General features: G+C 37.6%; 3 protein-coding genes and 2 pseudogenes across 3 annotated transcripts in view; 2 read left to right on the top strand and 3 right to left on the bottom strand.

Annotated features, from left to right (window-relative positions):
* LOC113904948 (olfactory receptor 52D1-like) overlaps positions 1-453 on the bottom strand; it is a 987-nt gene extending 534 nt beyond the window's left edge. The window contains exon 1 of the mRNA XM_027562011.1: positions 1-453. This exon is cut by the window's left edge and continues 534 nt beyond it. Coding sequence (XP_027417812.1) covers positions 1-453 — 453 coding nt within the window.
* A 35,594-nt stretch (positions 454-36,047) lies between these two features.
* Positions 36,048-36,998, top strand: LOC113904947 (olfactory receptor 52A1-like). Its single transcript, XM_027562010.1, has one exon. The coding sequence runs from the start codon at positions 36,048-36,050 to the stop codon at positions 36,996-36,998; it is 951 nt and encodes a 316-aa protein (XP_027417811.1).
* Positions 36,999-49,173: 12,175 nt separating this feature from the next.
* LOC113904856 lies at positions 49,174-50,119 on the top strand (annotated as a pseudogene).
* A 7,081-nt stretch (positions 50,120-57,200) lies between these two features.
* Positions 57,201-58,143, bottom strand: LOC113905963 (annotated as a pseudogene).
* A 9,875-nt stretch (positions 58,144-68,018) lies between these two features.
* On the bottom strand, positions 68,019-68,963 carry LOC113904876 (olfactory receptor 52M1-like). The gene has a single exon (XM_027561961.1). It carries the CDS (start codon positions 68,961-68,963, stop codon positions 68,019-68,021), a length of 945 nt encoding a protein of 314 aa, XP_027417762.1.
* Positions 68,964-72,089: the final 3,126 nt, after the last annotated feature.

Below are 72,089 nucleotides of genomic sequence, written 5' to 3'. Positions count from 1 at the left end.
GACAATAAGCAAACCCAAGCCTACAATCACTGCGGGTGTTAAGATAGTGGAATGTCTTAGGGGGTGGCAGATAGCTACAAATCGGTCAAAAGCCATGGCCAAGATAAACCCAGATTCCATAGTAGATAGAGAATGGATAAAATACATTTGAGTAAGGCAGGCTTCAAAGTAGATCTCTCTGTCATTGAACCAGAAGAGACTGAGTATCTTGGGAAGTGTAGAAGAAGTAAGCATCAAATCAGCAACTGAGAGCATGCATAGAAAGAGGTACATAGGTTCGTGCAGTTTGCGATCTGTCTTTATAATTAATAAAAGAGCAACATTTCCCGTCAGTGACAGTAGGTAGACCAGACAGAAGGGGATGGAGATCCATAGGTGGGCATCCTCCAATCCTGGAATGCCAAGTAGCAGGAAGGTGTTAAGTTTAAGGTTGCTCCTGTTGTAGTCTAGCATTATCCAAAAAATGAGTATGCCACAGTCCTATCCAAATTAAAAAAAAACAAAGATTACAAAAACACGAAGACCAATTATTTTCATTGTTATGTGTTGGAAAAGACACAGACATCCAGTGACATACAACTGGCTATTGAAGGATTTCTTCAGTAATACAATATTTCAATTCATCAAATGCATGGAACTATGCTTTGGGACAGACAAAAAAATTGTACAAAGGTATTCTCTTTCCTTTTTTCAATCTCCCTTGACTTTTTTTTCAGAAGTGTCCAGTTAGCTAGATACATTTTAATCATAGTATAGCACTATAAAGTTAATAACTGATACATTGGTAAAAATGGAGATATAACTTTCTACCATTTTAAACACTCAAAAAAAGTAAAAGTCCAGCCATCATGGATGAGACCAGACATTTGTATATTTAACTTCTCTTACCACATTCCCAATGATAGGGCTTATAGATAAAAGGAAATGGAGACTTGAGAAATACTAAAGGACAACTGGAGGCAATGAAGTGGTGTGAATAAAAATGATCTTATATTGAAAAACAAGTCAATGAGTTGATAAATTTCATAAAATCATCCAACTTGAATGGTTAGAAAAAATTAATTTACAAAGATAAGCCAATAGAGAAAATGACTATGTCTAGAAAACATGGGTGTTCAGGTTACTAGATATTTGTGCTCTATTATAAATGACCAAGTCAAATTCTTCCAGAAGATGTATAATATATTCTTCGGTCATACAGTACACATAAAGTTGATTTTTTGCTTTCCAAGGAAAATTGTTACTTCTTTAACTTTTAATTAAAAAAATATATTGGAGTATAGTTGATTTACAATGTTGTGTTAGTTTCTGCTGTATAGTAAAGGGAATTTTATACACACACGCACACATACACACACACACACACACACACATTGGAGAAGGAAATGGCAACCCACTCCAATACTCTTGCCTGGGAAATCCCATGGACGGAGGAGCCTGGTAGGCTGCAGTCCATGGGGTCGCGAAGAGTCAGACACGACTAAGCGACTTCACTTTCACTTTTCACTTTCATGCATTGGAGAAGGAAATGGCAACTCACTCCAATGTTCTTGCCTGGAGAATCCCAGGGATGGAGAGCCTGGTGGGCTGCCATATATGGGGTAGCACAGAGTCGGACATGGCTGAAGTGATTTAGCAGCAGCAGCAGCATACACACACACACACACACACACACACACACACACTCCTTTTTAAATTATTTTCCCATATAGGCTATTACAGAGTATGGAGTAGAGTTCTCTGTACTATACAATGGGTCCTTTTAGTCACTTATTTTATATACAGTAGTGGGTATACATCAATCCCAATCTCCCAATTTATCCCTCTCCACTCACTGACTCCCTGGTAATTTTTATATATATATATATATATGTAACTTTATTTTTTATTTTGTAGGTAAGTTCATTTGTACCCTTCTTTTAGATTCCACATATACCAAGTAAAATTGTAAATACAACTTTTGGCTCCCAGATATTATCTGACCAGAAAGCATGCATCTTGAAAGCTTGAATGATTATTTTGGAAAGTTATTCTAACAATACTAAATTTTAAATTGGTAAGTCATTATTTTGGTTCCAGTATTAGTGTTATCATGAGCTCATATAATATGAGGCATCTGAATAAAAAAGTTTAGTTATTAGTCTGAATAAAAAAGTTTCATTAAAACAATGAGGTTTTGACCAATATAGTTCAGGATTAAATACTAGGGCTAGGTTAACAAAAATTATCACAGGTTAAATATTTAACTTAATTTTCTTCTACATTACTTTTGTTAATAAGAAGTTAAGCCATCTTTCAGAGAAGCATACTGGTTCTAGGACTTAGGACTTAACCTAGAACGTTTAGCCTAGGTTCCAGCATTCCCTTCTGGTAGAAGCACTGAACTTGTTCTTTCCACCTCAGTCACAACTCTCCTGCCCATAACCAGATTATCCTACCCCTATCCAGATGATCTCACTTCTCAGACTGAGTCCCAGCATATTTACTATATCTACAGCAGGTGCCATTAAACTTCCTATCCTGGGGGACCTGAGGCCTACAGAGATATCCTATAAAGAGCCTCTCCTGAGAATGCTGTCTGGTTGTAGGCAGTTTCACTAATCTCTCCAAGTGTCTCCAAGCACAATTTGGTCTCTTGGAGGGACTCAGTTTTGTGGTCTCCTTGTTACCTGAGCTCTGAGCTTAAAAATCAATAGAATATGGCCTCTACTACAGGACTAATAGGATAATTTATTGTGCCTAAAGTACACGCAAGTGCAGTGAACTAAATGCTTTCTTACAACCTATGTGATGAGAGCTAGAAGAAGTTGAAGATATAGAGGAACACGTTTATGAATTAATCAGGGTAAGCACTGTAATATCCCCACATGCCTCCGGGTATTCTTAAGTAATTCACCTGAATCAGATTTACCTCTGAAAAACAATTAGAACTCCATGACATCACTTAGCCATGTTCCTATATCTGCATCCCCCTAGACTTATCTATTTGATCAAATAAAAGATATGCATTATTTACATGTACAGGAGCATCCCTATTTCAGTTTTGGTTGGAATGTTATGCAAAGATTTGATATGCTTTCCTACAGATGTTCCTCTGCATCCTTTTCTTCTGTTCTATAAATATCAGGAGCAGTGTGTTACTGAGTCCAAGCTAGCTCTGCTCTCTGTACGATAGGCCAATGAATCCGAGAGACAAGGTGCTGAGACAAGGAGGAGCCAGCTGACTGAAAAAATGGTAGGCTAGTGCCTCAAAATAACCATCTCATCAGGGTCTGGATGCCAGGTTCTTTTGTAGAGTCAGAGAGAAAGCAACACGGAAATAAAGTCAAAAGACAGAATGGAGAGGCAGAGGCTGCTGGGAAGTAAAGGGTCTTTAGTCTTGCAAAATATCTCTAAGGGAATGGCCAACCTTTGGATGGGGTGTGCTCATCTCTTATATTCACAGGGCAGGGACAGATTAGCTCTCTATGAACTGAACAAAGGCACTTTAGTTTACAGTCAGGCATTGGGGCAGGGTCATCTGAGGCAAGCTATTAGGCATGATTAAAGCAAGGAAAAGCAAGTCCAAGAAACAGTCTCTAACATGGAGTTAGAATTGGCTTCCTCCTTGCAACAGGTGAACTTTACCAGCTATGTGTTCCAGGATCACAGATAATTTATATTTACTCTAAGTTTGTTCAAAGAGTTGATGGGCAGGAAGATATTCGGGAAAGGAGGGAAAAGCCAAAAAACTTCTCCCTATTTCTCACTTTCCTCAACTGCATCTACTCTATGGTTCCAGATTCTGTCAGACTTCCATGGCCTTAGCTTCCACTGGGAGACTCTATATCTCTAGATTTGACAATAATTTTTGGATATGACACTAAAACAAAAGTAACAAAAGTAAAACTAGAGAAACTGATCTTCACCAAAATTGAAAACTTTTCTATATCAAAGGACACTATCACCAGAGTTAATAGGCAACCAGAAAATTAGAGAAACCGTAGTAAACCATATATCTGATAAGCAATTAATTTCCCAAATACAGAAAGAACTCTAAAAATTCAACAAAAATAACTGTATTAAAAAATGGGCAAAGGACTTGCACAGACATTTGTCTAAAGAATATTTTCAAATGGCCAATAAGCACATGAAAAGATCCTCAGCCATATTAACTATTGTGTGTTGCTAAGTTGCTTCAGTTGTGTCCGACCTCTGCAATACTCTCTTGGTCTATGGCCACTATAGTCTCCTACAGGTGCCTCTGTCCATGGGATTCTCCAGGCAACAATAATGGACTGGGTTGCCATGCCTTCCTCCAGGGATTCTTCCAGACTCCAGGATTAAGCCTGCATCTCTTGTGCCTCCTGCATTGGCAGGAAGGATCTTTACTACTAGTGTCAGCTGGGAAGCCCAAGAAGCGATGCAAAAAAAATGCAGCTGCTGTGTGAACCATGATTGCAATAGAATTAACATAAGTGCCATTGATTTCACAATTCCACTTTTTGGTGTATATTGCAAAGAACTGAAAACAAAGATTGGAACAGACATTTGTACACACATGTTCATAACAGCATTATAATATTAAAAAGGAAGGAAATTCAAACATATGATAGAATTTAGGTGAACCTCAAGACAGTGAAATGAAAAGATTTTTGCTCAGTGCTCTACCAGTAAACAGTCAGTTCATCAATTCAGTCACCCAATCATGTCCAACTCTTTGTGACCCCATGGACGGCAGCACTCCAGGCTTCCCTGTCTATCACCAACTGCCAGAGCTTGCTCAAACTTATGTCACTGAGTTGGTGATGCCCTCCAACCATCTCATCCTCTGTCGTCCCCTTCTCTTCCCGCCTTCAATCTTTCCCAGCATCAGGGTCTTTTCCAATGAGTTAGTTCTTGGCATCAGGTGGCCAAAGTATTGGAGCTTCAGCTTCAGCACCAGTATTTCCAATGAATACTCAGGACTGATTCCCTTTAGGATGGACTGGTTGGATCTCTTTGCAGTCCATAGGACTTTCAAGAGTTTTCTCCAACACTACAGTTCAAAAGAATCAGTTCTTTGGTGCTCAGCTTTATGGTCCAACTCTCACATCCATACATGACTACTGAAAAACCATAGCTTTGACTAGATGGACCTTTGTCAGCAAAGAAATGTCTCTGTTTTTTAATATGCAGTCTAGGTTGGTCATAGCTTTTCTTCCAAGGAACAAATGTCTTTTAATTTCATGGCTAAAGTCACCATCTGCAGTGATTTTGGAGCCCAAGAAAACAAAGTCTTTCATTGTTTCCATTGTTTCCCCATCTATCTGCCATGAAGTGATGGGATTGGATACAATGATCTTCATTTTTTGAGTGTTGAGTTTTAAGCCAGCTTTTTCACTCTCTTCTTTCACTTTCATCAGGAGGCTCTTTAGTTCCTCTTGGTTTTCTGCCATAAGGGTGGTGTCATCTGCATATCTGAGGTTATTGATATTTCCCCTGGAATCTTGATTCGAGCCTGTGGTTCATCCAGCCCACCCAGAATTTCACATGATGTACTCTGAATGTAAGTTAAATAAGCAAGGTGACAATAAACAGCCTTGATGTACTCCTTTCCCAGTTTTGAACCAGTCTGTTCTTCCATGTCTGGTTCTAACTATCAATTCCTGACCTGCATACAGATTTCTCAGGAGGCAGGTAAGGTGGTCTTGTATTTTCATCTCTTGAAGAATTTTCCACAGTTTGTTGTGATCCACACAGACAAAGGTGTTAGTGTAGTCAATGAAGCAGATGTTTTTCTGGAATTCTCTTGATTTTTCCATGATCGAATGAATGTTGGCAATCTAATACCTGGTTGCTTTGCTTTTTCTTGGGCTTCTCTGGTGGCTCAGAGGTTAAAGCATCTGCCTGTAATGTGGGAGACCAGGGTTCGATCCCTGGGTCGGGAAGATGCCCTGGAGAAGGAAATGGCAACCCACTCCAGTATTCTTGCCTGGACAATCCCATGGATGGAGGAGCCTGGTGGGATACAGTCCACGGGGTCGCAAAGAGTCGGACACAACTGAGCGACTTCACTTCACTTCTGCTTTTTCTAAATCCAACTTGAACATCTGTAAGTTCTCAATTCATGTACTGTTGAAACCTAGCTTGGAGAATTTTGAGCATTACTTTGCTAGCACAATTGTGTGATAGATTGAACATTCTTGGCATTGACTTTCTTTGGGATTGGAATGAAAACTGACCTTTTCCAGTCCTGTGGCCACTGCTGAGTTTTCCAAATTTGCTGGCATATTGAGTGCAACACTTTCAAAGCATCATCTTTCAGGATTTGAAATAGCTCAACTGGAATTCCATCACCTCCACTAGCTTTGTTCATTGTGATGCTTTCTAAGGACCACTTGACTTCACATTCCAGGATGTCTGGCTCTAGGTGAGTGATCACACCATCGTGATTATCTTGGTCGTGAAGATATTTTTTTGTACAGTTCTTCTGTGTATTCTTGCCATCTCTTCTTAATATCTTCTTCTTTTGTTAGGTCTATACCATTTCTGTCCTTTATTGAGCCCATCTTTACATGAAATGTTCCTTTGGTATCTCTCATTTTCTTGAAGAGATCTCTAGTCTTTCCCATTCTGTAGTTTTCTTCTATTTGTTTGTATTGATCTTTGAGGAAGTCGTTATCTCTCCTTGCTATTCTTTGTAACTCTGCATTCAGATGCTTTTATCTTTCCTTTTCTCCCTTGCTTTTTGCTTCTCTTCTTTTCACAGCTATTTGTAAGGCCTCCTTAGACAACCATTTTGACTTTTTGCATTTCTTCTTCTTGGGGATGGGTTTGATCACCACCTCCTATACAATGTTATGAACGTCCATCCATAGTTCTTCAGGTACTCTATCAGATGTAATCCCTTGAGTCTATTTGTCACTTCCACTGTATAATCATAAGGGATTTTATTTAGGTCATACCTGAATGGTCTAGAGGTTTTCCCTACTTTGTTAAATTTAAGTCTGAATTTTGCAAAAAGAAGTTCATGATCTGAGCTTCTCTGGAGGAGGAAATGGCAACCCACTCCAGTATTTTCATCTGTGAAATCCCTATTGTCCATTAGGTTGGAAGAGTTGGGCATGACTGAGCAACTAACACACAAAAGAGAAAGCCAAATTTATCATGTGAAGAGTTTTAGTGATCTTCTTTGTATGGGAAGATGCAAGTGTATGGGCTTGCTGAAATAGTTTCTTTCATATGCATCCAATTATCTGGGGGTCAATCTTGCTTTCTTTATTGTTCACATACTAATTACTTGTTTACCAGAAGATAAGGGCAAATGTGGTAGATGCCTGTTTTTCACATCCCTCCTTGTTGCAGTAACAAGTCTTTTCCAAATGCAAATTTCTGAGCCCAGGTGAAATAAAGCCACTTATTTGGAAGTCATCAGCTACTTTCTCCCCTGAGGATCTGGAGGGATGTGAAAGGTGGCCATCCACCACATTTGCCATCTCTTCTGGTAAACAAGTTATTAGTATGTGAACAATAAATAAAGCAGAATTGGCCCCAGATAAGCTAGATGCATATGAAAGAAATTATTTCAGTAAGCCCATACACTTGCATCCTTCTATACATAGACGATCACTATATCTCTTCATATGAGAAATTTGGTTTTCTCTTGTGTGTGTTACTTGCTCAGTCACGTCCAACTCTTTCCAACCCTATGGACTATAGGGATTCCCAGGCAAACATACTAAAGTGGGTTGCCATTTCCTCCTCCAGGGGATCTTCCCAACCCAAGAATTAAACCCAGGTCTCCTGCATTGCTGGAGAAGGCAATGGCACCCCACTCCAGTACTCTTGCCTGGAAAATCCCATGGACAGAGGAGCCTGGTAGGCTGCAGTCCATGGGGTCGCTAAGAGTCGGACACGACTGAGCAACTTCACTTTCACTTTCATGCATTGGAGAAGGAAATGGAAACCCACTCCAGTGTTCTTGCCTGGAGAATCCCAGGGACGGGGGAGCCTGGTGGGCTGCCGTCTACGGGGTCGCACACAGTCGGACATGACTGAAGTGACTTAGCAGCTTCTGCATTGCAGACTAAGTCTTTATCATCTGAGCTACCAGGGGTTTTCTCTTAATTAACAATAGTCTTTTAGTATTAAGATTACCTGCCCCATGATACAAACATATATAGCCTGATTCCTCCCCTGCCTCCTCAGAGTTAGCTCTCTCAGAGCCACCTGAGATCCTGTCTACCGGGCTCAAGTCCTAACATCCCTGCCAAATAAAATGTAACTCTCAACTTTTAGGTGGCACATATTCCTTTAGAAGGCAGTATGCTGAGTGAAATAGCCAGTCACAAAAGGACAAATATTGACTTGTTCCTTGCATGACGTACATAGAGTAGCCAAATTCATAGAGACAGTAGTAGAATGATAATAGTCAGAGAATGTGAGGAAGAGGGAATGGGAGCTAGTGTTTTCCTATATGTGCAGTTTGAACTGGGGAAAGGTAAAAAGCTCTGAAGCTGAATGCACAGCAAAATGAATTATCAACTACAAATTGGCACTTGCCAAGAGCATTGGCCAACAAACTGAACAACAATAACAACAAGGGCATTTGTCTCCCGCCTCTATAGAGATTGAACCTTGTGCTGCTGCAGCTGTTGACCTTCAACACCCCCTGAGTTCAGGGGGGAGTGAGGCACTCTGTTCTCCAGGGAATCTGGTGGGACAGGTCTTTAGATACTTGGATGTTTTTAGAAACAGATTTTATGATCTCAATCCTTGCATCTCCTCATGTCTAAAAAAGCAGTAAATCCTTTCATGGTGACATCAGATCCTTGTGACTAGAAGAAAGACTTCTGTAAAAAAAAAAAAAAAAAAGTGCCTAATGGTATAACACTCCCCTTCACCAAAACCTTATATACTGACCTTCCCCCACTGCCTCTTTGGAGCAGTCTCTCAGAGCTATCTGAGATGCTGCCTCCCAGGGCTGCAGTCCTCATTTTGCCCCAAATAAAACTTAACTCACAACTCTCAAGTTGTACATCTTTTTTTACTCAACAGAATGTACTAATGCCATTGAACTCTACAGTTTAAAATAGTTAAAATGATAAATTTTATTTTCTGGAAATTTTAACACACAAGCTACCAGTGAGTTGTCCTTTAGTTACATCCCATAATAACTCTAAAAACATGAGTGTTGATATTGATAGATCAATCTTTATGTACTTTTCCTTAGTATTAACATAAAAATAAACATTAACAAAGAGAAACGTAAGGCTTCTTTCAGTTGTACAATGAGCTGTTCTATAAACAGGAGTGGGAAGGTTATAACAATGATATTTCAAAGAAAAGGTATTGGAGAAAAAATAGCATATATGAGAACATGTAAGTGCTATAAAACAAAATAGAGACTGCTGTTGTCATTACAATTTAGTTGATCGCACCCTAATTTGATCCTATCTCCTTAATTCATTTGATAAAACAAGAAGAGAAAGGATGCCCTGAGCAATCAGAGAAAACTGTAGAAACCCTGTATTCACAGATAAGTGAGGTAGTTTACAATGTTGCCAAATGTATTTGGTATCAAAAGATTCTAAATAACTTAATTATGTATTATTAATTATGGATTCTTCATGCAAATTTCTTCAAGAAAAAGAGAAAAAAGAGCATTACTTATTAATGATGGAAGAATAAGTCTCAGTGTTGGAAAAAATAGCCCATTTAAATCTAATCCAATTAAAAAGGCATTTACTGAACACATTTTACAAATGAATGAATGAATGACTAAATGATTGTATCAAAAGAAGAAATGAAAAACAACTGCTATATTCTCATAACTATTCTATTGCACTCCAATAACATTGTATTATTCTTCAGGACTTTAGTAAGGTCTTCAACATATGCACTCCAATAACATTGTATTATTCTTCAGGACTTTAGTAAGGTCTTCAACATATGATATAATATTAAGCAACATACATCACAGAAAATTAAAAAATATATATTTTTTCTCAAGATATTTTCTATATTTAGCAAAAATTTGGCTAACAGGGAATAGAATCAAACATATTCATTATATAAACACAAAAAATACAATAAATTTGCAGACATATTAAATAAGATATAAAGGGAATTCCCTAAAACATTTTAAACAAACAAAAAGTGGAGAACATAAGAAATTATAATTACTGGGGAAGGATAAAAATAACATACAGAGTGTTTTCTGTGTGCCACTTCACTGACCTTCTTTACATGTCTCATTTGATCATCACACAATCATATGAAGTAGGTTCTATTATTTTTCATTTTTAAATATCAGGAAACTGAGATGAAGAATTAAATAGCAGTAAAATTAGCCAGGCACATGATATTGGACTTGAACGCTGGCAGCCTAACTAGTTTACTTATCTTTTTACCCTTTCTTTATTGTTAAGTCTCTGTAGTTATCCTCCAAAACACACAGGAAGACATCAATCTCTTCTCCAATTTTAATAATGAAAAAGCTAAAATGACCTGTTGAATTAGAAATTTTAGAATTTATAGACATCTATTAAATAAAAGATTTCAGGTGGCAAACGTATTTCAGTTTGTGGGAATAGGAGCAATTCTTACATAATCTCTTGTACTTTCATTTATTCTTGAACCATTTCTTTTATTGATCCAACTACAATCAGACAACTTTGCCCACTAGTGTCTTAAGAACATGTTCTCGTATTTTCTTGGTCCTTACTCCATACACAATGGGGTTGAGAAAAAGGGGTATACCAAAAGATACATATTTGCAATAAAAATGTGGATATGTGCAGGTATATTTTTCCCAAAACGGTGAGTGAAAATGGAAAAACCAGTGGTGGAGTAGAAGACAAGTATAACACAGACATGGGACCCACATGTGCCTAAAGCCTTAAAGCTAGCTTCTCGGGATGGTAGGCAGAATACAGAGTGGAGGATGAAGACGCCGGATATAGCAATGAAAATCGCATCACATAAGCCAATGATAGTAGCCATACTGAGGCTATAACACTTAGTGGCCCCTGTGTCCATAGACGCCAGCTTCACAATGGCCATGAACTCACAGTAGGTGTGGGTAATGATTCATGTTCTGCAGTAAGGCAGCTGTTTGAGTAGAATGGGGTGTGGAGAAAAGAAGGCAACTCCTTGAATCACCACAATAATACCCATTATAGTGATGCGAGTATGGGTGAGAATGGTGGTGTGGCGCAGTGGATGGCAAATGGCCACATAACGGTCAATGGCCATGGACAAAAAGAAGCCTGATTCCAAAGCAGTAAAACTATGAATGAAGAACATTTGGGTCAGGCAGGCATCAACGGCAATGTCATGGGGCTCCAAGCCAGAAGAGACAGAGCATGCGAGGCAGTGTAGACATGGAGAGGACTAGGTCAGTGACTGACAGCATGCACAAAAAGAGAAACATAGGCTTATGGAAGCTTCTCTCTGCCCTAACCACAGCTAGAATGGTCACATTCCCACCACTGCCACCACATACATAGAGTAGAAGGGAATCCCTATCCAGGCATGCAGGTGTTCCAGTCCTGGGATGCCCATCAGCAAGAAGGTGACAGAAGAGGGATGAGAAGTGTTGAGAGGAGGCATGATGGTTTTTTTCTTTGATTTTTATCAGGTCTTCTGAAGATAAAGTTGCCATGCCAAGATGACCACAATCAGATGTTGAAAACAGAGATTTATTAATATTTCAGGAAGATCCTTAATGACTATTGTTAAAAAACAGTTCAAATTCACTCAGGCTTATTTAAATGCCTGAGATTCAGATTAATAAAATGAGTGCCAAATTACTGTGAACATGCCAAAGTATTGTGGTTTCTGAAGTACACAAAGATAATACTTATATCATTTCATATTATCTCAAGGACCTATGTATTGCTTTGCCCCCTTGTTTCCAGTAAAAGGTTTCATCTGTTGTCACAGTTGTACTTAATTGAACAAATATTTCAGTTTTGTGCAGTTTTGTGCTTCTCCATTGAGCTCTCATTCAGTATTCCTCCCATGTCACTGAATTTTTCATAAGTGAAAGTGACCAAGCAGAGTCCATATGGAAATTTCAGGAAATTATTTAAAGGAGGCTTAATGGAGGAATAGAATGAATGGTCTCTGTGTCTTTCCATATGATACTGAATTCTTTGGCATAACTTTTATTTATTTATTTATTTTTTAATTTAATTTTATTTTTAAAACTTTACATAATTGTATTAGTTTTGCCAAATTAGAATCAGACTTCACCCTTTCCTTTGCCACTCTGTGTGACTAATCTTACGAATAAAATACTCTGAAATTTTATATTTTTTTTATATTTCTGGGCTTTATTACAGTGAAAAATGATTGATAATGCAAATATGGCTTTTTTTTCATTATTTAGCTTTAAATGTGTAAATTACTCTTTAGCTTTATGCAAGTAACTTATAAGACAAAAAATTAAACCAGAGGGGAGGGAAGGACAAGTTACATAGAAATGATAGCAAGGAATAAAGTTAAGTGTACTAAGTCAAGAAAAGTCTTCTTGAGTAGATGACACTTAGACTAGAATGTGAATAATATATGACTTCATCCTATCGGAACTGAATATATAGGTACAGACAGATAATTCATATCTACCTATTGTTTGACCTATCTCCACACACATGCACATAAACACAAACAAAGACAAAGTAAAGGGGCATAACCAAAGTTCTATTAGGAAGGACAATCATGATGTAATGAATTAAAATAGGTGTAGGTGGAATTAAATAGTGTAGGTGGAATCAAAGACTACAAAAGACATTCAAGTGAGATGATATTCTATGATTAAACAATCACATAACAAACAGGACATTTTACAACCCAATCTCTAGAACAGGTTGGCTATCACTCAATAGCATATGTTGTGGTATAGATACAATACAAAGCAGTGCAAGAACAGAACTGGAAAATATATACACTCACAGATACATACACTTGTTTGAAAAACACTTTTTTTATACACACAATACTATCTCTACGATATCATTTCCCTAAAAATGCCAACCTGTAGTAGAGTCAAAAGATCATGAGATATCCATATTGTTGTTCCTTCAACAGATTCATGCAGTATGAAATATGGACAAAATGAGAGCTAACACTCACTACTATAATATCCTTAAAAGAAGATCTTTGCTCCCTAGAAAAGCTATATTTTTTAAATTCATTTCATCCATGGAGGTTGAAAAATGTGGATTCCCTTTGTTTTAAAGAATTATATCTTCTCCCTTGAATCTAGGTCATTTGGAAAATAATAAGATGTCATTTAAGGGCATTCAGTGTTATTCAAAATTTCCTTGATCACTGAGACCAGACTGTCTCTTTCACTATATCATCCTCAAGGTCAAGAAGCAATCTAGACATGTACCTTCTATATGTAGCAGCTTAAGTATGGCAATCTCAGCAGATAAGCAGGAATGACCTCTGACAAAAAACAGTTACTTAAGGAATCACTGGAAGAAGGGGATGTGTTTGTATTGTTGATGAGGATTACAACTTCCTAATTTCAGGGACAGCAATTAACCTGTGAACTTACTTAGGATTACAACTACAGATATAGCCATCCGTCCGTATTTTAATATAATTTATCAACCATTTAACAGGACCAGCCCTGAAGGAAACTGAAAAGACACAGAACACGTTCTATACTCATTGAATACATCAACTTTGTTCCAAAGTCAACTTGAAACATAAACCTTGCAGGCCAGAAGAGTGTGAAAGGATGTATTTAAAGTTGAAAAAAATATATAGAGAATTAAATATCTTACAAACCCACCTTCTAAAAATGAGGAAAAACTTCATATATTTTTAGATAAACAGAAGCTGAGGTAGTTCATGACCACTAGATGGTCTGTATAAGAAACACTAAAGGGAGTCCTTTGTGTTCAAATTCAGTTCAGTTCAGTTCAGTCTTTCAGTCTTGTCTGACTCTTTGCGACCCCATGAATCACAGCATGTCAGGCCTTCCTGTCCATCACCAACTCCCAGAGTTCACTCAGACTCACATCCTTCGAGTCAGTGATGCCATCCAACCATCTCATCCTCTGGCGTCCCCTTCTCCTCCTGCCCCAAATCCCTCCCAGCATCAGAGTCTTTTCCAATGAGTCAACTCTTCACATGAGGTGGCCAAAGTACTGGACTTTCAGCTTTAGCATCATTCCTTCCAAAGAAATCCCAGGGCTGATCTCCTTCAGAATGGACTGGTTGGATCTCCTTGCAGTCCAAGGGACTCTCAAGAGTCTTCTCCAATACCACAGTTCAAAAGCATCAATTCTTCAGCACTCAGCTTTCTTCACAGTCCAACTCTCACATCCATACATGACCACAGGAAAAACCATAGCCTTGACTTAGAGGGACCTTTGTTGGCAAAGTAATGTCTCTGCTTTTGAATATGCTATCTAGGTTGGTCATAACTTTCCTTCCATGGAGTAAGTGTCTTTTAATTTCATGGGTTCAAATTAAAGGAAGCTAAAAACGAACTGAAACCTATATAAAAATATAAAGTTCTTTAGTAAACACAAGTGTCCAACTCTTTGCAACACTATGAGCTTTGCAACCCTAGGAGCCTTCCAGGCTCCTCTGTCCATATGATTTTCTAGACAAGAATACTGCTGTGGATAGCCATTCCCTTCTACAGGGGTTATTTCTGACCCAGGGATTCAACCTGGATCTCCTGAATTGCAGGCAGATCCTTTACCATCTGAACACCAAAAATCCCTTCAATAAGGATAAAATATACATATACAAATATTAAAAATCAGTATTATCACAATTCTAGTTTGTGATTAAATTTTTATTATTCTTTCACTTTTATTTTTTTATTGAAGGATAATTGTGTTACAAAATTTTGTTGCTTTCTCTCAAACTTCAACATGAATGAGCCTTAGGTATACATATATCCCCTCCCATTTGAACCTCCCACCCAACTTCCTCTCTATCCCACCCCTCTGGGTTGATGCATAGCCCGTTTGAGTTTCCTGAGCCATACCTACAGCAAATTCCCATTGGCTATCTATTTTACACATGGGGATTTAAGTTTCCTCTTACTCTTTCCATACATCTCACCCTCTCCTCCCCTCTCCCCATGCCCATTAGTCTATTCTCTATGTCTGTTTCTCCATTGCTGCTCTGTAAATAAATTCTTCAGAACCATTTTCTAGGTTCCACATATGTGCGTTAGAATACGATATTTATCTTTCTCTTTCTGACTCACTTCACTCTGTGTAATAGATTCTAGGTTCATCCACCTTATCAGAACTGACTCAAATGTGTTCCTGTTTATGGCTGAGTAATCCATCGTGTATATGCACCATGACTTCTTTATCCATTCATCCATTGATGGGCATCTAGGTAGCTTCCATGTTCTTGCTATCATAAATAGTGCTGCAATAAACAATGGGATACTTGTGTCTTTTTCAACCCTGGTTTCCTTAGGGTATATGCCTAGGAGTGGGATTACTGGGTCATATGATGCTTTTATTCCTAGTTTTTTAAGGAATCTCCATACCGTCTTCCATAGTGGCTGTATCAATTTACATTCCCACCAACATTGCAAGCGTGTTCCCAATTTCTCCACACCCTCTGCAGCATTTATCACTTGTCAACTCTTTAATGATGGCCAATCTGACCTAAGTGAGGTGATATCTCATTGTAGTTTTGATTTGCATTTCTCTAATAATGAGTGATGTTGAGCATCTTTTCATGTATTTGTTAGGCATCTGTATGTCTTCTCTGGAGAAATGTCTGTTTAGGTCTTTTTCCCACTTTTTGATTGGGTTGTTTGTTTTCCTGGTATTGAGTTGTATGAGTTGATTGTATATTTTGGAAATTAATCCTTTGTCAGTTGTTTCATTTGCTATTATTTTCTCCCATTCTGAGGGTTGCCTTTTCACTTTGCTTATAGTTTCTTTTGCTGTGCAAAAGTTTTTAAGTTTAATCAGATACCACTTGTTTACTTTTGTTTTTATTTCAGTTACTTTAGAAGGTGGGTCATAGAGGATCTTGCTTTGATTTATGTCATTGAGTGTTCTGCCTATGTTTTCCTCGAAGAGTTTTATAGTGTCTGGTCTCACATTTAGGTCTTTAATCCATTTTGAGTTTATTTTTGTGTATGGTGTTAGGAAGTGTTCTAATTTCATTCTTTTCCATGTAGCTGTCCAGTTTTCCCAGCACCATTTACTGAAAAGGCTGTCTTTGCATCACTGCACATAGTTGCCTCCATTGTCAAAAATAAGGTACTCATAGGTGCGCAGGTTTATTTCTGGGCTTTCTATCTTTCTCCATTAGTCTAAGTTTTTGTTTTTCTGCCAGCACCATACTGCCTTGATGACTTTAGCTTTGTAGTATAATCTGAAGTAAGGAAGGTTGAATCCTCCAGCTCCATTCTTCTTTCTCAAGACTGCTTTGGCTATTTGGGGTCTTTTGTGTTTCCATATGAATTTTGAATTTTTTTTGTTCTAGTTTTGTGAGAAATGCCATTGATAATTTGATAGGGATTGCATTGAATCTGTAGATTGCATTTGGTAGCATAGTCATTTTCACAATATTGATTCTTCCTACCCAGGAACGTGGAATATCTCTCCATCTGTTTATGTCAACCTTGATTTCTTTCATCAGTGTCTTACAATTTTGTGTACAGTTCTTTTGTCACCTTAGATAAGTTTATACCTAGATATTTAATTCTTTTTGTTGCAATGGTGAATGGAATTGATTCCTTAATTTTTCTTTCTGATTTTTCATTGTAAGTATATAGAAATTCATGTGATTTCTGTGTATTGATTTTGTGTCCTGCAACTTTGCTAAATTCACTGATTAGCTCTAGTAATTTTTCTGATAGTATCTTTAGGGATTTCCATGTACAGTATCATGTCATCTGCAAACAGTGAGTGCTTTACTACTTTTTCAATCTGGATTCCTTTTATTTATTTATTTTCTTCTCCGATTGCTGTAGCTAGGGCTTCCAGAACTATGTTGAATAATAGTGGTGAAAGTGGACCCCATTGTCTTGTTCCTAATCTTAGGGGGATTGCTTTCAGTTTCTCACCATTGAGAATAATGTTTGCTGTAGGCTTATCATATATGGCCTTTACTATGCTGAGATAGGTTCCTTCTATTCCCATGTTTTGAAGAGTTTTAACTATAAATCGGTGCTGAATTTTGTCAAGGGCATTTTCTGCATCTATTGATATTACCGTATGACTTTTATCTTTCAGTTTGTTAATATGGTATATCACATTGATTTGCGTATATTGAAGAACCCTTGCATCCCTGGAATAAACCCAATTTGATTATGGTGTATGAACTTTTTGATGTGTTGCTGAGTTATGTTTGCTTAAATTTTGTTGAGGATTTTTGCATCTATGTTCATCCGTGATACTGGCCTGTGTTTTCTTTTTTTGTGTTGTCTTTGGTTTTGGTTTCAGGGTGATGGTGGTGTCAGAGAAAGACTTTGGAAGTGTTCCTTCCCCTGCAATTCTTTGAAAGAATTTTAGAAGGATAGGCATTAGCTCTCTAAATGTTTGATAGAATTCACCTGTGAAGCCATCTGGTCCTGGGCTTTTGTTTTTTGGGATATTTTTGATCACAGCTTTAATTTCAGTGCTTGTAATTGGGTTGTTCATAATTTCTATTTCTCCCTGGTTCAGTCATGGCAGGTTGAACTTCTCTAAGAATCTGTTCACTTCTTCCAGGTTATCCATTTTATTGCTATATGGTTGTTCATAATAGTCTCTTATGTTCCTTTGTATTTTGCACTGTCCACTTGAACCTCTCCTTTTTCATTTCTAATTTTGTTGATTTGACTCTTCTTTCTTTTTTTCTTGATGAGTCTGGCCAAAGTTTGTAAATTTTGTTTATCTTCTCAAAGAACAAGCTTTTAATTGTATTAATCTTTACTCTTGGTTTTTTTTTTTTTTTTTTTTCATTTCTTTTTCATTTATTTCTGTTGGGATATTTATGATTTCTTCTCTTAATTTTGTTGTTGTTGTTGTTCTTCTTCTTCTTTTTCAATTTTTTTAAAGGATTTAAAAGCCAAAAAATGCAAACATTATAAATACATGTTACTGGATACATAATATATAAAGATGTAATTTGTGGTTGCTAAGCTCTAACAAAGAAAAGCTTTTATATGTCTTTGAAGATATACAGATCACATTATGAGAAGTGTTGGGCTGGATGAAGGACAAGCTTAAATCAAGATTGCTGGGAGAAATATCAATAACCTCAGATATGGAGATGACACCACTCTTATGGCAGAAAGTGAGTAACTAAAGTGCCTCTTGATGAAATTGAAAGAGGAGAGTGAAAAGTTCGTTTAAAACTCAACATTCAGAAAACTAAGATCATGGCATCTGTTCCCATCACTTCATGGCAGATAGATGGGAAAACACTAGAAACAGTGACCCACTTTATTTTGGCAGGCTCCAAAATAACAGTAGATACAGTGGCTGACTTTATTTTTCTAGGCTCCAAAATCACTGCAGATGGTGACTACAGCCATGAAATTAAAAGATGCTTGCTCCTTGGAAGAAAAGTTATGACCAAGCTAAATAGCATATTAAAAAGCAGAGACATTACTTTGCCAACAAAGGTCTGTCTAGTCAACGTTATGGTTTTTCCAGTAAGGATATGCATGGATGTGAGCACTGGACTACAAAGAAAGCTGAGTGCCAAAGAATTGATGCTTTTGAACTGTGGTGTTGGAGAAGACTCTTGAGAGTCCCTTGGACTGCAAGGAGATCCAACCAGTCCATCCTAAAGGGAATCAGTCCTGAATATTCATTGGAAGGACTGATGCTGAAGCTGAAACTCCAAAACTTTGGTCACCTGATGCCAAGAACTGACTCACTGGAAAAGACCCTGATGCTTGAAAAGACTGAAGGCAGGAAGAGAAGGGGATGACAGAGGATGAGATGATTGGATGGCGTCACCGACTCGATGGACATAAGTTTGAGTAAACATTGGGAGTTGGTGATAGACAAGGAAGCCTGGCATGCTGCAGTCCATGGAGTCACAAAGAGTCGGACATGACTGAGCCACTGAACTGAAGATATATTATTATTAATTATGAGTATCCTGCTATAACTTTAAAAGGCTATATGTAATCCTTTTACAAATATAAGGATATGTATATCCCCTTTATATATAGAAATAAGGAACCATAAAGAAAATGTTTATAAAATGTACATGAAATGAAAAGGAATCAAAAGGTGTCACTACAAATATCAACTGAATACAAAGACTGTGAGGGAGAAACAAGGAACAAAAAAGAGTAAAAATACATACAAACACAATGAAAATGGCAAGAATATGTCCTTCTTACGAACAGTTAAATGTTAATGGTTTAAACTCCCCAGTCAAAACACAGAGTGAAAGAGAGAATTTAAATAACAGAATTTAGATATGGATCAAGATGGTAGAGTAAGAGAATATAGAGTTCACCTCCCTCAACAAACACATCAAAAATACATCTTTATGTGGAACAATTCTCACTGAAAACAAACTGGAAACTGGCTAGACTCCTTCACAATCAAGGTTGTATCAAAGATTCATGTAATCACATAGGAAGGGAAGAAAAGTGATGGGGCTGGGACCGTGTTCCTGGGAAAGAACACAGAGTATTAGGGAGAATATATGGATAAGACACCTACCATGGGAGTTAGGCAGTAAATGCCACAGATTGGGTAGCCCAGTCCTGGGGTCCTGTGAAAGGGAGAAGAGCCCTGTTGGCTGGTTGGAGAATAACTGGCACTAATGGGAGTGTGTAGGAAGCATGTGTGAGGAGCGTGTGTGCACTTAGCTTGCCTGGAAGGCAAGATGGAGGGAAGTCTGCTCTATGGGTTGCCATGTTTCTCAAGGCCACCTTGGCATGTGCTCCAGATCAAGGTGAGTGAACGCTCTGGCCCTAATCACTCCACGTCACAGAGCAGCACTGGATGTGGGTAACTATGACCCATAACCAGGTGGAGGCAGTTGTGGTAGAGGCTGGGGGCAGTAATTGGCTGTGAGGGCCAAAGGGGCTTGCACCTGAGGCTGAGACTGATCAAAGTGAGGAAAACAATTATCGGAAACTGCACAGAAAGCATTATCCTCCCCAGCATCTCAGCAATAAAAAATCAGCCTGCAATGCAGGAGATGCAGGAAATATGGGTTCAATCCCTGGGTTGGGAACATCCCCTGGAGGAGGGCATAGCAACACAGTCCAGGATTCTTGCCTGGAGAATCCCATGGACAGAGGAACCTGGTGGTCTACAGTCCATAGAGTTGCACTGAGTTGGACACAAATGAAGAGACTTAGCATACATGCACGCATGCATAAAGAGTACAGTTTGGATCTTTGTGTATAGCCAACATGAGTCAAAAGACAGCATGGGCCCCAATAGCTTCACCACTCCCCCATCTCTGGGTTAAGTGTCTGAGTGCAAAGAGAGGGAAAAACAAACATTAAAAGGAAATAGGAACAGCTTGGGTGTAAACAACTTGGAATTAACCTCCAACCCTGATAAGGTGGTAACAGTCACTGAGCAGAAAGAACATCCCACATCACAACTAGCTCCAGCTGTAGCTTATACATTTCCAGTTTCAATGCCTAAACGACAAATGGATCACTGAAGAAAAAAAATGAAAGAAAAATTTTAAAAAGCCTAATGAAGAAAAAAATCACACACACACAAAATGAATCAAAAACTATGGGACACAGGAAAAGCAGTTTTAAGAGGGAAGTTGGCGGTGATAAAAGCTTACCTCAGGAAACTAGAAAATTTTCAAATAAGCAACCTAACCCTACAGCTAAAGAAACAAGAAAATGAGGAACAACAAAAGTCAAAACCAAACAAAAAACACACATTAAAAAAAAAAAAAAAACTCCAAAAAATGTTAGTAGAAAGAAAGAAATCATAAAGACCAGAGAAGAAATGAATGGAGGCAAATGAAAGAAAGAATTAGTGAAACTATGAGCTGGTTCTAATAAACAAAATTGATAAATCTATAACCAGACTTATCAAGAAAAAATGAAAGAGGGCTCAAATGCATAAGTCAGAAATAAAGAAGGAAAATTAAAGAGTACAACAGAAATACAAAGTATTATAAGATATTACTACTAACAACTGTAAGTTAATAAAAAGGACAATCTAGATGAAATGGACAAATTCCTAGAAATGTATAATTTCTGAAATAGAAAATGTGAACAGACCAATTATCAATACTGAAACTGAATCAATATTTACAAATTCTCAACAAACATTAGTTCAGGACCAAATGACTTCACAATTGAATTCTACCAAACATATAAAGAAAAGTTACTACCTGTCCTAAAACTAGTCCACAAAATTGAGGAGAAAGGAACACTTCATAGCTCATTCTGTGTGGTCTGCTGCTGCTGCTGCTAAGTCGCTTCAGTCGTGTCCGACTCTGTGTGACCCCATAGACAGTAGCCCACAAGGCTCTCCCGTCCCTGGGATTCTCCAGGCAAGAACACTGGAGTGTGGTCAGCACTCCCTTAATACCAAATCCAAACACCTTATTAAAAAAAAAAAACACACACACACACAAACTACAGATCAACATCTGCTATATACAGATATAAAAAAAATCTAAAGAAAATATTAGCAAATCAAATCCAACAATGTATAAAAAGAATTATAGACCATAAACAATACAAATTGTTCCAAGACAAAGAAAAAGGATAAAGAAAAGTATCACATGATCAAATCAAGAATATATGCAGACAAAGCATTTCACAATACCCAAAATTCATTAATGATACAAAATTCTCAGAAAACCAGAAACAGAGGAAAACTAACTCAATTTGATGAAGAATATCTAAAAAAAAAAAAAAGAAAAAAACTATAGTTAACAGTACAATTTACAGTGTGAAATTCAAAACATATTCACTAGGATCAGGAACAAGGTTGTTCCCTCTCTCTACTGCTTTTCAACTTAATATTGAAAGTCTTAGCAAATGCAATAATGAAAGAAAAGAAAAGGAATAGAGTTTGGGAAAGAAGAAACAAAATTATCTTTGATCACAGATATTTCAATGGTCTATGTAGAAAAATCCAAAAGAATTGACAAAAATTTCTGTAATTAAGCAGTTATAGCAAGGTTTCATGATACAAGGTTAATATACAGAAGTCTATCTCATTCCTACATACAGCAATAAAAAATTTGTAATTTAAATTAAAATACATTACCATATATAATAGTACTTAAATAAAATACCTAGGTAAAATTTTATATGTATGAGTTCTGTATGAGGGGAAAGTACAATATATATATTGTATATTTATATATATTTTACTGTATGTACGTATATTTATGGTATTGTATGTATGCATACAATATGTATTTTGTAAATTTATATATATATGTATAAAACAAAATACATTAGTTGGAAGATTTTTCAAGTCTATAAGTAGTAAGTTTCAATATTGTCAAGCTGTCAATTTTTCTAACTTGATGTATGCTGCTGCTGCTGCTGTGTCTCTTCAGTCGTGTCCAACTCTGTGTGATTCTATGGACAGCAGCCCACCAGGCTCCGCCATCCTTGGGATTCTCCAGGCAAGAACACTGGAGTGGGTTGCCATTTCCTTCTCCAATGCATGAAAGTGAAAAGTGAAAGTGAAGTCACTCAGTCATGTCTGACTCTTAGTGACCGCATGGACTACAGCCTATCAGGCTCCTCTGTCCATGGGATTTTCCAGGCAAGAACACTGGAGTGGGTTGCCATTGCCTTCTCCAAACCTGATGTATAGATGCAATGCAATCCCAATCAGTATCCCAGAAAGTTATTTTGTGGGTATAGAAAAAACTAAGTTTACAGTTTATATGTAGAGGGAAAAGACCTAGTAAAAGCAACACAATAATTAAGGAGAAAAAACTGAAGGGCCAACACCACTCAACTTCAAGACTCACTACAAAGCTACAATAATTAAAAAAGTGTGTGGAAGTAGCATACACACAGCAAGTAGACGAATAAAACAAAAGATCAAGGTCAGAAATAAACTCCCATAAATACAATCAACTGATCTTTGATAAGTAAAATAAAATGGAGCACATATAGTATTTTTTCAAATTCTTATAAGAATATGTTTAATATATTTACAAAAGTGGGACAGCTCAACTCTTTCACGCAGATCTAAATATAGACATTACAATTTTCACACACACACAAAATCTAGCTGAAAATGAATTAGGGGCTTAAAGGTAAAATGCAAAATTATAAAATTTTTGAAGAATAGAAGAAAAAATCTAGGGGACATTGGTATGTTGATGATTTTTAGATATGATATCAAACATGTGCATGAAAGACATCACTGATGAATTGGACTTCACTTAAAATAAAAATTTCTGGTCTATGAAAGACACTGTCAAGAATGAAAAACAAACCACAGATTGGAAGAAAATATTTTCAAAAATACTACATAAAAATGCTATTAAAATATACAAAGAAATCTAATAATTTATTAACTATGAAAACACAAACAACTCAATTAAAAATGTACAAAGATTTTAACAGACCTACATGGAAGAAGATATATTGATGGCAAATACACATATAAAAATATGCTCTACTTTCTGTCACATATACCATATATAGATTGAAAGACAAAAATGGGGAGAAGAGAGATTTCCCTGCCAACCCAGTGGTTAAGACTGTACTTCCAATTCAGGGGTGTGGGTTCAAACCCTGGTCAGGAAACTAAGGTCCCACATACCATGTGGCATGGCAAAATAATAATAATAATAATAAAATATTTTCCACTCAAATTTAAACAAAAGAAAGTAAAGACAGTATATTAATATCAGACAAAATACTTTGTCAAAAAGTTTTATAGAAGACATTGATTATCTAGTGAAAAGAGCTCATTTCACCAAAAAGATAAAACAATTATAAACATATATGCACCACAGATCAGAGCTCCTACAGAAATAAAACAAAAATTTACTGAATTGAAGAGACAAAAGCTCTACAATAATCATAAGAAACTTCAATATCCCAGTTTCAAAGATTATTTAAACAACCAGACATAAGATCACTAAGGAAAAATAGGATTTGTACAACACTATGGATTAATTTGACCTAAGAGACATATTCAGACCATTCCAATCAACAACAGCAGAATATACATCTCCCTCAAGTGCACATGGAACATTTTCTAGTAAAGATCATACACAAAATAATTCTTACTAAAAAAAAAAATAATAATAATTCTTACTAAATGTAAAAAGATTGAAATCATATTAAACATATTTTCAATCAAAATAAAGCTAGAAATCAATAGCAAAAGAAAAACTAGAAATTCCACAGACATATGAAAATGAAACAACATACTCAAACAATAAGTGAGTTAAGGCATAAAACAAGAACAACTAGCAAATATTGAGAAGAACAAAATGAAAACACAATAGTGCAAATATATAGGATGCAGCAAAAACAATGCTAATAGAAAAATGTATATCTATAAACTCTTATTAAAAGAACCAAAGTTTTTATTATAACAACTTAGAAAAAGATGGACATGAGTTTGAACAAGCTCCAAGAGAAGGTGATGGACAGGGAAGCCTGGCATGCTGCAGTCCACGGGGCTGCAAAGAGTCAGACACAGTTGAGTTTCTGAAATGAATTGAGAAAAAGAAGAACACACTAAGCCTGAAGTTATTAGAAGGTAGAAATAATAAATTTAGAGGAGATGTGGGAAAAAAGAGAGAGTAGAAAAACAATAAATAAAAATCAATGGAAACCATGTTTTAGGTTTTTTGAGAATATGAACAAAACTGATGAACATAGTTGCACTGATAAAGGAAAAAAGGGGAAAAAAACAGATAATTAGAATAACTAAAATGAGAAATGAAAGAGGGTATATAACATGTAATTTTATAGGAATAAAAAATTTAAAAATAGATAATCTATATTAAATAGAAATAATTTTATAAATTGAAAATCAGAAGACTTGAATCATGAGTAAATAGACTGTATAAATTGACCTATAGAATGGCACCCCACTCCAGTACTCTTGCTTGGAAAGTCCCAAGGATGGAGGAGCCTGGAAGGCTGCAGTCCATGGGGTCGCTGAGGGTCAAACATGACTGAGCGACTTCACTTTCACTTTTCATTTTCATGCATTGGAGAAGGAAATGGCAATCCACTCCAGTGTTTTTGCCTGGAGAATCTCAGGGAAGGGGGAGCCTGGTGGGCTGCCGTCTATGGGGTCACAGAGAGTCCGACACTATTGAAGCGACTCAGCAGCATAGCTAGTAAGGAAATTCAATCTGTGATCAAAATCCTCCCTACCCAAAATGCCTAGGACAAGATGGCTTCACTGATGACTTTTACTAAATATTTAACGAGAATTAACAGCAGTCTTCCTCAATATTTTTAAAAATTCAAGATGAAGGAATACATCCAAACTCATTTCTTGAGACCAGCATTATTCTGATAAGAAAAGCAGAATCAGTTCAGTTGATCAGTCGTGTCTGACTCTTTGCGATCCCATGAAGCGCAGCACGCCAGGCCTCCCAGTCCATCACCAACTCCCAGAGTTCACTCAGACTCACGTTCATCCAGTCAGTGATGCCATCCAGCCATCTCATCCTCTGTCGTCCCCTTCTCCTCCTGCCCCTAATCCCTCCCAGTATCAGAGTCTTTTCCAATGAGTCAACTCTTCACATGAGATGGCCAAAGTACTGGAGTTTCAGCTTTAGCATCATTCCTTCCAAAGAAATCCCAGGGCTGATCTCCTTCAGAATGGACTGGTTGGATCTCCTTGCAGTCCAAGAACTCTCAAGAGTCTTCTCCAACACCACAGTTCAAAAGCATCAATTCTTTGGCGCTCAGCCTTCTTCACAGTCCAACTCTCACATCCATACATGATCACAGGAAAAACCATAGCTTTGACTAGATGGACCTTTGTTGGCAAAGTAATGTCTCTGCTTTTGAATATGCTATCTAGGTTGGTCATAACTTTCCTTTCAAGGAGTAAGCGTCTTTTAATTTCATGGCTGCAGTCACCATCTGCAGTGATTTTGGAGCCCAGAAAAATAAAGTCTGACGCTGTTTCCACTGTTTCCCCATTGATTTCCCATGAAGTGATGGGACCAGATGCCATGATCTTTGTTTTCTGAATGTTGAGCTTTAAGCAAACTTTTTCACTCTCCACTTTCACTTTCATCAAGAGGCTTTTTAGTTCCTCTTCACTTTCTGCCATAAGGGTGGTATCATCTGCGTATCTGAGGTTATTGATATTTCTCCTGGCAATCTTGATTCCAGCTTGTGTTTCTTCCAGTCCAGGGTTTCTCATGATGTACTTTGCATATAAGTTAAATAAGCAGGGTGACAATATACAGCCTTGATGTACTCCTTTTCCTATTTGGAACCAGTCTGTTTTTCCATGTCCAGTTCGAACTGTTGCTTCCTGACCTGCATACAGATTTCTCAAGAGGAGATCAGTGAAGAAATAACTCCAGCAAGAATGAAGGGATGGAGCAAAAGCAAAAACAGTACCCAGCTGTGGAAGTGACTGGTGATAGAAGCAAGGTCCGATGCTGTAAAGAGCAATATTGCATAGGAACCTGGAATGTCAGGTCCATGAATCAAGGCAAATTGGAAGTGGTCAAACAGGAGATGGCAAGAGTGAATGTCCACATTCTAGGAATCATTGAACTAAAATGGACTGGAGTGGGTGAATTTAACTCAGATGACCATTATATCTACTACTGTGGGCAGGAATCCCTCAGAAGAAATGGAGTAGCCATCATGGCCAACAAAAGAGTCCAAAATGCAGTACTTGGATGCAATCTCAAAAACGACAGAATGATCTCTGTCCGTTTCCAAGGCAAACCATTCAATATCACAGTAAGCCAAGTCTATGCCCCAACCACTAACACTGAAGAAGCTGAAGTTGAATGGTTCTATGAAGACCTACAAGACCTTTTAGAACTAACATCCAAAAAAGATGTCTTTTTCATTATAGGGGACTGGAATGCAAAAGTAGGAAGTCAAGAAACACCTGGAGTGCCAGGCAAATTTGGCCTTGGAATATGGAATGAAGCAGGGCAAAAACTAAGAGTTTTGCCAAGAAAATGCACTGGTCATAGCAAACACCCTCTTCCAACAACACAAGAGAAGACTCTACACATGGACATCACCAGATGGTCAACACTGAAATCAGACTGATTATATTCTTTGCAGCCAAAGATGGAGAAGCTCTATACAGTCAACAAAAACAAGACCAGTAGCTGACTGTGGCTCAGATCATGAACTCCTTATTATCAAATTCAGACTTAAATTGAAGAAGGTAGGGAAAACCACTAGACCATTCAGGTATGACCTAAATCAAATCCTTTATGATTATACAGTGGAAGTGAGAAATAGATTTAAGGGCCTAGATCTGATAGATAGAGTGCCTGATGAACTATGGAAAAGCAGAATAGATAGTATAATAAAAGAACTACAGAGCAATATGTGCTAATAATATCAATACAAAAATCCTCAACAAAGCACTAACAAACCAAATTCATTAGCATGTAAATGGATTATACACCATGATCTAGTGACATTTATTCCTGGAGTGCAAGGATGGTTCAACGTATGAAAATCAAAGCCATAGAACACATTAACAGAATAAAGGAACTGAACACACACCTGATTATATCAACTGATGCAGAACTTTTTTTTCCTACAATTCAGCACTCTTTCATGATAAAACACTCAACAAACTAGAAATAGGAAGCTGCAGGTAGGGAAGTAATAAAGGCCATATCTGGGGAAAACTCAGATAATATCATGCTCAAAGGTGAAAAAACTGAAAGCCTGTCCTCTAAAATCGGGATAAAGACAGAGGAAAAGAAAAAGAAATAAAGGGATTCCCTGGTAGTCCAGCGGTTAAGACTCTGCACTTTAACTGCCTGGCAAGGACATGTGTTCAATCCCTGGTGAGGGAATGAAGATCTCACAAGCCACATGGCATGGCCAAAAAAGACAACCTTTATATTCAACATGGTACTGGAAGTCCTTTCTACATAAGTTAGACTTGAAAAAGAAATAAACAGGAATTGAAATCTGAAAGGAAGTGAAAATATCACTTTTGTCAAATGACCTGATCTTACTATGTTGAAAACTCTGAAAATCTCAAAAAAGAGAAAAAACAAAAAATCAGTAAAGATACAGGAGAAAAAAATCAGATACATTTCTATACATTAACAATGTTCTGAAAATGAAACTAAGAAGACAATTTGATTTACAGTGAAAAAATATCCAAAATAGTGCAGTAAAGTACATATTGAAAATAGTTTGGAGATAAGAGCAAAAAGAATAAATTTCTTAGGGATAAACTTAACCAAGGAAGTGAAAAATCTGTATACTGAACTCTGCAAATCTTTGCTGAGAGAAATTAAAGGAGATACCAATAAATCAGAAGATAATCCATGTTCATTGACTGAAAGACGGGATATTGTAAAGGTCTTAAAGTAGGATATACAAGTTACTAATAACCACACAAAAATGTTCAAGATCTTTAATCATTAGGGAAATAGAAATAAATATCATAATCAGATATCTCTTCACACCTGCTAAATGGGCTATAAAAGGAAAGACAGAAGGAAGAAGAAAAGGAAGAAAAGGAAAAAAAAATTAAAAAGAAAAGGGCAGAAAAAGAACAATGTAAGAACTAGAGAATTTGGAAGGCTGGTGGATTGTTAATGGGAAAATAAAACTGTCCAATTAATATTGAAACAGTATGGCAACACACTGAAAATTAAATACATAATTACCATATGATCCAACAATTCAACTTCTGGGTTTGGATCCAAAGGAATTGAAAGTAAGGTACAGAACAGATATATGTGCATGTATATTCGTAGCAGAAGTCAAAATGTGGGGGCAACTCAGGGTCCAGTCCATAAATGAATGGATAAACAAAATGTGATATATACATACAATGGAATATTATTTAACCTTAAAAAGGAAGGAATTCTGACACATATTAAAACACGTTAAGTGAAATAAGTCAACCACCAATGGACAAATATTATATGATTCTACATATTATGAAGAACTTAGATTAGTCAAATTCACAGGGACAATAAATACAATGGGGCAGCCAGGGGCTGAAGGGTGAGGATCATAGATACAGAATTTTAGCTCAGAATGATGGGGTAGGGGGGAACTCTGGAGACAGATGGTAATGATGATTGAATAATTGTTATAGACTCAGTGCCACTGAAGTGTACACTCAAAAATTGTTCAGTTCAGTCGCTCAGTCATGTCCGACTCTTTGCGACCTCATGAATCGCAGCACGCCAGGCCTCCCAGTCCATCACCAACTTCCAGAGTTCACTCAAACTCATGTCCATTGACTCAGTGATGCCATCCAGCCATTTCATCCTCTGTCGTCCCCTTCTCCTCCTGCCCCTAATCCCTCCCAGCATCAGAGTCTTTTCCAATGAGTCAACTCTTCACATGAGATGGCCAAAGTACTGGACTTTCAGCTTTAGCATCATTCCATCCAAAGAAATCCCAGGGCTGATCTCCTTCAGAATGGACTGGCTGGATCTCCTTGCAGTCCAAGGGACTCTCAAGAGTCTTCTGCAACACCACAGTTCAAAAGCATCAATTCTTCGGCGCTCAGCTTTCTTCACAGTTGAAATCTTACATCCATACATGACCACAGGAAAAACCATAGCCTTGACTAGACCGACCTTTGTTGGCAAAGTAATGTCTCTGCTTTTGAATATGCTATCTAGGTTGGTCATAACTTTCCTTCCAAGGAGTAAGCGTCTTTTAATTTCATGGCTGCAATCATCATCTGCAGTGACTTTGGAGGCCCCCAAAATAAAGTCTGACACTGTTTCCACTGTTTCCCCATCTATTTCCCATGAAGTGATGGGACCGGATGCCATGATCTTCGTTTTCTGAATGTTGAGCTTTAAGCCAACTTTTTCACTCTCCTCTTTCACTTTCATCAAGAGGCTTTTTAGTTCCTCTTCACTTTCTGCCAGAAGGGTGGTATCATCTGCATATCTGAGGTTATTGATATTTCTCCTGGCAATCTTGATTCCAGCTTGTGTTTCTTCCAGTCCAGGGTTTCTCATGATGTACTCTGCATGTAAGTTAAATAAGAAAGGTGAGAATATACAGCCTTGATGTACTCATTTTCCTATTTGGAACCAGTCTGTTACATGTCCAGTTCCAACTGTTGCTTCCTGACCCGTGTATAGGTTTCTCAAGAGGCAGGTCAGGTGGTCTGGTATTCCCATCTCTTTCAGAACTTTCCACAGTTTATTGTGATCCACACAGTCAAAGCCACACACATGTTTTGTTGGCATAGTCAACAAAACAGAAGTAGATGTTTTTCTGGAACTCTCTTGCTTTTTCGATGATCCAACAGATGTTGGCAATTTGATTTCTGGTTCCTCTGCATTTTCTAAAACCAGCTTGAACATCTGGAAGTTCGGGGTTCGCATATTACTGAAGCCTGGCTTGGAGAATTTTGAGCATTAATTTACTAGCGTGTGAGATGAGTGCAATTGTGCGGTAGTTTGAGCATCTTTGGCATCGTCTTTCTTTGGGATTGGAATGAAAACTGACCTTTTCCAGTCCTGTGGCCACTGCTGAGTTTTCCAAATTTGCTGGCATATTGAGTGCAGCACTTTCACAGCATCATCTTCCAGGATTTGAAATAGCTCCACTGGAATCCCATCACCTCCACCAGCTTTGTTCGTAGTGATGCTTTCTAAGGCCCACTTGACTTCACATTCTAGGATGTCTGGCTCTACGTCAGTGATCACACCATCGTGATTATCTTGGTTGTGAAGATCTTTTTTGTACAGTTCTTCTGTGTATTCTTGCCACCCCTTCTTAATATCTTCTTCTTCTGTTAGGTCTGTAACATTTCTGTCCTTTATCGAGCCCATGTTTGCATGAAATGTTCCTTTGGTATCTCTAACTTTCTTGAAGAGATCTCTAGTCTTTCCCATTCTGTAGTTTATTTCTTTTTGTTTGTATTGATCTTTGAGGAAGTCATTCTTATCTCTCCTTGCTGTTCTTTGGAACTCTGCATTCAGATGCTTATATTTTTCCTTTTCTCCTTTCCTTTTCACTTCACTTCTTTTCACAGCTATTTGTAAAGCCTCCCCAGACAGTCATTTTTCTTTTTTGCATTTCTTTTTCTTGGGTATGGTCTTGATCCCTGTTTCCTGTACAATGTCATGAACCTCTATTCATAGTTCATCAGGCACTCTATCAGATCTAGTCCCTTAAATCTATTTCTCACTTCCACTGTATAATCATAAAGGATTTGATTTAGGTCACATCTGAATGGTCTAGTGGTTTTCTCTACTTTCTTCAATTTAAGTCTGAATTTGGAAATAAGGAGTTTATGATCTGAGTCACAGTCAGCTCCTGGTCTCATTTTTGCTCATTGTATAGAACTTCTCCATTTTTGACTCCAAGTAATATAATCAACATGATTTCGATGCTGACCATCTGGTCATGTCCACGTGTAGAGTCTTCACTTGTGTTGTTGGAAGAGGGTGTTTGCTATCACCAGTGTGTTCTCTTGGAAAAACTCTATTAGCCTTTGCCCTGCTTCATTCTGTACTCCAAGGCCAAATTTTCCTGTTACTCCAGGTGTGTTTTGACTTCCTACTTTTGCATTCCAGTCCCCTATAATGAAAAGGACATCTTTTTTTGGGTGTAGTTCTAAAAGGTCTTGTAGGTTTTCATAGAACTGTTCAACTTCAGCTTTTTCAGTGTTACTGGTTGGGGCATAGGCTTGGATTACTGTGATATTGAATGGTTTGCCTTGGAAATGCTTTTGAACTGTGGTGTTGGAGAAGACTCTTGAGAGTCCCTTGGACTGCAAGGAGATCCGACCAGTCCATCCTAAGGCAGATCAGTCCTGTGTGTTCATTGAAAGGACTGATGCTAAAGTTGAAACTGCAATACTTTGGCCACCTCATGCAAAGAGTTGACTCATTGGAAAAGATCCTGATGCTGGGAGGGATTGGGGGCAGGAGGAGAAGGGGATTACAGAGGATGAGATGGTTGGATGGCATCACCAACTTGATGGACATGAGTTTGAGTGAACTCTGGGTGTTAGTGATGGACAGTGAGGCATGGCGTGCTGCGATTCATGGGGTCACAAAGAGTCGGACACAACTGAGGTACTGAACTGAACTATTCATGGGGTTCTCAAGGCAAGAATACTGAAGTGGTTTGCCATTCCCTTCTCCAGTGAACCACATTCTGTCAGACCTCTCCACCATGACCCGTCCGTCTTGTGTGGCCCCACACGGTGTGGCTTAGTTTCATTGAGTTAGACAAGGCTGTGGTCCATGTGATCAGATTGACTAGTTTTCTGTGATTATGGTTTCATTTTGTCTGACCTCTGATGCCCTCTCACAACACTGACCATCTTACTTGGGTTTCTCTTACCTTGGACTTGGGGGTAGCTCTTCATGGCTGCTCCAGCAAAGTGCAGCCGCTGCTCCTTATCTTGGACCAGGGGTGTCTCCTCATCACCGCCCCTCCTGACCTTGAACATGGAGTAGCTCCTCCCAGCCCTCTTGCGCCCATGCAGCCTCCCCTCTTGGACGTGGGGTTGCTCTTCTCGGCTGCCGCCCCTGACCTCCGGCGTGTGGTAGCTTCTCTCGTGCCGCCACCCCTGACCTCGGGTGTGAGCTAAGTCATCTTGGCCTCTGCTCCTGACCTCAGACGTGGGGTCCTCTTGGCCGCTCCTGCACCGTCGCAGCCTGGAAGTCTCGGTTGCCGCCCCTGATCTTGGGCGAGGGGTACCTCCTCTCGGCCACGTTTCTGCACGGTCCATCTTGGCCACGCTTCTCTGCTGTTGTCTCGGCCACCATTTTGACTACGTGGGGTAGTCAAAAATGGTTAACACAATAAATTTTATGCTATGTTTATTTTACAATAATAAATGAAAAACCTGAAAACACAAATCTATGAAAAGAAAAGTTTAACACATTTATGTAGTTGGTATGGAGCATCCACAATAAAGAAATGCCATTTACAGAAACATGCTACTGGTGTGTGAAATAGCAAGAAGTAGGAAATCCAAGAAGTGTGTTAATGTTGATAGAATGTTTTAAAAATGTTATGAAACAGAAAAATACTTTAAAACCTCTAAGAACCCTGGAAGCTCATACACAAGCAGGAGTGTTTCTCTCGTGTCTGCTTCTCTTCTACTTCCTCCTTTACGGAGCAGAATTCCAACCCTTGTCTAGAAGACTTTGAGATTATAGTCCTAAAACCCATGGCCAGTGGAGATGTGGGTTTATTTTCAGAGTTTTCCCTTAAGAGATTGTGGGCCAGAAGTTTCTAACTTATTTGCTCGGGATAGGCATGGGAATGACTCTTTTGTTCCCATTCCTACTGGAGATAGGTTATATATTGACCAATGGATCTGCTGCTGCTGCTAAGTTGCTTCAGTCATGTCAGACTCTGTGCGACCCCATAGACGGCAGCCCACCAGGTTCCCCCGACCCTGGGATTCTCCAGGCAAGAACACTGGAGTGGGTTGCCATTTCCTTCTCCAATTCATGAAAGTGAAAAGTGAAAGTGAAGTTGCTCAGTCGTGTCCAACTCTTAGCGACCCCATGGACTGCAGCCTTCCAGGCTCCTCCATCCATGGGATTTTCCAGGCAAGAGTACTGGAGTGGGATGCCATTGCCTTCTCCGCTAGCAACTATAGTTAATGCCTAATTTATAATAGGAAAGTTCTTCAATATTTGTTGAATGAGGAAAGCTTATTGAATAGACTGAATAACTAGTTTTTCCATATAAAATAACACTCGAGAATTTATGAATAAGAATAGTTTCACCAGTAAAATAGTCACTTAAAATATTTCATTTTTTTTAAATCACAGAAAAATATATCATTTCATAAAATTTGATACCTGGAAAAGATGTGTAATTCCCACATAAAGTCTCACATACAGAAAAGAGTTTTCTCTTTTTTCCATAGATTTTGGCTTGGTTCATCAATTAAATTAATAAATTTAATTCCTATCGCACACTGTATGGATCAGATCTTTACTTCAAATTTTATATATGCATAATAGATACTGTAATTAAATTATTACAACTATGATCAATTACTAATATTATTATTATCACTACTATAAAACAGTTGCTTAAAAGTTTCTGTAAAGGTAAAGTGAAATTGCTTAGTCGTACCTGACTCTTTGCGACCCCATGGACTGTAGCCTGCCAGGCTCCTCCGTTCATGGGATTTTCCAGGCAAGAGTACTGGAGTGGGTTGCCATTTCCTTCTCCAGGGGATCTTCCCAACCCAGGGATCGAAGCCAGGTCTCCTGCACTGCAGGCAGACTCTTTACTGTCTGAGCCACCAGGGAAGCTCAAAGGTACCTGTAAAGGTACATTTACCTGTAATTTATTACCTGTAAAGGTAAGTGTTTGCTTAATTTCTCTGTATCTTTTCATACATAAATTTAAAGACAAAATTGCCAATACTGGGCAGTCAAGTGTCTCAATTTAAGACACTCAGAGAACTTAGGTTTGGAGACGAAAATAACCCACAAATATATTACAAGTTCAGAATTTTTTAAAACCTAGAAAATAAAACTATATTTTGTGCTTCTTTAGCATCCTCCAGAACCACTGTCCCTCATATGTCCCTTGTTCCAACTGATCTGACATGATCAATCCCTGGTAGACTGGATAAATTCATTCAAGCACAACCTTGTAGAGCTTCAAATTATGCCATCCTTCAAACCGCATTCCCAGGGTAATAACTATCAACACCATTAATCAGAAAGTATAATTGGCGGTGATCCTTCTACAAATTGCAAATGGGAACCAGTAGGTAAATCAAATCCCCTTTCCTCTCCTTCAAGTATCAGTCATGAGATACAAGTTCTAAACAATGGTCTCATAAGATAGAGAATATTGTTATATTTAGCAGCAGCCAGCTCTATAAAGAATCATAATCAAGGATCTCCTACTATTTTTGTCCCTTATAGTCATTAATATATTGTTGTTGTTCAGTAACTCAGTCCTGTCCAACTCTTTGCAACTCCATGGACTGTAGCACTCCAGGAAGTCTAATATGTAAAGTAGGATATGTGATTTTAGAGCTCAAGAAATCTAGGGATCCACTGATCCTGAACCTTAGGAACAAACCATTATTTTGCTAATCTAACTTCAGAGTGTGTCTAAACTAGCCAGATCCTGCATGTATATATAATGTACAATAAAAAATAATATTATGTAATATAACAACAAAAAACAGCCTATTCCACACTTCTATTCTTCCTTATTCTGCTCAACAGATCAACCCTAAACATAAATGAGCCTTAATTTACTTAGAGAACCAACTTCACCTGTCTGTGTCTGAGAGAAGACCATTGTCTTCAAATTTGCCTACCAGGTCACATTTAGTGTCCCCAAAAACAGTAGTTTGCTTGATATTTATTGAATGAGATAATTTAAGGAAGGTTAAATCTATTCTGACAAATTCCATTTGAGAACCAACTCTAGGAATAAACACCTCACTCACTGGGACCAGAAGCAGGGTGGCTAATACTGAAGGTTCCCATAGGATTAAGTACTAACACTCACAGGACAACAGAAACAAGATTTATTCTGGGACTCCAAGCCACCCAGAAGAATAACCAACTGCTGTGAAAATAGGATGGCATTTGGAAGAAGATAAAGAAGGAACTCTGAATGCTGACTTTTCAGGCAAACAAGATGAGCACTCAAGGAAGATGCCAAAGATTGGTGATCTCCATTTCATAATTTTCATTTCCACAAGAGCTAAGAGCTATATCAAGAATACTGAACCTTGCATTTTCCAGTTCTGATAAAGCTGCTGTATGATTGCTTGCTTCTGTCATGTGTATGTATTATAGAACCTCAAAAAATTCTGTCCAAACTGCTATCCAAAGCACTGAACGAATGCTCGGTATGGTTGAATGATAAACATTGAATGAAAGTGAAGCCTGAACAATTCTGACTTCCTATCCAAGTTTTCTTCTGCACTTATCATAATCAGTGGTGAGAAGACAGAATACCAACCTCTATGGCATCCATTAACATGTCATATTTGAACCCCAGAACTGTAATCTTGATTGGAATTCCTGGACTACAGCATATGCAGTTTTGGATTGGGTTTCCTTTTTTTGCTGTGTGCCTGGTGGCTCTTTTGGGAAACATCATTTTACTGATCATAATCCCTATGGAACGCAGCCTACACCAGCCCATGTACATCTTCCTGGCAGTGTTGGCGGCCACTGACATAGGACTCTGTGCAGCCATTGCTCCCAAGATGTTGGCTATCTTCTGGTTCAGGTCTTACTCCATGGCCTTTGACACTTGCTTAGCCCAGCTGTTCTTCATTCATGCCTTGCAGTGCATGGAGTCTGGTATTCTGTTGGCCATGGCACTGGACCGCTATATTGCCATCTGTGATCCTCTGAGGCACACATCCATTCTCACACCTTCAGTTCTGGGTCGCATGGTGGTGATAGTGGCAATTCGAGCTACAGTGTTGGTGGGTCTCTTACCCATTCTAATCAAAAGACTGCACCGTTTCCATTCCACTGTAATTGCCCACTCCTACTGTGAGCACATGGCTGTAGTTAAGCTGGCTGCAGAAGACATCCGTGTCAATAATACATGTGGTCTTTTCGTAGGTTTTACAATTCTGGGATTTGATATGATTTTCATCCTCATTTCCTATACCCTTATTTTCCAGGCTGTTTTACGTCTACACCAAAAGGAGGCACGGCTCAAAGCATTCAACACATGCACAGCTCACATTTTTGTTTTCCTTGAGTTTTATATTCTTGCCTTCTTCTTCTTCTTCAGCCATCGTTTTGGACACGTTGTCCCTTCTACTCATATTCTTCTGTCTACCATCTACCTTCTTGTACCACCTGCACTGAACCCTATTGTCTATGGGGTAAAAAATAAGGTAATTTGTAAGCATGTGGCACAGGTTTTGCTTCTGAATCATGGATCCCAGCAGTGATCTATCAAATGCCTCTGGACATGTAGAGAATATTTTTATTTCCTACAAAGGGAAAGAGTTCAGACTCTTCTTGTTAACTGTTGGGGTTTTATATCATCATGCTCTAACTTCAAAGCATTTATTTCCAAGACAGCTAAGTTGACATACAAAGTGTTCAGGTTAACACTGATATTATCTCTCTATCTCTAATATATTTCTCTTCTAATATAATCTTTCCTTTTCCTTTCCTTATTTTTAATTTGTAGTTAATTTAGTTCTTCATAAGAGATCATTCTTTGATTTTAGTTTTCGAACTTTTGGTACTGGAATACCATCCAACCATTTCATCCTCTGTCATCCCCTTCTTCTCCTGCCTTCAATCTTTCCCAGCATCATGGTCTTTTCCAATGAGTCAGCTCTTCAAACCAGGTGGCCAAAGTACTGGAGCTTCAACTTTGGCACCAGTCCTCCAGTGAATATTCAGAGCTGATTTCCTTTAGGATTGACTGGTTTGATCTCCCTGCTGTTCAAGGGACTCTCAAGAGTCTTCTCCAGCACCACAGCTGGAAAGCATCAATTCTTTAGTTCTCAGCCTTCCTTATGGTCCAACTCTCACATTTGTACATGAATACTAGAAAAACAATAGGTTAGACTATTTGGAACTTTGTCACAAAGTGATATCTCAACTTTTTGATAGCTGTCTAGTTTTGTTATAGCTTTTCTTCCAAGGAGCAAGCATCTTTTAATTTTGTGACCATTCATAGTGATTTTGGAGTCCAAAACAATAAAATCTTCCACCGTTTCCACTTTTTCTCCAACAATTTGCCATGAAGTGATGGGACTGGATACCATGATTTTAGTTTTTGGCATGTTGAGTTTTAAGCCAATTTTTTCACTCTCCTCTTTCACCTTCAAGAGGCTCTTTAGTTCCTCTTCTCTTTCTGCCATTTAAGTGGCATCATCTGCATATCTGAGGTTACTGATAGTTCTCCTGGCAATCTTGATTTTGTTTTGTGAGTCATCCAGCCTGGCATTTCTCATGATGTACAATATATAATATACAGTGACAATATACAGCCTTGACATACTCCTTTCCCAATTTTGAACCATCCTGTTGTTCCATACAAGGTTCTAACTGTTGCCTCTTGTCCTGCATACAGGTTTCTTGGGAGACAGGTAAGGTGGTCTGGTATTCCCATGTCTTTAAGAATTTTTCAGTTTGTTGTCATCCACACCAAGTATTTAATGTAGTCAATGAAGCAGAAGTAGATTTTTCTCTCTTTTCTTTTTTTTTTTCTGAATTGCCTTGATTTTTGTATGAAACGATGGATGCTGGCAATTTGATATCTGGTTCCTATGCCTTTTATAAGTCCAGTTTTTACATCCAGAAGTTCTTGGTTCACTGCTAAAATTTAGCTTGAAGAATTCTGAGCATAATCTTGTTAGCATGTGAAGATATGAGCTGCATGATTTCCAAATATTTAAAACCTTGAATAATATGCTTAAGTCTTAATTTAGCTATATTGTATTCAGAGAATATGCTTTTCACAATATTAAACATTTGAAATGTGTTAAGACTTGAATTATGGCCCAGTTTAAGGTCTATTTTGTATATTCTGAAATGAATGTGCATTATATAATTATTGAAAAGTGAGAAAAACAAGAAAAAATTAAACATAAATAAGTTGAAAGATGGAAATTATTATGATAGAAAATGAATTAATAAAACATGAAGCAAATTACAGGAAAAAAGCCAGAGAGAGAGAATATAAATCACCAACACAAGGAAAGAACAAAGTCTTATTTCTACATGCTATGTACATTAAAATATTAATAATGAAATATTGAAAATAAATTACTACCAATGAATTTGACTATGTAGACAAAATAAGCCCAATTCTTGAAAGATATAAATTACAAAAATTGTAAAGCAAAACATACAAAACCTGAGTATCTGTAAAGATATGCAATTTTATATCTGTAAAACAACTGAATGTTTATAATTTTTCTTAATTATTTTTGAAAAAATTGTATATATAGAATAGATGTTAAATATACAAACACATGCAATTTAAAAATCATACACATACACACACACACTGAAAATATTACCACAAGAAAAGTAACATATCCATCTTCTCATACAGTTACTTTGTGTGTGTGAGGGGAGAACACTGAAGAGCTACTTTATTAACAATCAAGTGTACAACACATTATTATTGACTATAGTTCACCATGTTGTGCATTAGGTTTCTCAAATGTATTCGTCTTACAACTGCAAGTTTATACCCTTTGATCAAAAGCTCTCTTTTCCCACTTTGGTACAGCCTCTGGTGACCATCATTCTTTTCTCTGTTACTATGAGTCTATGGGTTTGATTTTTTTAAAACATTCAATATATAAATGAGATCATATTTGTCTTTCTGTATCTGGCTTATTTCACTTAGAGTAAAGTACTCCAGCTACATTTATGTTGTAACAAATGGCAGGATTTCCTTCTTTTTTTAAGGCATAATACATAGTTATGTATCATATTTTTATATACACATTTATCTTTCAATAGACACTTAGGTTACTTCCATATCCTGGTTACTATGAATAATGACACAATAAACATGGGAGTACAGATAGCGCCATGAGATACAGATATTATTTCCTTGGAATATGTACCCAGAAGAAGGACTGCTGAATTATATGGTAGCTCTATTTTTAATTTTTTTAAAAATACCACCATATTTTTTTTCATAATGGCAATACCAACTTACATTCTCACAAACAGTGCACACGGGTTCCCTTTTCTCCACATCCTCACCAACACTTGTAATCTTTAGACTTTCTGATAATAGCTCTTCTAACAGATGTGAGATAATGATAATTGTGGTTTTGATTTGCATTTCACTAGTGATTAGTGATGGTGAATGCCTTTTCATGTATCCTTATCTTAGGGGAAAATTTTTCAGTGTTTTATCATTGTGCATAAAGTTAGCCATAGAATTTTCCCTCTACTTCTAGCTTTCTGAGCACTTTTATCATGAGAGGGTGTTAGACTTTGTTAAATGTTTTTCTGCACAAGCTAAGATGCCCATGTGTTTTTGTTTTTTGTGTAGTTTTTCTCTGTTTGTTTGCTTGCTTCTTTTGTTCCATTAATGTGGTGTTTCATACTGATTTTTGTTGTTGTTGAGCCACACTTGCATTCCTGAAATATATCCCAACTTGGTCATGGTGTATCTTTTATTATGCTACTGGATTCAGTTAGCTAGTATTTTGCTGAGAAATTTTGCATCTATATTAATTAAGGATATTGGTCTGAAATTTTATTCTTGTTATATTCAGCTTTGATAGTCTAAATCCAGCCACACAGAGTGAGTACCCAGTCCTGAACACGTGTTACCTACCACATTCCATGATATATACAGTGGTCCTTGTGAGCCTGCCAATATAACCCCAAGAAACATTTTCCTTCATATCCTTCTGGGGTGTTGGAACTGTCTGCTGTTTGTCTTAACTCCTGTCCTTTACTCTAGGTGGACATAAGGCAGTGTTTGTCTTTAAATCTTTTTGACAAGCCCCCCTTCCTCCCACAAAGCTACTCTAGTCTAAGTGGCTGGGGAAAAAAGTGATGCTCTGTGCTGGTTTTTCAGTGAACCAACAGATAGGTCAACATGCACACTTACAGTGTTTTTAGAAGTATTATATTATCTCCTGGCACTTGCAAGGTGCACCAGAAATTTGGGCCCCCATTCCCACAGCTACTGCTGAATTGTGAAACGGAAGATGGTAAGTGAATGACCAAAAATGCCATAAAACTTTCTTCCACAATTCAGCTGCTTTTCTCCCCTCCTCATTAAGCAGGTCCCTGGTGGTTGTCATATTTTGATTAGATCTTGACATTCTAAAAAATGTTTATTCTGTCAGTTTTTGAAAGTTCATAGTTGTTTGAGTAGAGTAGCTTGATTCTCTGAGTTTCTTACTCCATCATTTTCCATGACGTAATTCTTAGTCCTTGTCTTTAACTGATGTTTATAAAAGATTATTCAGTTACATAGCAAACCATTAATGAAGAAATACCAAATGCATATCCTTATATCCATTTTAATAATAATCAAATCCTTCAGTATAACTATCTATCCCAAATCAGCTTAAGGAAGCTACTATTGGGTTTTATAAATCTTTTCAATGTTGCAATTCTTTGTGCTATATATGACAAAAATCACACTTTTTGCTTAAAAGTATTCTTAAAACTCAACATTCAGAAAACTAAGATCATGGCATCTGGTCCCATCACTTCATGGCGAATAGATGGGGAAACAGTGGAAACAGTGACAGACTTTATCTTTTTTGGCTCCAAAAGCACTGAAGATGGTGACTGCAGCCATGAAATTAAAAGACGCCGTGGCGGATTCATGTTGATGTATGGCAAAACCAATACAATATTGTAAAGTAATTAGCATCCAATTAAAATAAATAAATTTATATTAAAAAAAGAAAAAAAATTTAAAAAAAGAAGAGCTATGACCAACTAGACAGCATATTAAAAAGCAGAGAGATTACTTTGCCGACAAAAGTCCATCTAGTCAAAGCAATGGTTTTTCTAGGAATCATGTATGGATGTGAGAGTTGAACTATAAAGAAAGCTGAGAGCCAAAGAATTGATGCTTTTGAACTGTGGTGTTGGAGAAGATTATTGAGAGTCCCCTGGACTGCAAGGAGATCAAACCAGTCAATGCTAATGGAAATCAGTCCTGAATATTCATTGTAAGGACTGATGCTAAAGCTGAAACTCCAATAATTTGGCCACCTGATTCAAAGAACTGATTCATTGGAAAAGACCCTTATGCTGGGAAAGATTGAATGGAGGAGGAGAAGGGGATGACAGAGGATGAGATGGTTGGATGGCATCACCAGCTCGATGGATATGAGTTTGAGCCAGGGAAGCCTAGCATGCTGCAGTGCAGGGTCAGACACTACTGAGTGACTGAACTGAACTGATGATGAAAATTATCCATGAGTTTCCAGGCAAATGTGTATTTATATCCTGAAAAGCAGCCTAATTCTAAAAGTGATTCATGGTTTTTTTTGTATTTTTCAATTTTTGATCAAGCAATGCAATAACGTAATAAATATGAGTTAACAAACAGACAGTAAGCAAAAAACTATACTGACCATTTCATTATAAAAACTTAAATACTCTAGAAATCTATTTGGAAAGAGAATATCATGCTATTCTAACCACAGTCACTTGAATAAATACAGAGTGAGGTGATACTTAAACAGGACAAATTTGCAAATTTGAAGGATTTAATTCATTGCAAATATCAAGTGGCAGTGACTTGAATTCAACTACTAATATAATTTAACACCATTTTGTAAATATTCCAAATTAGCCATAAAAGATGCACACACATATCAAATTCTATCTCCTCACAGTGCAGCTTTGTCTATGTATCTTTCTGAGCCTGATCGTAAGCAAAAAACCACACAGTGTTTGACAGAGAAAGTTTAATTTAAATAATTATTCACTTTAACTGGGGATTGAACTAATCAGGGACAGGCTAGTAAGAAAAGAAGAGAATTCTAAAGGATGTAGAAATAGCAGATGTAAGACTGCCACTACCCCTAGGAAGGACTGAGATAGAGTACCTAAGAGGGGAGCCTCCCTTTTCTGATCTGAAATTCAGATCTCATTAGAGAAGGCACAGACTTGGATCACTGAATGTTCCTGTGATGCTGATCCAGTGGAACCTGCCAGATATCCATCTTCTAGAGGGTGCCAGGAAAAGCTGCTCATGGGTTCCTGAGGAAGCTGCCGGCTGTTAGGTGCTGCTTACTTCGTGCACTGTAGAACCCGGGCCCTGGAACAGTTGGCAAGAGTTGCAGGAGCCTGTTGGAGACTAGAGATGGCAACCAAACTATGTCTTTGAAATGAGTACATAAGATGTTGTTAGTCACTCAGTCATGTCCAACTCTTTGTAATCATATGGACTGTAGCCCGCCAGGCTCCTGTGTCCATGGAATTCTCCAGGCAAGAATACTAGAGTGGGTTATCATTCCCTTCTCCAGGGGGTCTTTGCTACCCAGGGATCAAACCTGGGTCTCCTGCTTTGCAGTCAAGTTCTTTACCGTCTGAAGCAGCAGGGAACCTCAAAGGATTAGAGTTAAGAACTAAATCTCCATCTGCCAGGATATTTGAATTTGTGTGTGTGTTAGTCACTCAGTCATATCTGACTCTGAATCTAGAAGCAAAACTCTCTTTTCCCACAGTGCCTCACTAGTGCCCTCAACTGACAAAGTTTATCATTGTACCAGCTGGTAAAAAGGAAAAAAAAGGCGGGGGCGGGGGAGGGGTGAGGGTGGGGGTGGGATGAGGAAGCCATGGCACATCTTCACAAACAAGGAAAAGTGAATTTAGAGCTGAATTAAGACAATTCTTAATTGCAGCACAGGCTGCATGGCATGAATAAAGTGGTGGGCATGTGCAACTATAAACAGAGAATACAAGCAGGGTCATGTTTTCAGTGAGTGTAGTGCTCAAAGTGTCCTTACCTACATAGATGATCCCCTAAAATTCTCTTTAATATGTTTTTAAAAATCCCAGAAGATGGAATAGACAAACAGAAGTTCATTTTGTTCTGATACTATTGCCAGCAATAGGGAGAGGAAGTACAGCCCAAAAGTGAATACTCAATAGCCTTGAAATCCAAGGTGAGAGAATTTGAAAATTTGGGGTTGGGGTACTGCAAGGGAACTGCATTTATTAATTGGGTATCGATCACAAAATGTAAATCTTCTGCTGTCTCCATGACTAGAGGCTGTTTTACAGTTTAGAGCACAGACATACCAAGGTTAGGTTCCTACCTCCCCATAGAGACTAGGTGTGAGATGCACTTCCTTCCTTGAGGAATATATTTCAAAGGGGATGGTTACCAGGTCCTTGAGAAAGACATTTCTATGCTGTCAAACTCTCAGAGACTTTTAAATAACTTAGATCTCAAAAGAGAAGGAAAATAATTTAACGGTTAACAATTTTCTAAAGTAAATGCTCTACAAGGAGAAAGAATAGTATGGTAAATACAGATTCACTGTAGTTTTGACACTCTATAATCCACAATATCCAATATATTTTTGCAGATCACATGAGAATAGCTTTCAGGGAAAGGAAGGAGGAATTGAGTTACTACAGATACTGAACAAGAAAAGCCCAAGGTCCTGTTTATCACATAACTAAAATTTCTCCAGAGAAGGTCTACTCCCAGTGTAATTTACCAATCAGGATTGTGTTTTTCCCCTTTTGTCTTTTCTCCTTCCTTCCTCCATACCTTCCTTTTTTTCTCTCTCGTTCCTTTTTTTCTTTCTTTCAATGCAGCTGTGGGTCCATCTATAGAATTCTCTAAAAGTTTAGATTTATAAAGTTAACCTAAGGAAAATGCCTTCTTATATCTTGTGTCCTTTGGTCATAATCTTATAAATAATAACAGATCATGTATTTGATGAAAAACATTTGTATCATTTAGAAGGCCACTGATATCCTCTTTATAACCTGAACAATCAGGCTGTTGCTTTGCCCAAATAATTCATCTAAGTCCTTGGCAGATTTTAATATCAAGTATCACAAGCAAGTTCCCTAGGAGTATTAAAAAAGAATTTAATACATCAAATCATAGAACAATATCATTTTTATCACTTTTAGAATAAGTAACATGTACTGATACCATTATTAAAATCAGGGTTTTATCAAGTCTTATAACACAGTCATATTTCAGTCATAAAATAGTAAAGTGTGATGCATATCTTGCACCTGGAACTTTTAAATCTCCACATTAGGGTCTCTCATTTTGGAAGTTTTGTGAATCTGTATTCCCAATAGTTCTTATTAGGTGACAGCAAAGAACTCTGGTTATATTCTAATAATTGGTATAGTTGTGCAACAGTTGTAGCCAAAGATGCTGTGGTGTGGGTGCATGGATATTAACATATTGTGTGTGCTGTTGCATTGACGTTACCCTTGTAGCCCCTAGAACATCGCCTAGATTGAACTCCACTACCATTACTGAAGCTGTTATTGAAGTTTAGCTACTCTCCAGAAACTCTGGGCACTCAGATGGGCACACAGAAATTCTCAGGTGATTCTCCGTTGGCCACAATTCTCATTGGGTGAGTGGATAGCTATTAATACATTTCCAAGTTCAAAGCCTGTCAGAAAAGAGCTGTTCCACTGATTTACATACTAGCCAGCTATCTGTTTTTCCTGGTGAGTTTCTTCTCCATGAATTGGAATCTATGTATTGTTCATTGTTTTCAACTTTAGAAAATTTTAAAAGGAAGTGGAAAAGAGAGAATCAGGTGATCTTAATACTATATCTCTCAGTAACAAACTTTCTTTTGGCGTGCCACTTTTCCCCCACTCTGATCCAAGTTTTTTTGTTCATTTGTTTTTTAATCATTGATAGGAGAAATGAAAGAGATTCATGTCATTTAGAGACATAAGAGATGAAACAGTAATCTAGTATCAGCCTCTTAACTACATGTGAGGAAAACTCAGAACTGTCACGTCCCAGTTACTTAGTGTCAGGACAACATCAAAATAAGGTTTCCCACTCCTCAACCAATGTTTACCTACAAGCACTCTAACACAGCTTGTTCTATTAAAATAAGAAGATACAGTTTATGGTTTGGAAAGTTGTCTGTGTGTGTGTGTGTGTGCATGCATGTATATTTTCAATTTAAGCACGAAAGTTTATAAGATGTGAAGAGACGGTGAAAGATAGAGGCATCCTGTTACCTTTAATAGCTTTGATGTCTGGTCTTCTCATTGTAACCACAGCTCATATCCTATCCCCTGAAATACAGTCTTCTCTTTATCTGAGTGCATTGAAGTCTCATATTTTTGACTCTTGTTTCTTAGACTTTATACTACTTTCATTGAAGGTATCTTCCTATTCCTTTTTCTTTCTCTTTCATTTAGAGATTAGGAATGAACATTGTCTGCTTTGATTATCATAGAGAGAAAATTGCATAGAATGCATGCCTTTGCTGTCCTAGAAGCATTTTTAATATAAACTTTTTTAGAAAACTGGTTTTCCTAATTGTGTTTTCCATCTACTTGGAATAATTTAAAGGAGGATACGATTATTTCTCCAATGAAGTGGAAACATCAATTTAAATAAGTGAAATTTATTAACTCCACCTAGTTCTATACATCAATGGGAAGTAATTTTTCTATTGTAACCATGATCATTTTACTTGCTTACATAAATGTCCAATCTTATGGACTGACTTGAGGAAGGTTATTCAGCTCCAGAAAATTTATAGTCTCACGAAATTTTAGTCAATTCTTTATTTATAATTTTTCCTTATTTGTGTATTTTAATTTTACACTTCCTCAAGAATCAGTAAATTGTCTCTGTCACACAGAAGTTCTCTACAGGTTCTGACAGCATGAACTACCAGAGACTGAGTGTTTATTTTCTCCCCCTTTGGTGTTGAATTTTTTATATATATAAATTCATTTAGCCTTCCCACTAATTCAATGAATTAAGCAATATTATTATTTCTATTTGGGCTTCCCAAGGCAGTAATGGTAAAGAACCCACCTGCCAATGCAGGAGACCTAAGAGATGCATGTTCAGTCCCTAGATCAGGAAGATCCCCTGGAGGAAGGCATGGCAACCCACTCCAGTATTCTTGCCTTGAGAATCCCATGGACAGAGGAGCTTGGCGGCTACAGTCCATGGGTTACAAACAGTTGGACACGACTGAAGTGCTTAGCACTCATGCACATTATTTCTGTTTATAGTTGAGTTATTTTAAAGAACTAGATAAGATTCCTCTTGAGGTAAATGTTAGAATCAGCATTTTAGATACTATGTCATATTTCTGAATTTCTATACCATGTTTTACATATTATATTTTATATTTTTATGAGATAATCAACCAGGTGTGGCCACAAGAGAAAAGAGACAGGCTCAGGAAAGCAATAGTTATTATACTAATAGGTCCTAATAGAGACAAGAGGCATAGCAGGTCTTGCAGAGCCAAATGGAGAGTAATCAGGGTAAGTGGGAGGCAAAAGACAGGAGGAGGAAGTGGGGGGCAGGGAAGAACTTGGGTGCTTAGAACAAGGCTTTAATTGGGATTTCCATGGGGAAGTCATGACAGGGAAGGGTGAACAGGTTAGGATTCACTGCTTTGAAAAATTTTTCTGGATTCTGAATATAGAGATGATCTCTGTTGCCCCTGGATGTTCAACGCAGAAAAATACTGCCTCCTGGAGTTTGTGGGCCAGAGAAAGGAAGCATGGATTAGTTAATTTGCAGACCAAAGATTTGCTCCTGGCTAGGCATTTTGCTATCACCCAGACAGACAGAGACAGCCTCTCCCCAACCGGAAAGGTTTTTTTTAAGATGTCCAAGCATAATATGCATAAACATCAAGCATAAATTGTATGTATATAATATATAGAAAACCACATGTTACATTTTTATACTTACAAAGTATAAATAAATATATTTGTATATTACAGCAGTAATACCTCTAGTTTCCTATCAAATAAAAATATATAAAATCCCATTCAGAGTGGTATTCTCTATTCAGTGTATTTGCCTATGACAAAAATCATACACAGAATAAAACTTATGGATGATTTTAAGTTTGTATAATAATTAATGAAAAAGAAAAAAGGGTATATAAAGTCGCCTTAAGTTTTTTGAGTAGATTTCTAAAGAAAGAGAAGAGGGAAATTATAAAAATACCAGAAGTTTGGGTTGGGTGTGAAGCAAGGTAATTTGATCAAAACTATCAGAAATGATTTTCATTGCCAACAGAAAATACTAAAATGACAGAAAACATCTAGGTTAGGCTGAGATCCATTATAAACAGTAGAGTGGCCCACAGGCAACTCTGTCCTTTTACATCTGAAACAGATGATCATAACTAAAATATTTAAGCTACAGGGGTTACCCAATAGGTCAATTTTTATATGTTACCATCATATCCTAATTTACGGTGCCTTTTATTCAACTGACTTTTCATTTATCATCTCAACTTTGTTTTCTTTAAGATCTGTAAGGATTTACATCATCTTCTATCCCAGTCTGCTTACACATCCATTTTGAAGCTAATGGGCCAGAATTTTTTCAGTAACTCAAGTTTTCCTCCACTACTGATAAAAGGACACCACTTCCATAAATTCCAAAACTGGATAAGAACGGGCCCAAGGGCCAACCATTTTTTTCTGGAGAGAACAAACCTCCTCACTGTCTCACCTGAGAGTCAATTCCAAGGTTTGTGAGTAGGTATTTCACTTCCTGCTGCTGCTGCTGCTAAGTCGCTTCAGTCGTGTCCGACTCAGTGCGACCCCAGAGATGGCAGCCCACCAGGCTCCCCCGTCCCTGGGATTCTCCAGGCAAGAACACTGGAGTGGGTTGCCATTTCCTTCTCCAATGCATGAAAGTGAAAGTGAAGTTGCTCAGTCCTGTCCGACCCTCAGCGACCCCATGGGCTGCAGCCTTCCAGGCCCCTTTGTCCATGGGATTCTTCAGGCAAGAGTACTGGAGTGGGTTGCCATTGCCTTCTCCAAGTTTACTTCCTAAACCACAGTAAATGTGAAACCTGGGAAAAACTGCCACTTTCTGGAGACTCTAGTTTCAAACAAAATAGACGGGGCTATGAGTTTGAGGAGCTAGTCTACGACTTCAATTGTCACAGAGGAATTTCACCTAATCTGAAAGATGTCTGGAGTTTAGAAGTGGATATAGACAAAAGAATTAATGTTGTCATCTGTGGCACCATCTGAGACCACTTCAAAAACTAGTTTTTGGCAAATCTAATACACTTATGTAAAGTTTAAAAATAAAATAAAATAAATAAAAAAAAGAAACAGAAAAAAAAAAAAAACTAGTAAGGTGAATGCTCTTAGAATCATAATTTTGACTTCTACAATTTCTAGGTGAGAAACACTGGACTCATCTTCCTTTTCCATAAATATCCATACTGGCATTTGGAAAATGTATTCAAGAATTCTATTATCATGCTGATTTAAGCTGATTTCCAAATATTTAATGCCATGTGTCCATATTTCCATCCATTTTTTCCATGATCTACAAGGAATGACAAAGAGAATCCCCTTCTTCCTTCCCATCCATAATTTGTCTGTGAAGAGGTATCAGGATCAGTGGTGAGGAAAGGATTCATGAGCCTTATGGGATCTATTAACATGTCATGTCTGAACCTGAAGACAGTGATCCTGATTGGGATCCCTGGACTACAGCATGTACAGTTTTGGATTGGATTTCCCTTCTTTAGTGTGTGCCTGGTGGCCCTGCTGGGGAACATTGTTTTAATAATCATTATTGCAACAGAACGCAGTTTTCACCAACCCATGCACATCCTCTTGGCAGTGTTGGCAGCCACCGATCTAGGACTCTGTGTAGCCATTGCTCCCAAGATGTTGGCTATCTTCTGGTTTGGCTCCTCTTCCATGGCTTTTGATGTTTGCCTCACCCAACTCTTCTTCATCCACGCTTTGCAGGGCTTGGAATCTGGCATACTGTTAGCCATGGCCTTTGACCACTATATTGCCATCTGTGATCCTTTGAGGCATGCATCCATCCTCACACCTCTCTTTCTAGTCCAGATGGTACTGATGGTGGCAATTTGGACAACAGTGCTTGTTGGGATTTTACTCATTCTACTAAAACGACTGCAAATTTTCCAATCGGTGGTTATTGCCCATTCCTACTGTGAGCACATGGCTGTGGTCAAGTTGGCTGTGGAAGATGCGCACATTAACAGATCATATGGGCTTTTTGTGGCCTTTGCAATTCTGGGTTTTGACCTGATTTTGTCTTCATTTCCTACATTCTTATTTTTCGAGCTGTTTCTCATCTTCCTCAGAAGGAGGCACGACTCAAAGCATTCAATACCTGCACTTCCCATATTGTCATCTTCCTAGAGTTTTACATCCTTGCTTTTTTTTCCTTCTTCAGCCACCGTTTTGGACATGTATCACCTATATTCATAAATTCTTATCTACCATCTATCTGCTTGTTCCCCCTGCCCTTAACCCCATTGTCTATGGTGTGAAGACCATGGAGATCCGCAAATAAGTTGCTCAGATTTGTATTATGAAGCATGACTCCCGGTAGTAATCCAAAAATAATATTATACAGGAAAAAATATATTTTTAGGTTTAAGATGAAAACTTCTTATACCATGTCTATTTTGATGAGATTTTTACATCATAATGATCTCCACTAAAGAATGCATATTCCCAAAAGAGGAACAATCAGACTATGAGATAAACTTAGGTAAAAAAAAATATATATATATGTATCTCATAACTTCTTATCAACCCTTCATCTCTCCCTTCCTCTCTTCCTTTATCTTTTTGCCTTCCTTCCATTATTCTTTTCTCTTTTTTCCCTTTCTTTTATTGTTTACAAGGAAACAAGACATAAGATTCCTTGTATCTTCCTGTAATATCAATAGGCATTTAATCTTTTGGATGTGCAAGATTGACCCAGATATATCCATTATTTAAAAAGAATAAATCTAATTTAATTTTACTTAAGCTATGTTAAGACAAGAACAAAAGATTTCGGTTCACATGTGAGAAGCAACTACTTTAGATTTTTTTAGGGAATCAGAGAGGATCTCATATAGACAGTCATGGCAAATGTGAGATTTGAATAATGTTTCATTTAAAATGATGAAATTGTGTTAAACATAACTTAGTTTTTAAAACACTATAACTTAGGTAGTTATGGAGGAGTATGTGCAGATATGTGTGAATCTAACTTCCTTGAGCATTTGATTCATGAAAATCAGAATCAAATACGCCTTCACCAGTTCTTCAGGCCAGAAAACTGAAGTGGGTAGCCATTCCCTTCTCCAGGGGATCTTCCCAACCCAGGGATCAAACCCAGGTCTCCCACAATGCAGGTGGATTCTTTACCAGCTGAGCTACTAGGGAAGCCCCTCAGGGGTGATCAAAATTATACAAATCATTCTGCATTATGAAGTTATATATTAATATCCAAGTAATATGATACTTGACACCATTTAACAGCCCAAACACAGTCCTTATTATTGGGTAGGTGAACAATTCCTCTTTTCAAAGTTCCCATTGACTAGCATTGCTTGTCATGGCTTTAGAAGGAGTTCATTTTCTGTCTGTATTGTTGCAACTCATTATGAACTTATTTTTTTCCAAAAGGTCATTAGGAGACCCTGACAAATTTTGAGATACTGTCCATTAATCTGAGCCAGTTCTCTGATGATGCACATGGAACAGGTTCTTTTTTCCCCACTCTTTTTATCCATACAGCTCAAAAAATATTACAAGAAAACCTAATACTCTGATGTTTAAGCCATCTCTCCCTTAGTCTCATTTTCACATCAGACCTTCCTGTCCAGTGTCTACAGCTTGAGAGCATATATGCCACCACATGAACACCAGTAAGTCTTAGCTCAGGTTTGTCATCGACCACAGCTGTTTGTGTCCTTCCCCTTGATGACCAAGGTAAGTTCAGTTCAGTTGTTCAGTCATATCTGACTCTTTGCAACCCCATGGACTGCAGCACACCAGGGCTCCCTGTCCATCACTGACTCCTGGAGTTTACTCAAACTCATGTCCATTGAGTCGGTGATATCATCTGACCATCTCATCCTCTATCATCCCCTTCTCCTCCTGCCTTCAATCTTTCCCAGCATCAGGATCTTTTCCAATGATTCAGTTCTTTGTATCAGTGGCCAAAATATTGGAGTTTCAGCTTCAGCATCATCCTTCCAATGTATATTCATAACTGATTTCCTTTAGGATGGACTGGTTGGATTTTTTTGCAGTCCAAGGACTCTCAAGAGTCTTCTCCAACACCACAGTTCAAAAGCATCAATTCTTTGGTGCTCAGCTTTCTTTATAGCCCAACTCTCCTATCCATACACAACTACTGGAAAAACCATAGCTTTGACTAGATGGACCTATGTTGGCAAAGTAATTTCTTTGTTTTTTAATATGTTGTCTATGTTGGTCATAACTTTTCTTCCAAGGAACAAGCGTCTTTAATTTCATGGCTGAAGTCACCATCTGCAGTGATTTTGGAGCCCAAAAGGATAAAGTCTGTCATTGTTTCCACTGTTTCCCCATCTATTTGCCTGACATGATGGGACCAGATGCCATGATCTTAGTTTTCTGAATGTTGAGTTTCAAGCCAAGTTTTTCACTCTCTTCTTTCACTTTCATCAAGAGGTTCTTTAGTTCTTCTTCACTTTCTGCCATAAGTGTGGTGTCATCTGCATATCTGAGGTTATTCATATTGATCAAAGTAATGACCTATACTATTTCTTAGAGAAGGAATAAAAGATCAAAGTTTTATTACCTCATGATGGGCTCAAACAATAAACAGGTAAGTATGACATTAGAATGGCCCTGTCAAGAGTTCTCCCCAAAGCAAACCAAAGCTAGAATTTTAGTGTATGTGGTATAACTGGGGATTGATAAATGAAAAATCTTGCGAGAGAGGAAGCAAGTAAGACAGTGAAGAGAAGAAGCTAATAAAGTAATCATGACTGAGATTACTGCTGTAGATTACCAGAGCTTTTTCCTGCTAGGAATACTGGAAAAATGCAAGAAACACACCTACAAATTGTTCCCATGGGGGACCAGAAACATGGGATATTTATTTAACAATCTCCAACTGGTTCCAAATAGGAAAAGGAGTATGTCAAGGCTGTATATTGTGCCCTGTTTATTTAATTTCTATGCAGAGTACTTCATGAGAAATGCTGGGCTGGAAGAAGCACAAGCTGGAATCAAAGATTGCAGGGAGAAATATCAATAACCTCAGATATGCAGATGACACCACCCTTATGGCAGAAAGTGAAGAGGAACTCAAAAGCCTCTTAATGAAAGTGAAAGAGGAGAGTGAAGAAGTTGGCTTAAAGCTCAACAGTCAGAAAACGTAGATCATGGCATCTGCTCCCATCGCTTCATGGTAAATAGATGGGGAAACAGTAGAAACAGTGTCAGACTATTTTTTGGGGCTCCAAAATCACTGCAGATGGTGATTGCAGCCATGAAATTAAAAGACGCTTACTCCTTGGAAGGAAAGTTATGACCAACCTAGATAGCATATTCAAAAGCAGAGACATTAACTTTGCCAACAAAGGTCTGTCTAGTCAAGGCTTTGGTTTTTCCAGTGGTCATGTATGGATATGAGAGTTGGACTGTGAAGAAAGCTGAGTGCCGAAGAATTGATGCTCTTGAACTGTGATGTTGGAGAAGACTCTTGAGATTCCCTTGGACTGCAAGGAGATCCAACCAGGCCATCCTAAAGGAAATCGGTTCTGAATATTCATTGGAAGGACTGATGCTAAAGCTGAAACTCCAATACTTTGACCACCTCATGCGAAGGGTTGACTCATTGGAAAAGATCCTGATGCTGTGAGGGTTTGGGGGAAGGAGGAGAAGGGGGTTACAGAAGATGAGATGGCTGGATAGCATCACTGACTCCATGGACATGAGTTTGGGTAAACTCCGGGAGTTGGTGATGGACAAGGAGGCCTGGCATGCTACGATTCATGGGGTCGCAAAGAGTCAGACACAATTAAGCGACTGGACTGAACTGAACTAAACTCTCCATATAAGAAAAACACAGAAGCTTTAAGTATTACCACTAGCTGGGTTGAGTCAAAAGTATCAGAAATGATTGCCAGCAATTAATTTACTTTTATTAATTCTAAAGACACTGTCTGTCATAATATATAGAGTGGAAATATATCACATTCTACAGAATGTTATTATTGGCAGATTCCAACAATGGTTATAATTATTTTTTGTAAATGGATGGTTTGAGGGGTATTTAGTTAGAGAAAAGTGCTTCTTTCTTCTATATAACTTACCATTCCATACCTGTTCCCAATCCACTTTTTTTTTCTGGTATACTACCTGGAATGGATTAAGTTTTTTCACAGTGGAGCATGGGCCAGACGAGAACCTAATTTCTTAAACTGAGAGAGGAGAAAATTGCTGTTGTGCAGAATAAGGTGTGTTGTCTGGGAAAGGAACAGATGTGTTGGTGTGTCCTGGCTCTCTCATCAATTCCTATTAATTCCTGTATACATAAAGTGAAGGTGTATTGACTACCTTGGAATCTCTATAGGAAAAAAAAAATTCAAAAACTGAGAGTAGACTACATGTATGAGATTAATGTGGGAAGCACTGAAAATAATCATTGGAGACAATGCTAAAAATGTTTGGGACCATAACATCGAAGCTTTGATAGGCAGTTAATAGTGGTTTTGCATATCTACTGATGATGTAATTGGTGTGTACATCAGATATATGTGTATACAGAAGTTCCTGTGAATGTATGCATATCTCAGGTGAGGTGTATAGGTGAATACAAATATATATATATGTTATCATATTCCAGAAAAAAAGAGTTTATAGACAAATAAGATGATTGCAAGGCTGTATATGAAGGAAATAGCATGTCTATTTGTATATACTTATGTGAGTAAATATCATCTGTGTGATATTTGTTCTAAACAGATTTGAGGGTGTCTATATTATAAACATTAGAGGTATGAAGATGGGTATGATTTGCATGTATAGGTCCCTTGGCTTATGAATTGGTGTTTAATAATGTTTTTTAAAAAGCTAAGACAAGGGTTTAGAACTGGTTTGCATGAGGTGAAAAGTTCAATTTCTGGGCATGCCATTGCCCTTAAAGAAATGTCAATGTAAGAGGGATAGGGTGGGGAGGGACGGGAGTTCAGGATGGGAGGGACATATGTATACCTTTGGCTGATTCCTGTTGACATACGGCAAAAACCATCACAATATCATAAAGCAATTATCCTTCAATTAAATAAATTAATTAAAAATAAAGGTAAAGAGTGCAGACTAAAACTGAACTATAGAACAAATCGCAGATGACTGAACGCCAAAGAAACTGGCAGTGCAGACTGGCACATATTGTTTGAAGATAAGCATTAAGGAAAACAAACTGAAGAAAGTCTCTTGAGGTGGGAAGAATTTTGACTAAGATCAAGGAAAATGCTTTCTAAGTAGCCAGAGAATGAGCTAAAACAGCAGTAACGTGTTATTTCTTTACAAATAAAGAGTCAGGTCTGGCTAGACTGATGCCTGTTCAGTGATTTAGTGAAAGTAGAGCACCTGGCATGGAGTTTGAAACCAAGTCATGTAGAACTTGAATGCTATGCTATGGAGTTAAGCCATTATCTTAAGCAACAGGCTGTTGAAGATTTTACCTGGACAAAATGAGACATCTGTTTGAAAAAGATGACTCCAGGTGGGTGCAGAGTCAATGAAAATTTTGAATATGAGAGAAATTGAATATAGGCAGGTTAGTTAGAATTTTGTAGCACAGAGATTGAAAGTAATGAAAATATAAGACAGAAAAAAGACAAAGGAGATGTGCAAAGAAATATTGGTCATTGGTTGGATAAAGGGTAGGAAATAAGTAATTCAAAGGTTGTGTATTTAACTCAGGTCAAAAGAACAAAAGAAGTGAAGGCTACAGAGGAACAATCTAGCTGACAAGGAGATAAGGAATTATTTTGGAAAGATTTACTTTTAAGGTGCATATGAAGAGAAGAGTGGTTCACAACATTGTTGCAATGTTTTCTGGGACACAGCTATAACTTAGGGTTTAAGACATAGATCTGGGTGTTCCGGTTTGTGAAAACTTGTGAGGTTGGATAGGTGGAAGGAAAAAAGTGAAGTTAGAGAAAAAAATAGCTTCTTTGAGTTCTTTAAAAATTGGTTTATAACACTATATAAGATGTGCATGTACAATATTATATTTCATGTTCTGTATACACTACAATGTGCTCACCACTTAATACTTATTTTCTGCCCATCATCATACAGTTGACCTTTGCCCATTTCACCCTTCACCCACCCTTCTTCCTTCTGGTAACCACTACTCTGTTCTCTGTATTTCTGTTTCTTTTTGTTTTCATTTTATTTACTCATTTATTCATCTATATTCCTCATATGAATGAAACAATATGATATTTTTCTTTTTTTCTTTGCCTTATTTCGCTGAGCATACCTTCAAGATCCATCCATGTTGTCACAAATAAAAAGATTTCACCTCTTTTTTTTTAACTGAAAAGTGTTTGATTTTAGGTATGTGTGTACATGTGTATGCATATATATGTATATATATACACACCATATCTTTATCCATTCATCTGTTGATAGACACTTAGGCTGCTTCCATGTCTTGGTTATTGTAAATAATGCTGTGATGAACATGGGATACATATGCAGCTTTTAATTAGCATTTTCATATTTCTTTGATAAATACCTATAATGGCTGGACCACATGGCAGATGGCCAACAGGCACATGAAAAGATGTTCAGCATCACTAATTCTATGGGGAATATGAGTCAAAACCATAATGAGAGACACTACCTCATACCAATCAGAATGTCTATTATCAAAAAGGCAAGAGATAATAAGTGTTGGTGAGGATATGAAGAAAAGATAACCCTCATACACTGCTGGTGGGAATATAAATTGGTGGAACACTATGAAAAACAGTATGGAAATGGAGGTTACTAAAAAAACCTAAGGCTGTCTTTTTTTTTTTTTTTTTCCATTTGTAAAATCTTACCTATCAAGTCCAATCTACTGTATATTGGTTCTATGTTCTGACACTGAGTAACTCTCTAAGGATTACACTTCTCTATTAAAACCCTTCAGACAAAAAAAGTATTTATTGATATGGTCATGGATACTTATACATATTTATTTCAATTAGGATTATTTTCAATGATATATAATTCTGTTGGTGAAATATCTGAAACATAAATGTGGAAGAAAAATCATTATATCAACAAAAACTTTGGATAATTGTTTTTATCCATAGGTCTTAAGATACATGCCTAAATTCATTTTACCTCATTTGAAAAAAAATTTCCAATTTATGTTTTATGATGGAAGTAGATAAACAATAAAATTAATTACAAAATGTTCTCCTGTTTTATTACACATAAGCATTTATGAAGGATTGCTTGTCATGAAGGTTTCATAACAACTACATCTTGCTGGAAAGGACATGCCCCTCTACATTCCCACACTGACCAAGTCCTTCTCTTGCCTTGGTTTATACTTTGCCTTACTAAGCCCAATTCTGACAGGAATTATCTCTACCTACAACGTAACATGATTTCCAGCTCTATAGGTACCAACATCAATCTCCTTCACAATGGAAGATTCGTAGCACCCACTCCCGCATTTGCTTGGTCCGAGCCCCATAAATCAAAGGGTTGATCATGGGAGGCACCAAGAAGTAGAGATTGTTAATGATAATCTGTAGGTGGGGAGCCATACGATAGCCTAAAACCTGGGCCAAGACAGAAAAGATAACAGGGGAATAAAAGAGAGCAATGACACAAAGATGAGAGCCACATGTGCTGAAAGCTTTGCCCTATGCCTCCCAAGAGGGTATCCGAAAGACAGCATGAAGGATCAGCCCATATGACAGAATGATAAAAAACAGATCAAATCCCAGATGCTACAATAACCATAAGGCCATAGACAATGTGGTCAGAGAGGTCTCCACAGGCTATGTGCACCACAGCCATGTAGGCACAGTATGAGTATGCAATGATGTGAGTTTGGAAGCTTTCCAGTCTTTTCACCAGGATGGGTGCTGGGGTCAGCACTGCCACTGCCCTTGCCAGGACAGCCAGTGCCATCTTCGCAAGCAGGCTGTTACTAAGGACAGTTGTATATCTCAGAGGGTGCCAGATAGCCACAAATCTGTCAAAAGCCATAGCCAGAAGGACCCCAGACTCCATGACATAAAATGATGGGATGAAAAACATCTGTGTGAGGCAGGCATTAAAGCTGATTTCCTTGGCATTCATCCAGAAGATGCCCAGCATGCGGGGCACAGTGACACTGACAAGAGACAGGTCAACAACTGACAGCATGGCCAAGAGGAGAAACATGGGCTCGTGAAGTCTCTTCTCCACCCTGATGATACATAAAATGGTGGCATTGCCAATGACAGCAACAACAAACACCAAGAAAAAAGGCACAGAGAACCAGACATGGGAAGATTCCAGGCCAGGAATTCCAGCCAGGACAAATATCAAGGGCTGAGGGATGGAGTTGTTGCAAGAAGACATCCCTCTCCAGACCTCCTCAAGGTCTGATTCCTAGAAAGAAAGAAAGGAGGGACATTTTGAAATCACTGCATCATTTGAAGCTAAAATGCTGGGTACTATAGTAGTTTATGGCGATAAGCAAAATTTACCAGCTAATGAACAAATAAATGTTGCAGCTAATGGAGTTAAGGAGGGAGATAATTCTCAGTTACTTTCTCTGCAGGAGAGAGAAGCAGTCTCAGGCAAAAATTCTCAATAAAAACATACCAACTCAGCTGTGTAAATTCTCCTGTTGACTTGATCCTGTTTAATATTCAATGTATATAAACTTGTAGGAGAGTTTTTTTTTTCCCCTCAGAGAACAGGACCTGAAAGGAGACCCAATATATTCATTTACAGGCATGACGTGGGGATGTGGATGAGCTAGAAAGCATGGTTTTCACTCAAGAAGTTGAATTTCATCATCCGAAGGTCCTCATTTCTTGAGACTGGCCTTCATGCTTCAGAATTCTTCTCTGGAGTGTTTGTTTGTTTGTTTGTTTTCTTTTGACCAATAACCTAGCAAATTTGCTGATCTTACATGTGAAAAATATGGTTTTCTGGAGGAATAACTGATATTTTGAAGGACAAAGGTAGAGTAAAAAATACCTCAATAGATAATAATTTCATATTAAGATTTTATATATATATATATATATGTATTTATGTGTTTTTGTATAGCAACCATAATTGGATTCATTTTGATATTTGGCAAAACTAATACAATTATGTAAAGTTTAAAAATAAAATAAAATTAAATTTAAAAAAAGAAGTTAATGGTAACATATTTTTATATAAATAAGATTATATTTGTTAAATATATTAATGTACATAACAAATAGAAATACATATTTACAAATTATTTGATGATAGCTATAGGTTAAAAATCATACAATACTAAATTTCACTATTAAGGTCTGGACTTCACATTTTATTAGAAATATTCCAATTATATAATATTTAAAAGGCAATCACAGAAAAAATAGAAGCTTCAACAGACACTTAAAATACAGAGATGAAAAAACATAACACAAAGTTGCTTTATAAAAGTACATGGCAAGGGGGAGTCGGAGGGAGGCTCTAGAGGAAGGGATATATGTATATATACAGTCCATGAAATTCTCCAAGCCAGCATACTGGAGTGGGTAGCCTATTCCTTCTGCAGCAGATCTTTCTGACCCAGGAATTGAACCGAGGTCTCCTGCACTGCAGGTCAATTCATTACTAACTGAGCGATCAGGGAAGCCCATGTATACATATAGCTGATACATACTGAGGCACAGTGGAAGCCAACACAACATGGTAGAACAACTATACCACAATAAAAAAGTACAGTAATATTAACACTGTGTCCTTTTTTTGTTTTCACAAACTTGGATTATTTGTCTTTTTGCCAATTAATTTACTCTAAATATTTAGGATCCCAAAACACAGTGGCAAAAAATACACAGCTTTTATACATCATAAATTGAGTTATGAAGCTCTAAGTATTTCATGTATCAACCACCTTTGGTAAAAGGCAAGCCACAGCCAAATGGCAGGCAGGTCTCCTAGCAGGTAACTTGGTATAGTAAAAATAATACGGTCTTTAGATAAATGTGGCTGTGATACAATTTCAACCCTGCCACTGATTCTATGTGACTTGACCATAAAGTGTCCAAGGCTGTGAGCCTCTTTCCTCATCTCAAAAATGAGATGAGCTTTACCTTGCAAAACTTTTGTGAGAATTAAATCCATCATTAAATCCCAACATTGTATAAAATGCACCATGTTTCTGGCCTAATTCTTTTAATGTTTCTGTGCTCTACAAATGCAATTTTCTTCTTTTCTAATAAAGTACAAAGATTAAGTAAGATGCGCCCAAAATAAAGTCCTTTTTGCTTTGTGTTTATAAGGATAATAACTATTATAAGGATAATAACTAGTCTTGAACGGATACCAGAAGAAGGAATACGTGATGGTCCTGATAAAATTAGTAATTTTATCCTTAATCTTTTTTTTTCCCTTAGAAGTGTATTTATTTTACCATAGCTATTATCACTAGGTTCTAATGAAGTACAAATAATTTGGCAGCCTGTAAAATTCCATTTCTAAGCCATCTTTCTAAAAAAGCGTTTTAGAAAAGGTTGGAAGGGCCATAAACTTACGTTCAACCTCTGTACTTTTTTACCATCGTGTGTTTCCATAAATAACCTTTAATCAGTACTTTATGGATCCTTACCAGAAAGTCATTTCTTCCTTATCTCAGCAATCCATCTCTAATACAATAGGAGACCTCATCTGAAGGCTTGAGTACACTAGAAAGCCAGAACCCAGAAATCTAGCAGTGATAATAGAAAAGACGGTGTACTTTAAGCACCATGTCAATTTATCAGCATCCAAGAGAAGGTAATTTGAAAGTTTTCATTTTGCTTATGGCCACTGAGGTCAGCATTAAACATTTCATAGAACTGCCCCAAAGTAGCCTCTTCTAACAACTTTTCATAAATCTGTCAGGTTTGATGTGTTCAAAACAAGAACTGTGCATTCTAGGTCTCTACTCAGTGTTATTGAAAAACATCTTTTGAAAGTGCATTGGTGGTTTTAAAAGTACACAGATAAAAAAACTGAAACATACATTTTCTACGCAAAATGATATTAAAGAGTTTGCCTTTTTTAAAATTGAAGTATAGTTGATTTATATTGTTTAGTTTCAAGTGTACAGCAAAGTGATTCAGTTATATATATAACTGAATATATATAAATATTTTCAGTATATATATATATTTTATATGTATGTATTATACTTTTATTTTATACACTTACATTTAAATGTAATATATATATATAAAATAAAATATATATATAATACTCAGTATTTATTATAAAATACTGAGTATAGTCCCCCATGATTTTTTGATTCATTACCTGCTATGGGGAAAAACATATATTTAGTGTCACCAGACGTAGATACCTGGCCAAATAAAGGAGGCTAAAATATTTTTAAAGGTGCATTTTAGTTCAGTAGGGGAAAGAAACCTACCAAAAACTGAAAAGAAAAGAGAGCCCTGTGAAATTAGAAGCTCAGTATCAGTGGGAGTTTTCAGGTAGAATTTAGATGGTCATCTATCAGGAATAGTATAAATAAAAATTATCCATGTGGTGGTGGCATTAGGATATTATTTGAGCTTTAAGTACCGCCAGCAACAACTATATAAATATTAATCTGAGTAAAGGAAGCATAAATTTAGATTTAAAAATTAGGAAGATACTACTTATTATTTTCTAATGAATGTCATTGGGCAATCTAAAGATTACAGATCTCAACCATAACTGTACAAGGGTTAGTGACTATGGTATTTAGATGAAAAGATTTGAGAATCTCTTTATCCTATATGACTTTGTGCATCTCAGGATTTTCTACTCTTTTCCCGCCCCGTTTTTCTCTCTTTTCCTAGCATAGTACCTGTAGATGGTTGAGAATTTGGTCATAGGGGGACTGGGACCAGCAAAGCCACTGTCCTCTTGAGGTGTGAGGAAGATCTGTTGATGTCCAGAACAAGGCGACCGTCTGAGCTAGAGGCAGATTTATGCTGGTTTGTCCTGGCCCTCCTGAGTCCTTAGTGGTCTCTCTGTTAAGCAAGGGACATTATTTAGCTTTGCTATTCTGGAGAACAAATCCTAGAGCCAATTAGTGAGGAGAGTACAGATGGATAAGAATTGTTCAGGAGCACTGTGAAACTAATTGCTGATGTGTTGTGGCATGTGGTATGGTATGGTTTAGGAAGCCCAGGGAGGAGTAAGGATTGAAGAATTATTTAGAATGAAAATTAAAGAACACCTGGGGCAACAATAGGCAGGGCCAAATGCAACTATAATTATATATAAATTACTATGGCTTGCTTCAAAACCAACAGTTTAAATCATTTTAATTTCCAGTGGCACTGGGACCTCCACAGACAAAACTGAAACTGAAATTAGAAGTCTTGATTCCCTAGATACAAAAGGGATCCATAAAATTCTGGCAAAAAAGTATGCAGTAAATAAAATATTTAATTGACTAAATTAAGAACATTGTTTGGTAAATGAGATATGTAAAAAGAAAAATAACATAGAAAAGTAGATTCAAGTAGAAGAAAGAGATGAGCTTTATTAAAAAAATGCACAATACTAGGTTTAGGAGAGACTGAGTTTCAGAAAAACTCTTGGCAGAAGTCAAAAGCTCAACTTGAGAGTAAATATAAAAGCGGAGGAAATTGCTAACAACTATTTTGTTGCAGGATGTAGTCAAATGTAAATATCCTGGAGACAATGACTGCGGCGCTGTTTGTTCACTATTTCCCCACTGCCTGGCAAATTGCATAAGTCTTCAAATATTTTTTAAATCAGTTAATGCACCACACACACACACACAAAGACACATAAATACACAAAGGTTCTTCATCAATCATCCACTCTATAAACTTCAGGCTTAGGGTAAGCAACAGTCATAAAATGTGTGAGCTTGTCAAAGTCTTCATCAAGCCAAGTCCTAAAGTATATTCGGGGTACTCAAATCAGTTTAATTCTTTTCATCATGATGACCATTAACATGGATCAAGTTATCATCATATTGTCCTTGAAAACTTTATAAACTCCTAAAAGTTTTTCTCAAGTCATTCCTTCTACTCTCTCTCAATCCATTTTCTTCATTGCAGCCACAATGATCATTTTAAAACACAAACCTGATTATGTCACTCCCGTGCATAAAATTTCCATTGTCTTCCTTTTGTTTTTAGGATAAAATTGTGAATTCTCAGCATGCCTACCCCATGCTCTCATGAAACTCTCTTAGCTGTCCTCAGCACTCTTCATTCCACTCTGTACTGCATCCCATGAATGGACCTCCTTCAGTTCTTCAAATGTAAGATGAATCTGCCTATCTAAATATTTATCTTAAAGTCTACCTTAAATCCACACATGTTCACGTATACTGTTCTCTCTTTCTTTAACACCACCCCAACATTTTCTCTTGCTTCCCTCAGTTAGTTATCTCCCATTCAAACTCACATAAATGTCTTATTAAAGGAAACTTTCCTTGATTCCCTGCTAAATTGCTTCAATCATGTCTGACTCTGTGTGACCCCATAGACCGCAGCCCACCAGGCTCCCCAGCCCCTGGGATTCTCCAGGCAAGAACACTGGAGTGGGTTTCCATTTCCTTCTCCAATGCATGAAAGTGAAAAGTGAAAGTGAAGTCGCTCAGTCGTGTCCGACTCTTAGCAACCCCATGGACTGCAGCCTACCAGGCTCCTCTATCCATGGGATTTTCCAGGCAAGAGTACTGGAGTGGGGTGCCATTGCCTTCTCCAGACCAGATCAAAACTGATGTTAGTTGCCTTTATAAAAATCCATGTTTCTACTTGATAGCACTTGATATCCAATGCAGCTATGCATTTGAACATTACTTACTTAAGTCATGTCACCTCAACCAGAATATAAACTCCCTGACATATGGATTTCTTTTTTGCTCACCTCTCATTAGGATCTATCACAACCTGGCACATTTTAGCTACTCCATAAATATTCTTTTGTTGTATGAATATATGAATAAGATGTATATCTTCTCCCCATTGACTAGAATTTAATGCAGGGATCCTGGCTGTATAATTGTGTGGTTGTTATTATCTTATAGACACATGCCCCAGGAAACAAACTCACTCAGAAAGACAGTGAGGATAGTGGAGTACAGTTTATTACACCGATGGGTCCAAGGCAGAGTTTCCTCTTTAGCCAGGGACCCCGATTGACTTTTGTGAAAACCTTATATACTTTAAGTGTACTGCGCAAGCCCACATCCCCAAATTCCTTAAACCTAGGCTGGAAAGTGTTAAAGGGAGATTCAATCAGGTTACAGCCATGATTCATAATCAGAAGGGTCAGCTGGTTATATATTATAGCCTACACCAATGGGAGCCATAAAGATTACAAAGGTGATTGACTATATAGGAGATTATTACATTCTTTTTGGCGACTGGAAATCTTGGTATGGAATCTGGTGTTGATCAGTCCAGGAGGCCAGTTTGGCCATAGGTATGCTGTCCCCATGGCTACCAGGCATGTAGTCCAAAGTTCACTGAAAGTGCAAGATGGAATTTCCTTCTTTTTCAAGATGGAGTCAGTTCGGCCTGTTCCTTTCCTCTTTCAATTATCGTTGACCATCTGCAATTTGAGAGCCATTGGTAGATAACCTATAAAAGCTAACTGCTTAGTTCATATGTCCCAATCTAACATATAAACAATCTTGTTTAACATATAAGAAATATATTACCTTGTCAGGAAATATTTTTTAATTAGATTCAATGATCCATTACACTATAAAATTTAATTAAAAAAAATACAACTTGAAGGTCCAGACTTTGAAATTTACCTTCTGGAAACATCCAACATAATCACAAACATTCTTAAAGATTAAATTTCCCTAGAGATTCTCTTAAGCCTGGGAGAGATCCCTTTGTCATTGAATTTTTCTCCATTATCTTACAAAAATATCATTAAAACCTATCTTTATGTTTTTAATTCAGTACTTTAATTATAACTATCACAAAACTAGGAGCTCTGAAACATGACAAGTAAATTCCACATCTTATGGCTTCATTGATGAAGAAGCATTCATTGAACACACCTGTTCATAGGATACTGAGAGGTGTTAGAGATAAAAAGTAAATAAAGGATAGTCTTTAACCATGGGATTAACTACTTGCATTTTTTTTTAAATATATACTTCACCACTTTATCAACAGGTGATGTTGAGAAAATTACTTAATCTAAGTCTAAATTCCTCATTTGTGAAATCAGACTAACATTCTGATGATTATAGTGATAATTATATAATTCTAATTACATATATGTGTGCAAACATGTAAATATATATTAATATTATATAAATATTAATAGAATATTAATAATATGTTATATATATATATTTATTGCAGTTTTTTTAGGTGCTAAATTGTGTCAGACTCTTTTACAACCCCATGAACTGTAGCCCACCAGGCTCCTCTGTCCATGGGATTTCCCAGGCAAGAATACTGGAGTGGGTTGCCATTTCCTTCTCCAAGCGATCTTCCTGACCCAGAAATCGAACCCACATCTCTTGTATTTTTACCCCTGAGCCATTAGGGAAGTGTGTGTGTGTGTGTGTGTGTGTGTGTGTGTGTATGTATATATACATATATTTAAATGAGACATATATGTCTCACAAAGTCAGGCATTCAATATACAAAAATTATACAAGTCTGTATAATTCACAATGTTAACTAACGTATGTTTATTGAAAGCTTACTGTGTGGTATTATTTAATGTATCTTACATGCTTTCACTCATCCAATCCTTAAAACTTTATGGAGAAGGCAATGTCATGATCCTGTTTTATTATGAAAACAAAGCCCAGAAAGTTTTAGCAAAGTGTCTGGGTATATGAAGATAGCAAGTGGTAAAGCTGAAACATGAACCCAGGCCCTCTCATTCTAGAGTCAGTGCATTTAACCTCCACTATACTGTAAGTTGAAGTGGCAAAAGTACAACATATCATTTCATTTTTTACAATAATGACAGGGAGAATTTCTGTTTAGTTTGAGTCAAGGAAACAATCTTTCTGAGGACTTTAAACACAAGCTGTATCTTGAAGGATAACTGAATCCTCTCCAGGTAAGAAGTAGGATGGGACAGAGAGAAACATTCTCTCCAGAGAGAAATAGGATGGGACAGAGAAGCAAAAACACAAAGATATGACAAAAGCTACTGTTTGAATAAAAGTGAGAATTTTAATGAACAGTATAAGGAGTATACGCGATATATAAGAAGGATAAAAGAAACAGTAGAAAAGGTAATTCATAAAGCTCTGCTTTGCCATCCTGGAGCTTCCATGGGTCTGACACAATTACTCGCTTGTTTTAAATTGTTAGGAGGGTAACTATGGTCTCAATGTAGAGAATGTACTGAACATAGTAATCAAAAGTTAGTTCCTTGAAGATATCAGTGGAAACTGTTGAAATGTTATAATGGAAATGATAAAAGTTTAAACAATGGCACTTAATAGAGTCAAAGAGGAATGGAGAGGAATAGAGAACTTAGATGTTAACCTCTATGAAGCTCTGAGACTAAAGAGATGGCAAATAGTGAGAAAAGAAAAAAAGTACAAATAATACTTTAGTAGTAAATCACACAGAGAAACCAGGTCAGGGAAGTTCAGCATGTAACTCTAAGTACCTCTGTTACCAAACCAAACTCAAGTCAGCTTACACACAAGCAGTAAAGCCAATCTACAGACACCAGGTTGTGGAGAAGAAAGCATTTATTTTAGGGCACCAAACAGGAGTCTGGGATAGTTAACGTTCAAAACTCCCCAGTGGGTTTCTGCAGACCATTTTCAAAGGCAAGATGAGGGAAAGGAGCTGCAGGGATTTTGGTTAGCTCATGAGCAATTCTCTCACTACTTGATGGTGAGGTAACAGGGCAGTGTCACAAGGGTTAACATTATCAGTCCTCAGGCTCTGGTAGGTCTGGAGGCTAATACCTGTGGTCATCAAGTAGTTAATTTCTTCCATTTGGTGGGGGTTTTAACATCAGCAAAGCAATTCAGGAAATGTGCATTAGACACTGTTATCTAGGTACTTCTGAGAGGATCTAAAGTAGAGGGTATGGGGGAAGGGTCTACCCCAGAAGGCCCCACAAGGTACTGCTCAGTTACACCTCTAGAGTAATTTCCACTTTTTTCTGTAAGCCAAGAAGTGAAGGAATGAAAAGTAACAAATATTTGATTTTTTCTAGTAAAATATTTATATTCCTTTTAATAATTTCATTTTCAATGTCAGCAGTAGCATAATCACTACAAATTTAAATTGAGTTATTTGTAATAATAGACTTCATCTCTGAACAAGGACTTGTTACATATAAATACCAGCATACCTGAATCTAGCTCAGTGGGCTGCCAATGCCCTGGGCAAACTCCCAAGTATGTAACATCAAACATAAAGCAATTTTGTTTTCAGGATAAAGGTTTAGAAATCCCATGTTGGTTCAGGTAACAAAATAATTGCAGACACATGTTACTCTTGGTGGAGAGAGAATACTCTATGATCAATACAATGCTTACAGATCTGTGGACTTGATTATTTATAGCAGTTTTGAACTTTTCTGCATTTCTATTTGACAGCTTGTCCAGTTTGTCAATTTGTAGGAATAAAACACAATTACTTGTTGTATTCAGAGGACATCAACCCTGATATATTGCCTCTTCTATGGATATTTACAGTCATTGGAAAAGACTCTGATGCTGGGAGGGATTGGGGGCAGGAGGAGAAGGGGACAACAGAGGATGAGATGGCTGGATGGCATCACTGACTCAATGGACATGAGTCTGAGTGAACTCCGTGAGTTGGTGATGGACAGGGAGGCCTGGCATGCTGCGATTCATGGGGTTGCGAAGAGTCGGACACAACTGAGTGACTGAACTGAACTGAACTGATACTTTATGTGGAATTCTTTGAGGTTCTCATGGATTTCCTTCCTTTTAAAATCATTCCCTATTTGAAAATAAACTACTACCCCAGTTAACACCATAAATGATCACTAGCAACATAAAAAGAAGAGAGTCCCTTTAAGTTCATCAGGTTCTAAGTAAGCTCCCCAAAATTCAAAGGCACACAGAATATATTAAGTGTACTAGTTTAATTAGAATTGAGAAATTTCTATCATGTATGGTCATTCTTCCCCATTAAAATCTGATAAGATGTCTGATACTAGTGGAAAAGGCATCATGTCATGAAAAAGGGATAAGTCATTTATATTCTTCCCTCCTTATTCTTAAACCATCTGTGCAAACAATTTCAGTATAATCAAGCAACCTTTACCCTTAGAGAACTAAGAACATGGTCTCGAATTTTCTTGGTCCTTATACCATAAACAATGGGGTTAAGAAAAGGTGGTACCAGCAGGTATATATTGGCAATGAAGATATGAATATGGGGGGCCACACTGTGGCCAAAACGGTGAGTGAGGAAGGTAAAGACAGCTGTGGAGTAGAAAACGAGAATGACACAGACATGGGAGACACAAGTGCCTAGGGCTTTAAGACTTGCTTCCCGCGATGGAAGATGAAAGACTGCACGAAGGATTAGGACATAAGACACAACAATGAATAACCCATCACAGGAACCAATGACAAAGGCCATACTGAGGCTGTAACGCTTGGTGGGCCCTGTGTCTACACACGCCAGCTTCACCACAGCCATGAACTCACAGTAGGTGTGGGCAATGATTCGAGTCCTGCAGTAGGGCAGCTGTCTGAGCAGGACAGGATGTGGGGAAAAGAAGGCCACTCCCCGCAGTACCACAGAAGCTCCCATTTTAGCGATGCGAGTGTGGGTGAGAATGGTGGTGTGGCGCAGTGGATGGCAAATGGCCACATAACGGTCAATGGCCATGGACAAAAAGAAGCCTGATTCCATAGCAGTAAAACTATGAATGAAGAACATTTGGGTCAGGCAGGCATCAAAGGCAATGTCATGGGCTCCAAGCCAGAAGAGACAGAGCATGCGGGGCAGTGTAGACGTGGAGAGGACCAGGTCAGTGACTGAGAGCATGCACAGAAAGAGAAACATAGGCTTGTGGAGGCTTCGCTCTGTCCTCACCACGGCCAGAATGGTCACATTCCCCACCACCGCCACCACATACATGGAGCAGAAGGGAATCCCAATCCAGACATGCAGGTGCTCCAGTCCTGGGATGCCCATCAGCGAGAAGGTGACAGGAGAGGGATGAGAAGTGTTGAGAGGAGGCATGATGGTTTTTTCTTTGATTTTTATCAGTTCTTCTAAAGATAAAGTTGCCATGCCAAGATGATCACAACCAGAAGGTGGAAATATGGGAGATTTAGTTGAGGACGACCCTTAATGATCTGTTTCTAAAACAATTCAAATTCATAACCACATGAATTTTAATTCACTAGGATCAGAGAAATAAAATGTGTAATATCATACCAAATACTGTGTTTGCAAATACATAAAGATCATTCATGTGTCACTGCATATTTTCATAGGTGCATATAGGTCATCTTATCCATTTATTTCCAACAAAAGGTTTCTCTATTTATTTAATTCAACAACTATTTGTTAAGCAGTTACTGTGTAACAAGCCATGTCCTAGGCACTGGGAATAAAGTAACACACATCAGACATTCTTCTCAAGGAGATTACACTCTACTAGAAAAACATCACAATAGGATGGTGATAAAAAAGTTATGTAAGCTGATATCTAAATTTTGGAGCTCACACTCTATCTAGGGTATCAGACATTCTTGGAATGGAAATAGCAAGAAAAATTACTGTGAAGCAGGAGCAAACAGACAAGAGTGTCAGTGGTGGGAACTTAAAAATCAAAAGAGAAAGCAGGAGGCGATGAAGGCAATTTTTCCACATCAATGACTTAATCTTCACTTCCCCACTGTCCATTTTAGCAAAACATCAATTTTATAAGTGACTGTGTTGAGAATATTCTAAAATTATCTGCTTCAGTTTCCTCTGTAAAACCTTTATGAAAGACATTTTATTTTCCAATGATTATATGGTTCCAAATTTGTTGTAGATAACCTGACTTGGTGTATTTTCATCTGTCACTCGTAAGTTCTCCATACCACCAGTTCCATAGGATTTATATTTCCTTTACACTCCTTCCTGTGATAGTTGCCTGAAAATTATATTGCTAACATATTCACACTTTTCCAAATGCAGTATCACAATGTGAAAAGTGCACAGTTAATATTTAAACTATGGATTTATGACTTGATAAAGTGGAGTCTAAGAAGAGCATGCTCAGATTCCCCAAGGTGAATAATACAAGATATTATTCCTCAGAATGCAGAAGTATCTTCCAAAGCCATCTTGGGTTTTGACTTCCCTCTTCAAGCTGATTTTATGTCAGTGATAAACAGAAACTATGTTCTTTGGAGCAAGACTTAGAAAAGTCCTCCTTAATCTCTCAATCAGTATTTCTCTCAAGTGAGAAGACTTTCCATGGCTGTAATTCATTAAGTGGAGACACTGTAAAACTTTTTGGGAGTTATTGAAAATTCTTGTTTCACTAGAAGACTGCATAACCCACAGCCTAGGTGATTTAAGTAGTAGAAATAAACAATCTGCACCTCCTGTTTTAAGATAAAGAAAGATAAAATGCAGGCAATCAAGCTTCTGGAGTTACACATTAAACCTGGATAACTAAAAATTCACAGGGCTACATGCAATAAAAATGTGATATCAGTTGGAGTATTTCCAAATGAGAGAATGATCTTGACACCTTTGGGTTGGCTTCTTAAATGACAATAATATATCCCATACCTCTGGATCTCATTTGTCACACTGCCTATGTGTCTAATATGAAGCATGGTGTATTATGATGTCAGATTTTTCCTGTTTTTTTCTACTGTATACCCTTTAAATAAAGACATTATTATATGTTATTTGGAAAAAATATAAACAAGGACTATAAATATATATATACATATGTGAATATATACGTATATGTGTATGTGTGTGCTACGTCACTTCAGTCATGTCCAACTCTGTGCCACCCTATGGATTGTAGCCTGCCAGGCTATTCTGTCCCTGGGATTCTCCAGGTAAGAATGCTGGGGTGGGTTGCCATATCCTCTTCCAGGGGATATTCCCAACCCCAGAGATAAAAGTCAGGTTTCTTAAGTCTCCTGCATGGACAGGCTGGTTCTTTACTAGAGCCACCTGGGAAGCCTATAAATATATATGCACACGTATATACATGAAATATATATGTATATGAATATATATGAATGTCTATTAAGGTTAATGCTTTTCAATATTTTCCCATACTCAGTATTTCAAACAGGCTATTTCACTGTAGAGATAGGCTCTCTTGTGCTCCTTCATTTATTCCTCCAGAAACCCACATTCTAATACAAGCAGAGCTGTTCATACTTGATTGGTAAATTGACCTGCCTGTGTGCATGCTCACTCACTCAGTTGTGTCTGACTCTTTGCGACCCTGTGGACTGTCTGTTCATGGAATTCTCCAGGCAATAATACTTGAGTGGGTTGTCATTTCCTCTTCCAGGGGCTCTTCCAACCCAGGGATCAAACTTGCATCTCCTGTGTCTCTTGCCTTGCAGGGGGAATTCTTTACCACTGAGCCACCTGGGAAGCTCTCTGTAAATTGCCCTAATGATGTCCAAAGTATCAGTTATTGAATACATCATACTGCTTTATGCTTCTCATAGTTCTAGTGGAGGGCTAAGCCTACATGGCAAAGAAGCCTTTGGGATCTCCTCAAGATAAAGGTGATGGGTGTGGAGGTGGGGGCTAAGAAGGTTAAGGAAAAGAAGGACTCTTTATACCATTACAAATTATTTTGTTGTAGAGAAACCCTTGGTTACTAGTTATCTGTTCTCCCCCATCTCCCATCAAGGCAGCTACCCTGAGTTGTACAACCATCAGCTGTTGAGGAGAAATATGATTTCTCAATCAAGTTCTTATGTTCTCAAACAAGTTCTTCTGAAGATAATGTGAACTCATAAAGAAGCAAATAATTATCCCTTAATATGCTTACCAAAATCATGTAAATGCACTTAAGTGGTCCAAATACCACTAACTGAAGAATTGTTTTCTAGGCATCTACATTTACCAAGACTTTATTCTAGTGAAAAACTCTTGAACTGCACATTTGTGGCTTTTTGAACGATTTACCTTATAAAGCACACCATAAAGAAGCAAGTTGTAATGCAGTAAACTATCGAGTGGGATATGAATTCTATAGCAATAATGGCAATCAGATCAGATCAGATGTGCCTAAAGGAAAGTCTCCTTAAGTGGTACCTAGAATGGTATCTAAATAACATATTACTTCTGGTCTTGGGAACTGATATATATATATTTGAAATACAT

The sequence above is a fragment of the Bos indicus x Bos taurus genome, chromosome 15, assembly GCF_003369695.1.
Source record: "Bos indicus x Bos taurus breed Angus x Brahman F1 hybrid chromosome 15, Bos_hybrid_MaternalHap_v2.0, whole genome shotgun sequence".
In the NCBI taxonomy this organism is placed as follows: domain Eukaryota; kingdom Metazoa; phylum Chordata; class Mammalia; order Artiodactyla; family Bovidae; genus Bos; species Bos indicus x Bos taurus.
Note: the sequence above shows the minus strand (reverse complement) of the source record. Positions and strands in the feature narration are given on the sequence as shown.

Bases quoted from the DNA above. Each gene is read 5' to 3' on its own strand.
- LOC113904947 (XM_027562010.1), top strand. From the start codon at position 36,048: ATGGCATCCATTAACATGTCATATTTGAACCCCAGAACTGTAATCTTG.
- LOC113904876 (XM_027561961.1), bottom strand. From the start codon at position 68,963: ATGCCTCCTCTCAACACTTCTCATCCCTCTCCTGTCACCTTCTCGCTG.